This window comes from Oryza brachyantha, chromosome 11 (assembly GCF_000231095.2).
Source record: "Oryza brachyantha chromosome 11, ObraRS2, whole genome shotgun sequence".
Taxonomy (NCBI): Eukaryota; Viridiplantae; Streptophyta; class Magnoliopsida; order Poales; family Poaceae; genus Oryza; species Oryza brachyantha.
This window is the reverse complement of record NC_023173.2, coordinates 8848821-8920419: the sequence shown is the minus strand read 5'-3', so window position 1 is coordinate 8920419 and position 71599 is coordinate 8848821. Positions and strand designations below refer to the sequence as shown.

Sequence of the window (71599 nt, the reverse complement as noted above, 5' to 3'; positions counted from 1 at the left end):
CGTAACATATGATTCATTGTTTATTCCAAGCAATTCGTCGGTTTATTTATTAGCCTTATCAATCTACATGTTTCCTATAATCATATCGTGCTCGACTGGATATTGTCTTAGTAAAGTCCAATCTCTGTATGTCTAGTTCGACCTGGTTATAGGGGCTTGTCCAATCGACTAAGAGTAATAAGTGACTTGGCGGGTTATGTTGGTCTAATATTTAATTTAACTCTATTTCGATCAAGTTTCTAGTTGATCCAAGCTTTTTACAGCTGATCGTTCATCCTATCGGCTAACCGTTACAGCATCAATATCTGATCGGCCAGATTATTAGTTACCTATCGGCTCGATAGCCGATCGGATTGTTTTACTATTTATCTTGTCAGTTGCAGGATCAAACTGACTGGCACTCCCGCGCATCTTCTAAGATTTAGGTCCTGCACTGGAGCTGTCTAAGATTGACTTCCAGACCTTCGTGTGTGACACGTCAACGTTCACATTTTCACGTCAATAGTCCCCCAGTCTCATTAATTTGTTTCCTCCTAAGTCAAGAGAACTAGGGTTCAAGGAGGCCTGAGTTGCGTCGAAGTCCTGCCGGATTTTTGCGACCTATTCCAGTAGGTATTTGAAATATTTTTATATGTGAAATCATTGTCGCTTCCTAAATTTATTTATTACTCCTTTTTTTTCATACAAATTTAGTTTGCAGTTAATTAGTTACATAATTTTCTTGGCAACTGGTTCATGCATTGTCTTAGCGATATGCCAAGGTTATGTCGGCTTGACCACCGAGCCAACCGAGTTCAACATGCATAGTGCGTACTAATGAATGCTGGCTACTACTTCAGTTACTGTAGCTGCCCAGCAATACGGTATACAACCTATACTGCTCCTGTTTTTCTTTCCAACTTTCTTCGCAGTTCTCCAGCACTTCCGCACACCCTTGACCGTTGTGAAGTCGGTTGCGAAGTCTTCTTTATATGGTTTTCGTCCATCGTGTACCACTTTAAACCAGCCTTGTTACATGTACGACATATTGATCGTTCTGGACCTCAGCTCGATCCGCCCATTCTGGACCTTAGCTCGATCCGCCCAGAGTATAGTCCCAATTCACCATTGAACAAAGTTGACCTTTAATACCTACATGTTGATCAAACACCATGACCGTATGAGCACATATATTGCTATCCTAACTCTGGGTTAGTGAAACTCACGCACACCCCGATACAACCAATTTTTAATTTTACCTAAATACCAAAACACACTTCGGTTCATCGTTAACTCTCATAGAAGCAACATAGAAGCAGACATCTCTAGGGCATTTAATTTTTTTGCCACTGCTAGTGTCACGTTTATGTAGGATCGCATCAAAGTAAAAGAACTACCAAATGGGGTGAATGGTAGCTAGATCAAAAAACCAAATCTTTTCGCGGAAACAAAAGATTACCTTCACAAAAGCCTTTCCGAAGCCTCCGGTCGCACTGCGAATGTACCACCGGTTAAACCGCTGTTATGTGGCCGGTCAGACCGCTCGCATAACCTCGGTCAGACCGACGTTGAGTGGTCGGTCAGACCGCCAACCTACCTGCGGTTAGACCGTCGGGATCCTGGAAAAACGCCGATCGACAAAGCTTCAAGATGTAGATTGAATCTCTCGACTTTTATTGATCAACCAGTGTTTACAAAGTGCATAGAAAGCACTCCAAACCAAAACTTTCGATCTAATATCGAAATAGAGTTGAAACCCTAACTTTTTCTCCAAACGACACAAAAAAGCTCTCCGGGGGCATACCCCTCGGTACCTATTTATAACCTTGACGTGCGTATGCAAGGCCCACGTATCTAGCATGAATTGGGACTCTCAATCTTGTGGGAAATATATCATTATCCGTAACTAACCATATCTTTATCTCTAATACAACAAATCTTCTCAAATCCGGACTCTATCCAAACTCAACTTCCATATCCCATACGTATACAATATCTGCATCATATGCCACATGGAATCTTCACCACCACGTGCATTGAACTCTAGCTAGCCTAAGTATCCTGCATGATATCTCGACCGCCGGACGTCAACTTATCTCCAAGTTGACTCTCGATCCATCACCGGCAACACTCTCCCGAGGCATCAAGTCAGCTACACATGAATCAAATAAAGAAACCATATTCCGAGACCAAGCTATCTTCAACTTGACTCATAATTAGAAAAACAACAGTACCCATACGTATAGAAACCAACTAGAAGTCGAATTCACGAAGAACAAATCCGAAACCGAAAAGAAAACTGAAAGCTAAAACTTTCGGGGCTGACCTGTCGGTCTGACTGCCCAGATACCTGCGGTCTGACCGCAGTTATCTGAAAGGTCTGACCGCCCATACACCTGCGGTGTGACCGCCCGGTTAATTTTCACAAAAATATTTATCTCGCAAACCACCAATTTGTTCATCACAAAAACATGTAGATCACTCGTGATCTTACAATCTCCCTCTTGATGAACACATTGGCAAACACTTCAAAATTGTTTGTTGTTTTTGTGAAGCAACTCCAAAAAGCATTTAAAAGAAACATCTTTCACTTTTGAAAAGAAAGAAATTTTCACATTTTTCCAAAAACATGCTCTCTCTTCCAAAATTCTTCTCCCCGTTTTGACAATGATTTCATCAAGCGTAGAAATTATGTCCATTAATGTTTAAGAGCTTAGCATACACATAGCATATCAAGTCATGTGTTGCAATAAAAAGAAGATGAACTCATCTATAATATAGCAAGCATGTATTAAAGTATAATCATGAACCAAAGATTGTGCAATTAAGTTCAACTCAACAATCAAAATTCATGATTTTAAACGATTTATAATGCAACCTTGTTACATGCACATAGTTTGAAGAATAAAAACTACACATATATACCTATTGCATTTATCACTCTTTCTCAAATTAGCACAAAATTATCAAGAGAATTTTTAACACCTTTTTTTTGTTTGAGCCTTTTGCTCATATTTTTTTCTCTTAATTATTCCGGGTACGTCCTTGTCGTCAAGACTGTTTCCAAGGATTCGGCATCCATTTTTTTCCTCACACATCGAATACGTCCTTGTCGTCAAGACTGTCCAAGGATTCGGTATTCATTTTTTCTCTCATAGATTTTTTACTCTCTTGCACAATGAGCAATTCAAAAGCTATTTGAGAAATAACAAATCAATAAAGCATATATACAAGTATTTAGTAATCAAACCATATGCTAGCATCAATATTGCATAATTTCTTAATTCAAGTATAGAATTTAAGTGTCAATTTAGTAATCAAACCATATTGCTTCATATCCCTTAAAAGCAATATCTAAGCTTCATAAAAAGACTAGAATACATACAGGCTTTGCTAGAGACAAATAAACCTTCACAATATTGCTAGCATGCACAAGAAATACCATATGTATAAAACAAAGCTCTCTTTGTCAATTTTCTTATTGTTATTTTTTGCTTGATAAAACCATGAGGTGCAAAACTCCCCCTCAAACCATGCCAAAAGGATGAATTATTCCCAATTCTCCACGAAGAAAGGCAAAGCGAGAAGAATCCAGTGGTTTAGTGAAAATATCAGCAAGTTGCAATTTTGTATCCAAAAACGTCAATTCAACATCTCCTTTCTCAACATGATCCCTCAAAAAGTGAAAACGAATATCAATGTGTTTCCTGCATGAGTGTTGTACATGATTCTTAGCAATGTTGATAGCACTAGTATTATTAGAAAAGAGAGGTACTTTCTCAAAAGTAAGACCATAATCTTTCAAAGTTGATAAAAGCCAAAGAATCTGGGAACAACAACTAGCAGCAGCAACATATTCTGACTCAGCAGTAGATTGAGCAACACTAGATTGTTTCCTAGAAGACCATGCAATCAATGAAGTACCAAGAAAATGACATGTTCCACTATTACTTTTTCTATCAATTCTACACCCAGCAAAATCAGCATCGGAATATCCACTCAAACATATAGAAGATGATGTAGAATACCAAATGCCAAACTCAAGTGTATGTTGCAAATACCTCATTATTTGCTTGACTGCTTGACGATGCGAAGCATGAGGAGAAGCTTGAAAGCGTGCACACATACACACAGCAAATTGTATGTCTGGCCTAGAAGCAGTTAGAAATAACAAAGATCCAATCATGTTTCTATACTCCTTTTGATCAACTGCTTCTCCATCTTCATCAGGACCCAGCACAGTTGTAGTACCAATTGGTGTTGAAATTGGCTTGCAATTCTCTATCTTGAATCGTCTCAAAAGATCCTTAGTATACTTCGTTTGATGCAGAAACGTTCCTTGAGGTGTTTGTTTGATTTGCAACCCCAAAAAGTACGATAACTCACCCATCATGCTCATCTCAAATTCCCTGCGCATAGTCTCAGCAAATTCCACAACCAAAGCGTGAGATGAACAACCAAAGATGATATCATCAATATAAATCTAAACGAAAAGTTGATTATCACCATGCTTAAGAACAAAAAGCGTTTTGTCAACCTTTCCCATTCAAAAACCTTTCGCAAGCAAAAAGTTCTTAAGCCTATCGTACCATGCTCTAGGTGCTTGTTTCAAGCCATACAAAGCTTTAGACAATTTAAAAACATGGTTGGGAAAATCAGGATTTTCAAAACCTGATGGTTGTTTGACATAAACTTCCTCCTGTATAAAACCATTTAGAAAAGCATTTTTCACATCCATTTGATAAAGTTTAAAACCTTTGGAAGCAGCAAAAGCTAACAAAAGTCTAATTGCTTCAATTCTAGCAACAGGAGCAAAAGTTTCATCAAAATCCAAACCCTCCACCTGGGTAAAACCTTGAGCAACAAGTCTGGCTTTATTTCTGACAATCAAACCATCCTCATTTTGTTTAATTTTGAAAACCTATTTGGTTCCAATAATATTATGACCAGAAGGTGGTTCAACCAAAATCCAAACTTTGTTCTTTTCAAAATTTTCAAGTTCTTCATGCATGGTGTTAATCCACGATTGATTAGCTAATGCATGAGTAACATCTTTGGGTTCAAAAGAAGCAACAAATGCAGAATTTGCACAAACATCATGGGTTGTTACCTTAGACCTTGTAGTTCGCTCACCTAAGTTACCAATGATTTGTTTTGGCGGATGTCGTTGTTGAATGTGCAAAGGAGCAGCGACTTCTGAAGTTATTTCGTGTTCTGTACTCTCACTGGTCGAGGTTGAAGCCTCTGGAGTACCATTGTGACGTGCCTGTCACCATCGAAGTCATACACGTCAAAGGCGGTGCGAAGCTCGGCCTCTTGCTCGGCGTCTCCGTGGCCACGGCCGTGGAACACCGTGAATTCCCCGAGGTTGACGAAGCCGCCACGGTCGGTGTCGAGCTCGCTCATCATGGCTGCCACCTCGCGCAACAAGTTGCCTCGCACTAGCGCCGGGCATCCTCGCCGTGATTCCTTGTCGTTCTCCTCTTCTTATAGGCAACTCGACCAACGAACCATACGGTACCGCCTGGTACCATGTGATACCTGCATCTTTTTAAGCTTTCTTTGTCGCGTGACGCTATGATACCAGATGATACCAACTGGTTTCATATGGTACCAGATGATACCACTTGGTTGGTATCATCTAGTATCATACGTGAGGCACATCTGAGCGCGGAGGCGGGAGGCGTGCAACACACAGTGGCGAGAGTGCGACGACGGCGGAGGCAGGCGCCTCCTGATACCATGTGATACCTGCATCTTTTTGAGTTTCCTTTGTCACGCGACGCTATGATACCAGTGGTATTATCTGGTATCATATATGAGGTGCATCTGAGCGTGGAGGCGGAAGGCGTGCAGCACACGGCGGCGAGAGTGCGACGATGACGGAGGTGGGCTGACATGGGGCGGAGGCGGGCGGACGTGGGGCGCATGGAGTTGGGCGGAATTCCGCGACAGCGGAGGCGAGAGGCACATGACAACAGTGGAGGCGAGCGAACGTGGGCAACATGCAGCGACGTGCGGAGGCGAGGCGATGCGCGGACGCGGTTTTCTCTTCTCTGTTCTACTTTAACTATCCCGTCCGACGGAATCCCATGCTATAGTCCCTCTCTTATTAATTTGTCTTATAGCAATATTGCATTAAGAATTTATTAGTTTACCATAGTATAATTATATTTTTTGATGTTGTAGCCATGTAATAATAGATATGTTGGTCTATTTATACATATTTTATAAATTTATGATAGTTGTATTTTAAAAATAATGTAAATCAAATATAATATTAATAAATAAAAACCAACGGTTCGACTAGTGAACCGATGACCAGAGCGGGTTAACCTCTGGTCTGATTTTTTACTATGTTGACAGGAGTCAAAGTTGGTCCAAAATCCACATTAGTCAGGAATGCACATTGAGTAAGATCTACGTTCATATAGTACCACATTTACACGTTTGGTTTGGTCTCACTTCGTGTAAAAGGTTTAACCTGTAGGTATCTTGGTTGGAGCACCAAGGCTTATAAGCAGACCCTCACCGACCTAAATTTTTAAGATGGTACAGAACCAGTACTACATGTCCACTTCTATGTGACATGAGACTAAACACACTAAACTAGGCTTTAAACAATCTAGGGTGTTACACATCGGTAGCCTCCAATTAACCAGAAGCGTTTTCCCCATGGCGGCCCAACAGTAGGCTAGACAGGACTAGAGGAAGTGAGGAGTATAGACTAGCAAGTAGGCCACTCATAGCCTTGCCACTTGGGATAGTATCCATCCTATCGAATGTCCCATCTACACAGCTTGTGGGCTAACGTAATCTCATGCATGCCACCATGAAGAAAGCCACATGTCCATCTCGTTGAACATGGTACGTGGCTTGGTTGGGTAACAAGTCATCCCTGATCTAGTGTCCAGCCTAGGTACGATAGCTTGGGATGGGAAAATCAGGTACACCAGCCGATGGTGAATAGCCCCCGATATCCCTACTCCCAAGAGATGGGTTTGGTGCAGCGACAATATAATTCACCCACTTGCTATCTCTGTCTTTGAGCAGTTAGGGCTAGCAGGTCAAGGATGAGGTAGTTTTCCTTCAATACGTTGAAGATGAAGGTCTTGTACGTCTCCACACCGTTCAATATATGCATATTGTATGTGTCTACCCTTTAAAGATGTAAGTGCTATATTCCTTCATAACTTCCTCCACTACGCCTACCCAGCTTACCCATGATGGGTAAAAACCCTCATCTCTACCGAGTATGGGCCTTGTCACAGGTAAGTGGTCACTAATACGGGGGTCGCCTCTGATAGGCCAAAATCCATCAGACTAGACCATCACCTGTGATGGACTGTGAGCCAAAACCCATCAGAGTTAGACTCCCACCTCATCACTGGTTACCATACCACTCATGGCTACAAATAGAAGACGTCACATATAACTTGGTCACGCTGACAAGGTCAGTGGAGAGAAGCCACCTTTCACCGCCACTGTTAACTAACCAGTGATGGTCTACATGGCAAAGCCATCACTGGTAAGGAATACGTATGATGATTTTGTGCTTAAGGTCCTGTCAGTGATAAGTTATTTCAAAACAATTAGGGTACTTGCTAGCGTTATGAATCGCTAGCCATGCCGTTCGCAATATCCTAGAACCCAGCACATCACATAGATATTACCCCACAATCACATAGATATCAGTAAAACTGAATGAGACAACACATTCACATATATGCATATATCCATATTCACAGTTTGTTTACGAATTCATTCACCACATCGATCACAACCTTCATATAAGTTTAGCACAAGTAATTCAATGTAGTGATAAAAATTTGTGAAAAAATGATAGAAGATGAGGTGCTAGGAGTGCCGAGCTATTTTGTTGATCAGCTACTATATGTAACCGAACCAAAACAAGTCGGCCAGCCTAGCACCTCGTTAGTATGTGATTTTTTCACAATGAAACAACTCAAGCCAAAATTAATAAACCAAGTTTGTACTATTGATTCCACTATACAATTCAAGTATTACCAATAAGTTGCCAAGAAAAGATAGAATACGATGCATTAGGGTGCTGTAATAAGTAGAGTCCATGATGACAAACCTCTGGATCAGAGTTGGTCACCTGTGATGCTAAAACGTTCATATTGCGCCACATGTGGAAGCCTCATTGAGCCCCAATCTGTTGTTGGCACTTGAATTTCTTCTTACGATTGAGAGCTTTAGTATTTTTCTCGATGTCTATCCCCTTGTGCTATGTCTATTTCCTCGGATATTGGTGTCCAATCATACTCCTTTTGAAGGGTCTTTTAAGTTTTTCCCACCATTTATAGAAAAAGTTTTATCCCTATCACAACACTTGTGACAAAAGTGCCAATTTTATCACCACTCACTCGTAACAGTGCAAAAAGATAAATTTCCCCCTTTTGAATGTAGGAGTCTAAGTAGTACCCCAATCTTCATTTAGGGACTAACAGTAAGAATGCAATGCCCGCTGCATGAATTGATACCTGAGTGAACAAGAGTAGGTGAGTATAAATTGTACGAAATATTTCACAACTCTAGTAACTTATTACTGATTGTAAGGTAAAAAGATGTGTCCTTGTCTTTGTGGGCCTAGAGACTATGGTTGATATAGTTGGTCATGTCGTTGAGATAAAACCTCTGCTTCGTGCCATTGATCAATTGCAGATGAAAAAACCCAACATGGATCCTCCCTCTACGATAGTTTTGCCAAGTTAACATGTTCCCATAATACTATTAGTCACAAAGAGATTAATGAAGTATTGTGAAACAAAGAAGAATTGTGTACACTTATAAGGAATAATACTTCAGGAGTCCTATGTCGATCTCATGTAACCTGAATACATCGAATATATTTTTGATTGAGATGACGATCTAGTTAGGACGTGAGAGAAATAGTTCTTGAGTGTGGTATCCTATGATGGAGGTTTCCCTCAGTGCCCTCTTGTTCATCCGCATGTTGCTGACATGTAGCTGCTGGCAACCGATTCCATTGGTTTTGAGGCTTGTTGTGCTGACTAGAAGCTGACCAAGCTGGAGCCAGCGATATCTACTTGCATGGCACTGGATCTTATGCTGGCTGCTTCAGTTGCTGTAGCTTTCCCTACCTCGACAATTTCTCCTTCCCGTTATTTTTTACCCGAGTGTTTCTTCCATGCACCGGGGAGATATCAAACTGAGGTGAGATTATAATTGAGGTGACACTAACCGTAATGTCACCCCAGTCCATTAGGTTGGCCCCCATGTCTGAGTTCTGTCGAGAATGGAGCCGAGAGTGCTATTTGAGGAGGCAGAGGAGTATGATTGATTGGCCTCATCGGCCGAGTAGTCTGCTTGATGACAATGTATGTGTTTGGCCATTGTATGAACGATTACCTTACTTGGCCAAGAGTTATGACTTCATCATTCACGGGAATTAGCAGTGAATACTGGACGGAGTTGTCCTTGTCTTGATCGACCTAGATATCATCATCAAGCTTAAAGAGAAATGAACATGGCAAACTCTAACAAGAGCCTATGTTTGTTGACAGGATCTTCAATGTTTTGGCAGATGAGCAATACTTATATTTTCTGAACGTTCTGGTTGGTCCCATCATCAGAGCATTCGGCAGAAGGAAGAATGGAAGATTTACTAGTATGTGGCAGCTAGGCTGGCAAGCATCTGGTGAAGAAGCCAAGAAGAGCTTTGGCAAGGGATTTATGTTCAAGCTGATGACAACAGTGCTAGTGCTTCATCCTTTGTTGGTTTTCTACTGGTGCATCCTGGTGCCAGCGATGCGGTTGAGCCAACAAGATTACGGGCAGGGCGACGGTGACTCCTCCAAAGCCAACCTGAAGCCGGCGATGATGTGATCTTTTACTCGCTAGCCCTTGCTCAGGGCACGCTCTACATGCTATGGTTCGTTCTGAACGCCGGGAACGCGATGATGGTGAGGGTTGTGGCCAGCAAATGCCAGTTCGAGGAGAGTTGGGGCACCAAGTCGGTTGGTCAGTACCTCTCTGACACCAAGTTCAAGTGCTTCAAGGACCCGTCATCCATCAGGGACAGGAACCTGATCAGATTTCGCGGCAAGCCTGCTCGACTCGGACTCCGAGGAGGACTACATGACGGGAGCAAGGATGCTCGTCTCCTTCCTCGAGAAGCAGAAGCTACCGGTGAAGCTGCTGATCCGGTCGTCCAGGATGAGGACACAGAAGCTGATCACGACGCTGGGGTGGACGGATCCCACTGACCGGGAGATGAGGGAGCTCGCCGCGACGATCGTGGGGCATCTCGCCGGCGACATCAGCCTCGCGCAGTTCCCCGGAGCACTGCAGTCCATCACTTCCTTGATAGACCCTAGCGATGATCCCTCTTTCTATGACCTTGCTGATCAACACGACCATGCCAATGGCAGGGGCCGGTGCCAGCTGATCCTGCATGGCCTTCTGATCGCCGAGAGGCTTACCCGTGATAACGACTACTGCGTACTTATGTGCAAAGACTACAGTCTGTTGGTGGCGATGTGCACGCCCATGTCCTGGACCGAAATGTCCAACCAGGGGCTCTGCTCTATGTTTCCCGACCTGCTCAGGGGCTCACTTAGAGCGTTGGCCTCTATGATGTCAAATACTACTAAGATTGCCCCCGACAAGCTCGACTATATCTTCGAGAGGTTCCCGCTAATGGCGATCACGGCACAGGAGACATGCCCAGGCATCCAGGTAGCAGCCATAGGGTTGTACACACAGCTAGTGTACATTCTCGACGGCCAGCTCCCAGAAGATCAACCCTTCACTGAGATAATGGTGCCGCTCTTCCTGTCTTGTGGTGGGATGAAACAAGGTGAAGAAATCAACACGGCAGAGGCCAAGGTTAAAGTGATGGCAGGGGAAGCACTCGCGAGGCTCTCGTCAGAGAAGTCCCACAAACGTGTCCGAGATGATGGTACCATGAATGCAGATCAAACCTTTGATGGCCTCACTGGACTGCTGGTCGTGCCAAACAGAACAGTCAGAGAAATTGCAGCAGAAATCATGGAGAATGTGTATTGTTGTCGACTCACAAGAAGATTGAGGATTACGGAGAAGGTAAGAGTTACGCTTTCGTGTATCATTCATTCATTATTATATATAATTATACGTTTTACTATTGATCAGTCCTTCTCTTACCAAATTAACTGAGCAGTATAAAAAGATGATAACTTTTGTGCAAACACTACACAACATGCAATCTGTATCGAAGCAAATCGAAACTGATAAAAGATTTTTGGACAATTTCCTTCTTACCCCTATTTCGATTTCTAATATTGATTTTATCCTTTTTTTAGGGTTTTTATTTTTACCTCTACTTTTTTTATCTCAATCCACAATATGCCCCTCATTTAGATGGATGATACTAACGGTGTTAAGTCAGCGATTAAAGTACCATTTTATCCCTTTGTCAGGAATTTTATTTTTATCGCTATATTCTTAACTGTGTTTTTGTTTATATATATATATATACTGATATATATATATACTGTTGTGGTTTAGAATGGAGGGAAAAATCGCAAATGATAAAAAATACAGGGATAAAAATAAAATTCCCAACAAAAGATAAAAGAGCACTTTAACGATTGACTTTAACACTGTTAGTACCCTTCTCCGAAAGAGGAGCAGACTGTGGGTTAAGTTTTAAAAAGCAGGGGTAATATTAAAAACCAAAAAAAAGGTAAAATTTAGTATTATAGATTAAAACAGAGGTAACCACAAAATTGTCCGAAGACTTTTTCATCCACTCACGTCCTCCGTACACAATAACCGACCCTAACAACACCACATTAATTAGTGCTGGCTCATTAAATAAACGATACTAATTATGTGTGCTAATTGATTTTAAAGTTTTTCATCGTAGTTTATTTTCAATCCTTTACTTTTTGATCAGTTAGAACACGTATATAAAAGTTTTATTAAAAAATTACTTTTTTGTCGATATACGTCTGATTTTTCTTCCTAAAAAACCAAACAATCACCCCTAGCACACTGAGTTAGCCATTTTCTAAAGCTTATTGAAATATGCATCTCCTCAGTTCCCGTGCATATTTACTCCCGCCAATTGTATAATTCTTGATGTTTTCGACAGTGACATAATTCCTAAAACATGTGATTGACTACCGTTTTTATTATAATATATACAAAAGATAACTAAAAATTTAATTTTGCCAAAGTACATTGTAAGCCTAATATGTACATTATCGTCTAGTTTCTTCAATATATATTAAAGTTCATGATAGTCAAACTCATAACAATTTGACATTAGGCTTTTCCAGAAGGTTGAGAATTATAGAAATGGAGTTTAGTACGTGCCACAATTCATATGTTTTATGGTTTCTTATAAAAGAAGCGTATGTTATCTTCACAGTTCTATCTCTCTCTCTCTCCCACATCTCTTCACAGTCTATGATCTCTTTTTCCCCATCACCTCTTTCCTCCTCACTTCTCTCGATCGCCTTCCCCCTAGCCTTGGCCTCGCAAAATCCGCTTCAAGCTGTGCATGTATGTTTGCGTTCGTTCGTTGTCGGCCCATACTTTGCATCGATGGTACATTTCTGACTGGGAAGTACAGAGGTCAAATCTTGACAGCAATCGGTATGGATGGTAACAATCAGGTGGTACCAGTGGTATTTGCATTTGTTGAAAGTGAGAACACTGATAGTTGGTACTGGTTTCTGAAGCGCGTGACGGATGCGGTTGTCCGGATGCGGCCTGGTGTTTGCCGTATTCATGATCGGCATGCGGGCCTCCTTCGTGCTATTGAGTTGTTGAGAGATGGAAGCTTGGAGGAGGGTTTGGCACCAGAATGGGAAGATGTGGAAAGTAGGTGGTACATGCGACACATGGGTGTTAACTTCTACCGTCAATTCAAGAACAAACAACTTATGGATATGTTTAAGAGGCTCTGTGCGCAGAATCAGGAAAAGAAGTTCAACGAACTATGGACAAAGTTAGATGAGCTTACAATGAAATACAGTTCAGAACAGTCAACAAGGTCAGTACCTATTGGAGATGAAGCGCCGCAAGCCTTAGGTGCACTCCCTGGTGATGGACCTACCATCAGAAGAAGACGTGCAAATAGGATTAGGAAGTTCTCCCATTGGATAGAGAACGAACCTAAAGAGAAATGGTCCTTATTCCATGACCATGGTGGTGCTAGGTATGGGATAATGACAACCAATCTAGCAGAGGTGTACAATTAGGTGATGTGGGGTGTGAGAGGTCTCCCGCTTGCTGCAATCATTGAGTTCATAATGCACGGGAGTTGCAAATATTTTCAGGAGCGGTTCAGAGCCATAGGACCATATATGACCAACCCCAGTCTTTCATTCGGCAAGGTGATTATCGAAGAGTTGGAGAAGAGAGGTATAAAAGCAAGCAAGCATCGAGTCATTCCCCAAGGGACACGATAGCACAGGTTTGAGGTTCTGTGTGCTGATCGGTCTAGGCGTGGCATATACCGTACAACGGTTACAAAGGAAGACGGGACATGTGTATGCACTTGTCAGAAGCCGAGACTTCTTCACAGGCCTTGTTCTCATGTTATTGCCGCTTGTACTGAGTGCGGCATACATGAGAACATGTATGTGTCTTCGTATTTTAAGAAAGAGGTCATACATCACACATGGAGTTCGGAGATATATGGCTTCGGTATTGCTGATTCATTCACAAGTACTAATGCGCAAGTATTGTTCATGCCAGACCCTACCAAGGTTAGGAACAAGGCAGGGTGTCGGAAAACAAGACGGATTCGCAATGACATGGATGAGTATGAGCTTGGGAGAAGGAAGAAGCGTTGCAGCAGGTGCGACGGTGAAGGTCATATATACAAGAATTGCCCTGGTGAATCGACGAGTACGATTGGCACCAACAAGGCAGGCCCTTAGGAACAAGCTGGAGCTGATGGTAGTCGCCCTGTTGGTGAAGGCACGATGACACGACGACCACGTTGGAGACCCTCTCGTCGTGATACTACCAGTTCTGTTGTGTGATTGACTTGTTTTAGTTACATATGCATGAACTTCGGCTTTATTATAATAATTTATATGGACCAACTATTTCAATTTACTACTGTTGTAATGGTTGTGTAGTTCTCGGTATCATTGTCTTTCCTACCAGATTGATGTGATAACTGTGTACCTGTGTATGCACGGTCTATTCGTACCCGATCCCTTGTGTGTTATGCCTCTATTTATGATGTTCGTTGTATGACATGTAATAAGTTCTACTTGCTCGTTATATTAGTTACGCATTGATCCTGACTATTTATTCTTTCCATGTACTAAGTTTCCAATATTTTCCACTGCATGAGGTTGACATTTGTTTTAATTTTGCAGGTATAGACGTCCACACACCGAAGTTGCTCGATCCGGTTCTCGATCGGACACACAGATCGTTCCTCTCTTCCGAGCGGAACTCGACTCTTGCCACGCTCCATCTACGCACTTACCGGGAGGCACCCCGCCCCCCCTCGACGCCTGCCACGTACCGAGGTACTTTGTCCTTATTCCATTACTAACAAAAAAAAAATTGTTCGAACAACTGATGCAATCTATTCTAATTGATGAAATGTATTCGAACTAATTAAAGCTATTTTTTGCAGGTTACGTGAGGCGGGGCTGCTTCTGCTATGCCGGCTTCTTGAGCCATCAGCCGGCGACGTGGACCCGGCGAAGCTGTGGTTAGCCGATCGCTCCCTACTAGCCGCTCTGGTTGACAGATGAAGGCCAGAGACACACACTTCCCACCTACTGTGCGGAGAGGTAGCCCCTACACTTCAGGACGTGTCCTACCTCCTGGGCCTCTCTCTCGCAGGTGATGCGGTTGGCCCTGTGGATGGACTGGAAGCGTGGTGTGCAGACATCCTTCAGCATTTCACTCCCGTTTAGCGTCGGCACGGGCTTGGCGGACTCCACGCGATGGATCCGTGCACGGCATCGGGGCCGACGAAGCACTGACTGATGCAGTTCACGGTTAGTAACCACATGTACGAACGTAAATTCACAAAGAATGAATATTGTATGTCTTGTAACCTTAATTTTTTTTTTGCAGTCAGACAAGCTAGCCCCCCACACCGACGATTACTCCATGTGACGCAACTTGGAGGCGTACCTGCTATGGTTGTTTGGGTGGGTCATGTTCACTGGCACGTTAGGCCACCTAGTGGACAAGGGCCTGATCAGGTATGCATGGGCCATCGCAGTGCAGATGTTGGATGCGTGCCGCAGTGGAGTTGGGGGTCCACCGTGCTAGCGGCAATGCATCGAGCCCTGTTCGATGCGTGTACGCAGACGACCGCGAACGCTCTTATCATCGGATGTCCTCTCCTACAGTTGTAGGCTGCGGAGCGGTTCGCGATAGGACGACCAGAGGTCGACCTATCGGAGTATAGCATAGATCTTTACACAGGGTGTTACCAGCGGATTACCCCATGATAGAGACGTTGTGGTGTCATCGCCAGGTATGTTTCTCACACGTTACATTCATATTCAGCGTGTCTGACAAGCCGTTGTACATGATTGAACTATTTGTTATTTGTAGAGGAAGTGGGTCCACAGGCAGGTGGTGCGGTCGTACATAGAGTTTGTGATGGAGTTCAACCGGATTCAGGCGAGCGACATCGTTTAGGAGTCGTACACAAATGCGGCGATCTTCGCTAGGACTACGCGCGATCTGTCCTCTCTCTGCAAACGGGACAAGACGTACTGGCTGACCACCCAACCCCTTGTGTACGGCATCTTCGTCAAGCTGCACAGTCCCCATCGAGTGCTCTATCAGTTCGGTCTCCTTCAGACGTTCCCGATGCCATGACAGCCAGCTCCCGACCACGGGTACTAATGTTGTATTGTCCAAATAAGGCGTATGTCACGGTACGTATACTAATTTAGCCATTTCTCTTGTAGATTTAGTCGACGTGGACATGCTCTAGGGGCGCGGTGGGTTCCACGGCTACAGGAATACATCGCCGACTGGCTCATCGCAACGAAGGAGATCACAGACGAGGATCGACCGCACACCGACGCGAACTACGAGGAGTACCTTTGCTGGTACCAGCCACGAACCCGTACTTGCGTTACTCACACCTTGACGCAGCCTGTCGCACATGTCGCCAGGATTGATGACCAGTACCCTAGGCACCACGACCAAGATTGATGACCAGTACCCTAGGCACCACGACCAGCCTGTCTCAAAGATTGACGTTCTGTTGTTGTGTGGAAGTAATGGATGTTTTTAGATACAAGTGGATGCCTCGCGTGAGATACAAGGCGAGGTGGACGGGCTTGTCAGACGTCTAGACACCGGTGTCACGCTAACCGACCAGAAGCAGAACATCATGTTCTGTCGCATCCAGAAGAAGATTACAACTGTTGTGCGTGCACTCAGTTGTCGTGGTGATGACGTCGTTCCTCGACATGGTGGTAGTTTAGCGGCGGATGGTCGTGGTCGATCATTCGCCTAGGGTAAGACACACTGTTGTGTAAGCATCACTGCTAACAATATTACATATGGACTAACAAATAAACTACAATTGTCCCGACATTGTTTTTAGGAGCCACACAGGGGCGGGGACAGCCACGCAGGCCGCTGGGTCCTCGTGGCAAGCAAGAGGTACTTCTACTCAGGCAGGCGACACGTCCACGAAGTCTCCGTGGACCCCATGGACGTCCACACACGAGGTGCGGACCTCCACATAGGCGTGAGGTGGAGGGACTTCTGTGGACCCGTTCTCGTAGGACGACCCGTGGACATGGACAACGGCCCCACGCACGTCGTCGACGTCCGCAGCAGGGTGGTTGTCCTATGCCGATGGGACATGGACTCTAGAGGGAGGTTGGACGGCCCTGCTTACTAGCTGGACCACGTCCACACAAGGTACCGATGACAACTTTGATGTATTATGCTATTCAATACAACTTGGACTGTACTGTAATTTTATAACTTTGTTTGTTGTATACTTTCACAGGCTGGGAAGACACGGAGGGAGGTAGCTCGTCGGGATGTAGTGGGGCCGGTTGGACGGCCCACCCTACTGGCGGGACCACGTCGACACCAGGTATGAATGACACCTCTGTTGTAATGTACTAACCGGTATAACTCCAACCACGCTGCATGTTTAGAACTTCGTTTTTGTTGTACGCTTTCGCAGCTTGGCAGGACACGGCAGGAGGTAGCTCGTCGGGACAAGCTTCAGGGGATTTTGACGATTTTGAGGCTGATCAGGACGTCATCGACACCTCCCAGCTTAGTGAAACTCTGCTTCCCACATAGCTTATTACCTCGTTGTCACGCCCAAAAATTCCTCACACGAATTTCTGAACTTAATTGTGTATTAAATCCCTGTCCAGGACCAGCTAGGGTACACAAAAAGACAATGTTGATTACATAACCATCGTTCTTGAAACAACTGAAAATTACACTTATTCTAGCGGAAATGCAGCGGAAAGGAAAAAAGAAAAGAAGACTAGCTCCGGCGGGTACGGCTCCAGTCCACAGGCAACGCTTCGACGGCGGAACAGCTTACTCCTGAGAGGCACCTCCATCGGACTCGACTTCTAGCTCTGGGGTGGGAAAGTTAAGCAAGGCTGAGTACAAACCACCGTACTCAACAAGTAACACGGACAAGGGGGAAATAGATGATGCATAGGGATTAACAAGGACATGCTAGGGTTAGTTGCAATAAAGCAGCGGTTAAACAAATAACAGAGATTAAACAGAAATACAGGTAATTGAATATAGTAAAGCACAAGTAAATAACGGTTGTAAAATACCACAATGCTGTCCAACGTTACACCACGTTGCAACAGGCCCAACCACTACTCAACGCTACACCACGTTGCAGTAGTCCCGGCTGATAACCATTTTACTCAAGTTATTAAAGGTTCACTAATCACAGTGAAGCTGGGAGCTCGCCCGTAACCGTGGGCACGGCTATTCGAATAGTTTATACTCTGATCGGAGGTGTACTACTGTACCCACAAGACACGACTCCACTACACTTGAACGTGCGCCGACATACCACCATGGTATACCAGAAAGGAGATCGTGATAGGACCCGTTACACAACCCTCCCTATTCAATCGCACCACACTTCAGGTTTCACCCCCTCCTTTACACCAAGTCAGGCAGTCCCCTCTTGTGCCTTGGCAGATCCGGAAGCAGCAGAGGCTTTCGTTATACCACGATTGCCCGTCCATACTCCATCACGCCTACCCTTGCCACGGTACGTCAAATAGTTCGAAGTCATGCTTCAAATCTCACCTTACCCATTTCGGTATGTGGTTAGTACTTAATTACTTCCAGGGTTTCCCGTGAACCGGTCCTTAATTACCATGGGTGCGACTCTCAAAACCATACATCCACAGCCCACCATTATCAATATTTTAGTTGACATTAACCCGAACCGGGTAATGAATCATTATCTCAGCTATTCAGAACTAAGCATGATTAAATGTGATCCCAATGAGCTATTTGTTCTAAGCACGGCTAAGCATTAACCTAAGCCTAACTCTAATCAATTTACCCCTGGTCTAGCATGGATAAAGTTGGATAAACAACGGCTTAATAATAAGGTTTACCCGAAGAAAATAAATACAGTAAATACTTTAATTAAAACAATGCATATTTGAATTAATAAAGCGGGGAATTTGCAATAATGGGTTCAATATGATCAAAGATGAGTGTCACTTGCCTTGGTCTAGCCCTTGGGGAACTTCGGTGTCACGCCCAGAAATTACTCACACGAATTTCTGAACTTAATTGTGTATTGAATCCCTGTCCAGGACCAGCCAGGGTACACAAAAAGACAATGTTGATTACATAACCATCGTTCTTATAAACAACTGAAAAAAATTACACTTATTCTAGCGGAAATGCAGCGGAAAGAAAAACAAAGGGGCAGACTAGCTCCAGCGGGTACGGCTCCAGTCCACAGGCAACACTTCGACGGCGGAACAGCTCACTCCTGAGAGGCACCTCCATCGGACTCTGCTTCTAGCTCTGGGTTGGGAAAGGTAAGCAAGGCTGAGTACAAACCACCGTACTCAACAAGTAACACGGACAAGGGGGAAACAAATGATGCAATGGGATTAACAAGGACAGGCTCGGGTTAGTTGCGACAAAGCAGCAATTTAAATAAATAACAGAGACTGAAAGAAATAAAGGTAATTTAAATACAGTAAAGCATAAATAAAATAAGCAGTTGTAAAATACCACAACACTGTCCAACGTTACACCACGTTGCAACAGGCCCAACCACTACTCAACGTTACCCCACGCTGCAGTAGTCCCAAGTGACAACAGATTTTACTCAAGTTATTAGGGTTCACTAATCACAGTGAAGCTGGGAGTTCGCCCGTAACCGTGGGCACGGCTATTCGAATAGTTTATACTCTGATCAGAGGTGTACTACTGTACCCACAAGACACGACTCCACTACACTTGAACGTGCGCCGACATACCACCACGGCATACCGGAAAGGAGACCGTGATAGGACCCGTTACACAACCCTCCCTATTTAATCGTACCACACTTCAGGTTTCACCCCCTCCTTTACACCAAGTCGGGCAGTCCCCTCTTGCGCCTCGGTAGATCCGGAAGCAGGAGAAGCTTTCGTTACACCACGATTGCCCGTCCATACTCCATCACGCCTACCCTTGCCTGGGTACGTCAAATAGTTCGAAGTCATGCTCCAAATCCCACCTTACCCATTTCGGCATGTGGTTAGCACTTATCGACTTCCAGGGTTTCCCGTGAACCGGTCCTTAATCGCCATGGGTGCGACTCTCAAAACCATGCACCCACAGCCCACCATTATCAATATTTTAGTTGACATTAACCCGAACCGGGTAGTGAATCATTATCTCGGCTATTCAGAACTAAGCACAATTAAATGTGATCCCATGAGCTACTTGTTCTAAGCATGGCTAAGCATTAACCTAGGCCTGACTCTAATCAAGTTACCCCTGGTCCAGCAATGAACAAAGTTGGATAAACAACGGCATAATAATAAGGTTTACCCGAAAATAGCATAAAGTAAGTACTTTAATTAAAACAATGCATATTTGAAATAATAAAGCGGGGAATTTGCAATAATGGGTTCAATATGTTCAAGGATGAGTGTCACTTGCCTTGCTCTGGCCCTTGGGCAACTTCGGCGACGATCTCGAAGTAAACCGGCTCTTCGGCGGGGTCCGAATCTAAGCGACAAAGCACAAAAATAAATAAAACAGGCACAAACTCTACTGAAACAGCAAAAGAAACTATTTTTAATGGATTCTTGATAATTTTATGAATTTAATGAAATTTGAATGGACCTAAACGGAGACTAGATGAATTACTTATGAATTTTAGAAGTTTTCTCGGTTTTTTAACTAAACAGAAAAGTCCTAAATCAATTATTGCGCAATTAATGGGGCTGCTGACGTCAGCGAGGAGAGAGGAAGCTGACGGCTGACAGGTGGGGACCACCTGTCGGTGAGAGAGAGGGGGAGGTGGGCGGCTGACACGCGGGCCCGGGGAGGAGAGAGAGGAAGGGGCTGGCGGGGTGGCGGCTGACGGGTGGGACCCGTCGGTCGGCGACCGGCTAGGGCGGGCGGAGGTTGGAGACCGAGTCGGCGACGACGCGGTCCCGGCGGCGGCAGATGCGGCGGCGGTGGTTGCGGCGCGGCGGCGGAGTTCGGCTCGGACGCGGCGCGTCGCGGGCGCGGGCGCGGAACAGTCACTGACGGGTGGGCCCCACCTGTCAGTGGCGCGGGAGAGAGGAGGGAGGCGACGCGGACTCGCGGCGCGGGCGAGCGGCTAGCTGGGCCGAGCGGCGGCCCAGGCGGAGCGCGCGGTGGCGGGCGGAGGGAGGCCGGTCGGCTGGGCCGGCCGAGGAGGAGGATGGGCCGGCTCGGCTGGGCCGGCCCGGGAAGGAAAAGAAAAAGAGAAAGAAAAAGGAAAAAGAGAGAGGGAGGAAAATTGGACTTCCGCCCAATTTGAGAAGGAAGGGAAAAAGAAAGGAAAAAGGAGGGAAAAAGGAAAACCCCACTTTTGCCGAGTTTTAAATTAATTTGTTTGGCCAAATTTTATACTTCTGCAATTTAAATTCAAATCCTGTTAGTCGATTTGCGAGCCTCGATTTAATTGAATTAATTCCTTTTAGAGGGATTTTTCCTGAGTTAATTAAGCCAATTGTTATTTACGGATTTCTTTTTACGATTTAGGCTTGGGATAAAACTCCGGGCGTGACAAATCCACCCCCCTTAACAGAATCTCGTCCCCGAGATTCGGAGGAGCTGTTAAAGAGGTGCAGACAAGCAGCCTAGAGTTGGCAGAACTTACCTGGAGCAAACTCGGGTGCGGCTTGAGCTTCCTTGGCTGAGACTTGATTGACTTGGGCTTGCACGAATCCTGGTTTGTTGCGTCTTGGCTGTGGACACTCCTTGGCGATGTGACCCGGTCTGTTGCAGTTGAAACAAACCCCTGGCTTCTGAGCTAGTGTTGTCTGGCTTGGCGGTGGCAGTGCTGATAAGGGCTGCAGTTGTCCTCCATTGTTGTCGTTGTCATGGGGGTTGTGGTTGCTTGGGTTAAAAGGTCGGTGTTGACGAACAATCAGTGTCGAAGACCCCTGTTGTTGTCCAAAGTGCAAACGTGGCTTCTGGTTCTTTCCTGTGTTGACTTGTTCCGTTTTTCTCTTGCGATCCATCTGGTTGCACTGGTCCTCCTGACAGATTGCTTTGTCTACTAACTTCTCAAAGTCTGCAAAATCCTTTGAGATCAACTGTTTGGTCAGGTCATCATCCAATCCTTCAAGAAACTTCTCTTGTCTTTCAGCATCGGTGCGCACATCTTCCGGGGCATAACGTGCTAGGCGGTTGAACTCATGGAGATACTCTGTAACTGTCATATCCCCTTGTTGTAGATCACGAAACTCTCGCTTCTTCTGTGCCACTATTCCATCCGGCACATGAGCTTTCCGAAAACTATTGCAGAACTCGTCCCAAGTGATATCTGTAGTGGCAGTCCGAGTAGCCAGAAGGTTATCCCACCAAACGGAGGCGGGTCCCATCAGTTGGTGAGTCGCGAAAGCGACCTTCTCTTGATCACTGCACTCCAAAAGATTCAGCTTCTTTTCGATTGCATGTAGCCAGTCATTTGCTTCCATCGGGTTGGTTGTGCTCGCAAACGTCGGTGGTCGAACTCGAAGAAACTCTGATAACCTTGATTGTGCTGGCAGTGGTCCTTGGTGTTGATTTTGCTGCTGATTCATCCAAAGCTGCATCACCTGTTGGTGTTGTTGTTGCATCTGTTGCATCATCATGGTCATCATCTGAGCCTGGTTGGCTAGAACTTGGGCAATCGTCGGGTCCTCTTGTTGCGGCGGTGGCGATCCATTGCGCGAACCTTCATGGTTTTCTTGACTTCCAGTTGCTCCATTGTTGTTGCGGTTACTGTTCCTTGTGTTCACCATCTTCAGAGCAGAAGGAGAGAACAAAGGCAGAGGAGAAAATCAAAGGGGCTTTTCTTGAATTACTCGAGTGAAATTTTCTGATCTGGATTAAAACACTTAAAAGAGCACTCAACTCCTGGTGGTACGACCATAACGCCTCCACTTGTTATGGTGAACCGCTAACCCCAAAACAAACCTACACACACAAAAACTACCAAGCAACGACTAAAAGACGATGCTAGGGTAACGTCTACGGCTCGAAACGGCTGCGACGACTGAAGAAGCAACGCTTGACTCTTGAACGACTCCATCTTCAACTTGAGAGCGACGCTTGGAGTAGCGAAGACCTGACTCTTCACCTCTGGAAGAACTTGACTCTTCGGTCTTGACACTTGATCAGCTGAAGTCGTTGTCGACTGCTGCGACGAAGGGACGGGCTCGTCGATGGGATGACACACATCTATAGAGAGAGGTCAAGGTTTGAGAAGCAAGTATGCTCACTAAATTTTCAAAACCAAAAAAAACTCGACTCTTTTTTTTTTCAAAACAACTCAAATTTTGCAAAACCTAATGCATATGACAGAAGAGCTCCTGGGGTTTCCATTTGGCTCATCCTACGGTCAAGATTGGCTCTGATACCAACTTGTCACGCCCAGAAATTACTCACACGAATTTCTGAACTTAATTGTGTATTGAATCCCTGTCCAGGACCAGCCAGGGTACACAAAAAGACAATGTTGATTACATAACCATCGTTCTTATAAACAACTGAAAAAAATTACACTTATTCTAGCGGAAATGCAGCGGAAAGAAAAACAAAGGGGCAGACTAGCTCCAGCGGGTACGGCTCCAGTCCACAGGCAACACTTCGACGGCGGAACAGCTCACTCCTGAGAGGCACCTCCATCGGACTCTGCTTCTAGCTCTGGGTTGGGAAAGGTAAGCAAGGCTGAGTACAAACCACCGTACTCAACAAGTAACACGGACAAGGGGGAAACAAATGATGCAATGGGATTAACAAGGACAGGCTCGGGTTAGTTGCGACAAAGCAGCAATTTAAATAAATAACAGAGACTGAAAGAAATAAAGGTAATTTAAATACAGTAAAGCATAAATAAAATAAGCAGTTGTAAAATACCACAACACTGTCCAACGTTACACCACGTTGCAACAGGCCCAACCACTACTCAACGTTACCCCACGCTGCAGTAGTCCCAAGTGACAACAGATTTTACTCAAGTTATTAGGGTTCACTAATCACAGTGAAGCTGGGAGTTCGCCCGTAACCGTGGGCACGGCTATTCGAATAGTTTATACTCTGATCAGAGGTGTACTACTGTACCCACAAGACACGACTCCACTACACTTGAACGTGCGCCGACATACCACCACGGCATACCGGAAAGGAGACCGTGATAGGACCCGTTACACAACCCTCCCTATTTAATCGTACCACACTTCAGGTTTCACCCCCTCCTTTACACCAAGTCGGGCAGTCCCCTCTTGCGCCTCGGTAGATCCGGAAGCAGGAGAAGCTTTCGTTACACCACGATTGCCCGTCCATACTCCATCACGCCTACCCTTGCCTGGGTACGTCAAATAGTTCGAAGTCATGCTCCAAATCCCACCTTACCCATTTCGGCATGTGGTTAGCACTTATCGACTTCCAGGGTTTCCCGTGAACCGGTCCTTAATCGCCATGGGTGCGACTCTCAAAACCATGCACCCACAGCCCACCATTATCAATATTTTAGTTGACATTAACCCGAACCGGGTAGTGAATCATTATCTCGGCTATTCAGAACTAAGCACAATTAAATGTGATCCCATGAGCTACTTGTTCTAAGCATGGCTAAGCATTAACCTAGGCCTGACTCTAATCAAGTTACCCCTGGTCCAGCAATGAACAAAGTTGGATAAACAACGGCATAATAATAAGGTTTACCCGAAAATAGCATAAAGTAAGTACTTTAATTAAAACAATGCATATTTGAAATAATAAAGCGGGGAATTTGCAATAATGGGTTCAATATGTTCAAGGATGAGTGTCACTTGCCTTGCTCTGGCCCTTGGGCAACTTCGGCGACGATCTCGAAGTAAACCGGCTCTTCGGCGGGGTCCGAATCTAAGCGACAAAGCACAAAAATAAATAAAACAGGCACAAACTCTACTGAAACAGCAAAAGAAACTATTTTTAATGGATTCTTGATAATTTTATGAATTTAATGAAATTTGAATGGACCTAAACGGAGACTAGATGAATTACTTATGAATTTTAGAAGTTTTCTCGGTTTTTTAACTAAACAGAAAAGTCCTAAATCAATTATTGCGCAATTAATGGGGCTGCTGACGTCAGCGAGGAGAGAGGAAGCTGACGGCTGACAGGTGGGGACCACCTGTCGGTGAGAGAGAGGGGGAGGTGGGCGGCTGACACGCGGGCCCGGGGAGGAGAGAGAGGAAGGGGCTGGCGGGGTGGCGGCTGACGGGTGGGACCCGTCGGTCGGCGACCGGCTAGGGCGGGCGGAGGTTGGAGACCGAGTCGGCGACGACGCGGTCCCGGCGGCGGCAGATGCGGCGGCGGTGGTTGCGGCGCGGCGGCGGAGTTCGGCTCGGACGCGGCGCGTCGCGGGCGCGGGCGCGGAACAGTCACTGACGGGTGGGCCCCACCTGTCAGTGGCGCGGGAGAGAGGAGGGAGGCGACGCGGACTCGCGGCGCGGGCGAGCGGCTAGCTGGGCCGAGCGGCGGCCCAGGCGGAGCGCGCGGTGGCGGGCGGAGGGAGGCCGGTCGGCTGGGCCGGCCGAGGAGGAGGATGGGCCGGCTCGGCTGGGCCGGCCCGGGAAGGAAAAGAAAAAGAGAAAGAAAAAGGAAAAAGAGAGAGGGAGGAAAATTGGACTTCCGCCCAATTTGAGAAGGAAGGGAAAAAGAAAGGAAAAAGGAGGGAAAAAGGAAAACCCCACTTTTGCCGAGTTTTAAATTAATTTGTTTGGCCAAATTTTATACTTCTGCAATTTAAATTCAAATCCTGTTAGTCGATTTGCGAGCCTCGATTTAATTGAATTAATTCCTTTTAGAGGGATTTTTCCTGAGTTAATTAAGCCAATTGTTATTTACGGATTTCTTTTTACGATTTAGGCTTGGGATAAAACTCCGGGCGTGACATTCGGCGATGATCTCGAAGTAAACCGGCTCTTCGACGGGGTCCGAATCTAAGCGACAAAGCACAAAAATAAATAAAACATGCACAAACTCTACTGAAACAGCAAAAGAAAGTATTTTTAATGGATTCTTGAAAATTTTATGAATTTAATGAAATTTGAATGGACCTAAACGGAGACTAGATGAATTACTTATGAATTTTATAAGTTTTCTGGGTTTTTAGCTAAACAGAAAAGTCCTAAATCAATTATTGCACAATTAATGGGGCTGCTGACGTCAGCGAGGAGAGAGGAGGCTGACGGTTGACAGGTGGGGACCACTTGTCGGTGAGAGAGAGGGGGAGGAGAGACTGACAGCTGGGTCCCACGGGAGGAGAGAGAGGAGGGAGGCGCGGGGTGACTGACGGGTGGGTCCCGCTCGTCAGCGAGAGGGGAGCAGACAGGGAGGGGAGAGCGCGGCCGGCGGCGGGAGCTGGCGGCGGCAGCAGGGGCGACGCGGACGACGGTGCACGGCACGGCGACAACGGCGAGACAGCGACGACGGCGACCGGCGACGGCGGACAACCGAGACGGCGGCGCACGCGGCGCGACCGAGCAAGGCGACCACAGCGGACTGGCACGGCGACGGCAAACGAGCGGCGGGCGCGGGCACGCACGAGCGCAGGTGACGGCAGCTAGACGACGGCCTCGCGAAGGCGACGACGACCGCAGCAGGCGACGGCGGGGAGGAGCTCCGCACCTGTCCGGCGACGGCGTGCGGCTCGGCGGCGGTCGGCCGAGAAGGGGGAGAGAGAGGGGAGGAGGATGGAGACGCTCACCGGCGGCGGTGAACGCGCGGGCAGGTCGGCGAGATTGAGCGAAGGTGGTGACGCGGGAAGGAGCGGAAGATCGACGGTGGCGGCGGAGATCTGTTGGCGACGGCGAGGAGGCCGGACGCGGCGGCGACCACGCAGCGAAGGAACGCGCGGCGCTGGGGTTGTCCACCGGCGACGACGGGGCGGCAATCCGACGACGACGGCGACGCGGAGGCGGTGACGCAGCTGGACGGCGACGACCGGCGGCTGGCGGCGAGATTGAACGGTGGCGGCGAACGGCGACAGCGCGGTGGCGAGTCGAGCGAAGAGGGAAAGTGGGCGACGGCGTGTGGCGGCTCAGGATTTATAGGGTGGCGGCGCCGGCTAGGGCGGGGCGGAGGTTGGAGACCGAGTCGGGCGCGACGCGGTCTCAGCGGCGGCCGTTGCGGCGGCGGCGGTTGTGGCGGCGGCGCGGGCTGGCGCGGAGGCGGGGTTTCGGTCGCTGACAGGTGGGCCCCACCTGTCAGTGGCGCGAGGGAGGAGGGAGGCGACGCTGACTCGCGGGCGAGTGCGGCATGGCGAGCTGGGCCGGGGCAGCGGCCCAGGCGGGGTGCGCGCGGAGAGGGGGAAGCCGGAGCCGGTCGGCTGGGCCGGCCGAGGGGAAATGGGCCGGCTCGGGTGGGCCGGCCCGAGAAGGAGGAGAGGAAAAAGAAGAAGGAAAAAGAAAAGGAAGGGAGGAAAATTGGACTTCGGCCCAATTTGAGAAGGAAAGGAAAAAGAAAGGAAAAAGGAGGGAAAAAGGAAAACCCCACTTTTGGCGAGTTTTAAATTAATTTGTTTGATCAAATTTTATTCTTCTGCAATTTGAATTTAAATCCAGTTAGTCGATTTACGCGCCTCGATTTAATTGAGTTAAGTTCTTTTAGGGGATTCTTCCTGAGTTAATTAAGCCGATTGTTGTTTAAGAATTTCTTTTTACGATTTTAGGCTTAGGACAAAACTCCGGGCGTGACACTCGTCCACTCCACTCCCCCCCCCCCACTCGTACTACCCGCGGCGTGCCACTCGATCCGCTTACGTACTCGTAGGGCCACGTGAGGGTACAGCAGGGGAAGGGTAAGAAAAGCAAGCGCCGGGGTCCCGGGGCTTAGGGTGGGGTTTTCATAGTAGCTATCTGCAGACTTGTGTTCTATTACTGTTTATTTCATTACACAGAGTAGTTTGTTCCTATGTTTTGTATGAATTTACATAAAACTGTTTTCTGTGTGCTTCGTTCGTCCTTTATTGTGCCACACATGTCGATGCCATAAAGGTCTCTGTAATTGAAATAGCTGTTAGGGGCCACTAGATACATGACAACCTAATTTCCTCCTATCATTGTCAAGCAAACCCTTCAATGGCGTTGGACAGCTCAACCACACCCTATTACAAATAGATTTCATCAGATATATGGTTATTTAAATAAAGTTACATGACATTTCTAGCAGTACTTGTGAATACAATGTTACAAATAAAGTAACTTCAATATCAAACAGAAAAGACACATAAACTAGGAAAATTCAACTAAAGGAGAAATCTACTTTCGGTACCTCAAGCATCGAAACACTAGCAAAATTCGAAAGCCCTATCGAGTATGATATAGGAGCAGCGACAAGGCCTTTTAAATGATCCTAGATTTACGATGCTTCGTTGCCCTTGCATCGTCGACGACGATGTCGTTGTAAGTACTATTTCATCTGAAAAGGTGTGAACTTAGCAAATATTACTGTTAAACCGAAACTACAAACTAAATTTAATATATAGTACAATTTTTACACCAAATTTTTAAACAATAGCATGTATTAAATCTCGGTCCAGGCATCAGCCCGAGTACACACTATGACAAATCAATACACAGTTCCACGACTTAAAAACAAATAAAAACAATTATCTATCGAAATGTAGCGGAAAAGAAAAATAAACTAAATCATCTAATCTTCAGCTTCAGCTGGCGATGACGGCACCACACCACAGGTATTCTCAACGGCGGACTGAATCTCACTTCAACCTCTGGAACAACCTTCTGACTCAGGCTCTGGCACTTGCTCTGGTGGGGGAAAAATTAAGCAAGGCTAAGTACAAACCACCGTACTCAACAAGTAACACCCAAGAGAGGAAAATAATGAATGCAATAGGGTGTCAAAGATAGGCTAAGGTTAAATTGCACAAAGCTGCAGTAATTTAGCAAAACAGTAGATAAAATAGACTGAAATTAAAGTAAAGTAACATTTAAAATAAACATCCATTGTCCAACGTTACACCACGTTGCAACAGGCCCAAACCACTGTCCAGCGTTACACCACACTGCAACAGGGTCAACCCTCTGTCCAACGTTAGACCACGTTGCGACAGACCCAAACCACTGCCAACGTTACACCACGTTGCGCAGGGTCAAACCAATTCCAAGATTGATCAGGTTATTAATGGTTCAACTAATCCCAGTGAATCTGTCGGTTCGCCCAATAACCGCGGGCACGGCTATTTGAATAGTTTTACTCTACAGAGGTGTACAACTTTACCCACAAGACATGGCTCCCAAGCATGTTACCATGCCCCAACGTATCACTACGGTACCTCAGTACGGAAACCATGATAAGACCTTTCACCTAACCCTCCCTAGACAATCGCACCGCACTTCAGGTCTCACCCCCTCCTTTACACCAAGTCGGGCAGTCCACTCTTGTGCCTTGGTGAATCCGGAAGCAGCAGAGGCTTTCGTTACACCACGATTGCCCGTCCATACTCTATCACGCTCACCCTTCCCTTGGTACGTTGAATAGGGAGAAGCTAGATTATGAGTCTCACCGTTGCCCATTCTGGCTTGTGGTTAGTACGTGTAAGACTTTCAGGGTTTCCTGAGAACCGGTCCTTAATTGCCATGGGCACGACTCTCAAAACCATGCACCCACAGCCCACCATATGCAATATTTTAGTTGTATTAATTCTCAACGGGATATTAATAATGATCACAACCATTAAAGGTCTATCAAAGTTTAATCAATAATCAAATAATAATTGGTGAGCTAGTTGAACTAAGCATGGCACAGCATTTCCTAACCCTATTTCTAGTCAAATTAACCCTGGGATGACAATAATAATGAGTGGGAATCAACGGATATAAAGATAATTACCCAATAGATAAATACAATAAATAGATTTGCATAAAACAATGCATGTTTGAATGTAAAGCGAGCAATTTTATAAACATAGGTTCAATATGATCAAAGAAGGGTGCCACTTTCCTTGCTTAGACCCACGAGGAACTTCGACGACAACTTCGGGAACGAACGGCGCTGCGACAGGGTCAAAACCTACGATAAACAAGGCAAAACAAGCAAAACAGGCCATAAAACGACTGAAACAGAGAAAGAAACTATTTTTAATGGATTCTTGGCATTTTTTTGGATTTAATGAAACTTGAATGGACTTAAACGGAGGCTAGATGAATTACTTATGAATTTTAGAAGTTTTCTGGGTTTTTTAACTAAACAGAAAAGTCCTAAATCAATTATTGCACAATTAAATGGGGCGCTGACATCAGCAAGGAGAGAGGGAGGCGCTGACGGCTGGGGACCACTTGTCAGTGGGACAGAGAGAGAGAGGGGGTGGGATCGGCTGGCAGGCGGGCCCCGTGGGAAGGAGAGAGGGGCGGCCGACGGCTGGCGAGTGGAACCCACTCGTCAGTGGCCTAGAGCAGAGGAGGGAGGGGAGAGCTCGGCCGAGAGGGGAAGACGGCGCCGGTGGCGAGCGAACGGTGACGACGACGACCGACATCGCGAGGGCGACGACGGCGACGGCATCGGCCGGCGACTGGAGGACAATGAGGGCGACGACGGTGATCAGCGCTAGGCAACGGGCGGCGACGCACAGTGTCGGGGCGATGGCGACGGTGCACAGGAGGTGGAGGCGGGCGCCGGCAGCGGCGGCATGGCGACCGTGCGGCGACGGCGAGGCGAAGGCGGTGGCGCTGGGACGGTGCATCGGCGGCAGCGAACGGCGTGTGCGTGCGACCGAAGAGGGGCAAGGGGAAGGAGAGAGGAAGGGAGATGCTCACCGGTGAAGGCGAAGACAAGGGGAAGCACGGCGAGGACGAGGCGATGGTGATGACACGATCCCGCGGCAACGACCGGCAGCGAGGCGCGTGATCGGCAGGCGGCGGAGACGGCGGCGACCGCAGTGGCGGCCGGGGAGCGGGAGGAAGCGCGGGCGTTAGGGATGCCCGCCGGCGGCGACGGGGCGGCAGCAAGTCGGCGAGACAACGGAACACTCGGTGACGGCCGATGGCGAGGGCGGCGAGGCACGGACGGCGAGATCGATCGGCGGGGAAGGCGGCGGCGCTCGGGTACGGGTGGGAGAAAACCGGCGGCGGCACGCGGAGGAGCGAGATTTATAGGGGGACGGCTCCGGCTAGGGCGGGGACGGCCGTTGGGGGAGATCGGTTCGGTCACGGGCGAAGGACGCGGCGGCGGTTGCGGCAGCCGGCGGTCTCGGCGGCGGCGCAGACTAGGCCAGCGCGGGGAGGCGGCAAACGGACGCGGGCGATGGGCCGAGGCGGAGGCGGAGAGTTGGGCCGGCCGCTGGCGGCCTCGGCAGAGGGGAGGGCGCGCGCGGAGGGCAACGGCCGGCTCGGCTGGGCCGGCCAAACGGGGAGATGGGCCGGCTCGACTGGGCCGGCCCGGACGGATGAGGGGAAAAAGAAAAAGGAAAAAGAAAAACTGAGAGGAGGAAAATTGGACTTCGGCCCAATTTAAGGAGGGAGGGAAAAAGAAAGGAAAAAGAAGGGAAAAAGGAAAGCTCCACTTTTGCCGAATTTTAAATTAATTTGTTTGGCCAAATTTTATAGTCTGCAATTGAAGTTTAAATCCCGTTAATCAATTTGCGAACCTCGATTTAATTAAATTAATTCCTTTAGAGGGATTTTTATCCCAAGCCTAAAATCGTAAAAAGAAATTCGTAAATAACAATTGGCTTAATTAACTCAGGAAGAATCCCTCTAAAAGAACCTAATTTAATTAAATCGAGGTTCCAAATCAATTAACTGGATTTAAATTCAAACTGCAGAAGTATAAAATTTGATCAAACAAATTAATTTAAAACTCGGCAAAAGTGGGGTTTTCCTTTTTCCCTCCTTTTTCCTTTCTTTCTCCCTTCCTTCTCAAATTGGGCCGAAGTCCAATTTTCCTCCCTTTCCTTTTCTTTTTCCTTTTTCTTTTTCCTCTCCTCCTTCCCGGGCCGGCCCAGCCGAGCCGGCCCACCTCTCCCCGGCCGGCCGGCCCAGCCAAGCCGGCCTTCCGCTCCGTCCTCGCGCACGCGCGCGCCTCCCCTCCGCCTGGGCCGTCGGCCCAGCTCGCCTGCTCCCGCGCCCGCGCCGCGACGAAGTCCGCCTCGCCTCCCTCCTTCCTTGCGCCACTGACAGGCGGGTCCCACCTATCAGCGACCAAGCTTCGCCCGCTCGCCCGCGCCCGCGCAGCGCCGCGCCGGCCGAGTACACCGCCGCCCCGACTCCTCCGCCCGCCGCGCCGCCACCGCAACCGCCGCCGCCGAGTTCACCGCGTCGCCGACTCGGTCTCCACCGGCCGCTCCGCCCTAGCCGGCGCCGCCACCCTATAAAATCCCCGTGCCTCTGCCCCGCCGCCACTTTCCCCCTCTCCGCCCGAAGCTCCCCTCCGTCGCCCTCAGCCGCTGATCTCCTCGTCGGCCGTCAGACGTCGCCGCCCACCCACGTCACCACAGCCGCCTCGTCTTCGCCGACCTCCCGCCGGCCTTCGTCGCCACCGGTGGTCGCCGAGCTTCGTCGCCGCCCCTTCGTCCCTCCCGCCGCTGTGCCCCATCGTCTCGACGCCGTTGGCCGGTCTCGCCACCGAACGTCGCAAGCCGTCGCTCGTCCGCGTCTCCACCTCTGCCTCGTCCTCGCCGACCTGCTGCCGCTCTCCGTCGCCGCTGGTGAGCTCTCCTCTCCTCTCTCCCTCTTTCCTCCCTCTTCGCCACCGCTGCCGACCTCCCCGTGACGTCGGTAAGCGCCCAGGAGCCACGCGCCGCCGCCGCCGGGTCGCCGCCCGACATCGTCGCCGTCACCGCCGTGCGCCACTGCTCTGGTTGCGCCGCCAATCCGTCGTCGCGCACCGCTCCTCCTCCTCTCCCCGGCCATGCTCAGCGCCGCCTCGGTCTCCCCTCTCCTCTTTCTCCTCGACCCTCGCCGCCGCGTCGCACGTCGTCGCCGCGCTGCCTGGGGCCGTCGTTCGCCAACTCCCTGCCGGACGTCACCGCGGTCCACCACCCTTCGCCATCACCGTCACCCTCGCGACACCGTCGCTGAGCTCCTCCGCCCGCCGCGCCGCAGGCTGACCCACTGCCGCACCGCCTCGATCCCTCTCCCTCTCGGCCGTGTCTCCACGCCGTCGTTCCCCACTTCGTCGCAATCGCCATCTTTGCGTCGCCGTCACCCCTCCGCCCACCACCACCTTCATCTCCGCCCTTCGTCATCATCGTCGCGCGGTCGCCAAGCCTCGCTGCCGGCGTCCGTCATCGTCTCTCCCTCCCGCCGCCCGTCGCCGTGCCACCCGTCGCTGTCTCCGCCTCCTCCACGCCGACTCGTCGTCGCCGTTCTCGTCGCCGTCCCTTCTCCGTCGCCGCCACCCCTCCACTCGCCGTGACCCCTGCCTCGCCGTGCACCGCCGCCCGTCGCCTCGCGCCGGTGGTCGCCGACGCCGTCGTCGCCCTCCGGTCGCCGGTCGATGTCGCCGACGTCGACGCCCTCGCGCCGCCAGTCATCGCCGTCGCCACCTTCTCCTTCTCCTCGGCCCTCGCCGTCTCCGCCGCGCCGTCGCGCCGCTCGCCGCCAGCCGCGCCCTCCTCCCCATCTCTGTTTCCCTCTCACTGGCCAGCGGGTCCCACCCGCCAGCCCCTCCCTCTCGGTCGGGCCCGCGTGTCAGCCGCCCACTTCCCCTCTCTCCCTCCGACAGGTGGCCCCCACCTGTCAGCCGTCAGCCTCCTCTCTCCTCGCTGACGTCAGCAGCCCCATTAATTGCGCAATAATTGATTTAGGACTTTTCTGTTTAGCTAAAAAACCCAGAAAACTTCTAAAATTCATAAGTAATTCATCTAGTCTCCGTTTAGGTCCATTCAAGTTTCATTAAATCCAGAAAAATGCCAAGAATCCATTAAAAATAGTTTCTTTCTCTGTTTCAGTAGTTTTTTAGCATATTTTTCTTGTTTTTCCTTGTTTGTCGTAGGTTTTGACCCCGTCGCAGCGCCGTTCGTTCTCGAAGTTGTCGCCAAAGTTCCACGTGGGTCTAAGCAAGGCAAGTGGCACCCTTCTTTGATCATATTGAACCTATGATTGTAAAATCCCCCGCTTTTACATTCAAACATGCATTGTTTTATGCAAATCTATTTACTTTATTTATCTGTTGGGCATTTACCTTTATACCCGTTGATCCCCATTTATTATTATTGTCATCCCAGGGTTAATTTGACTAGACTTAGGGTTAGGCAATGCTTAGCCATGCTTAGTTCAACTAGCTCACCAATTCTTATTTAATTATCTGATTAAACTTTGATAGACCTTTAATGGTTGTAATCATTATTAATTTCCCGTTGTGGATTAATACAACTAAGATATTGCTTATGGTGGGCTGTGGGTGCATGGTTTTGAGAGTCGTGCCCATGGCAATTAAGGACCGGTTCTCAGGAAACCCTGAAGGTCTTACACGTACTAATCACAAGCCAGAATGGGCAACGGTGAGACTCGTAATCTAGCTTGTCCCTATTCGACGTACCGAGGCAAGGGTAGGCGTAGTGGAGTATGGACGGGCAATCGTGGTGTAACGAAAGCCTCTGCTGCTTCCGGATCTACCAAGGCACAAGAGGGGACTACCCGACTTGGTGTAAAGGAGGGGGTGAAACCTGAAGTGTGGTGCGATTGTCTAGGGAGGGTTAGGTGAAAGGTCTTATCATGGTTTCCGTACTGAGGTATCGTGGTGATACGTTGGGGCATGGTAACATGCTTGGGAGCCATGTCTTGTGGGTAAAGTTGTACACCTCTACAGAGTAAAACTATTCGAATAGCCGTGCCCGCGGTTATTGGGCGAACTGACAGACTCACTGGGATTAGTTGAACCCCTTTAATAATTTTATTAATCTTGGAACTGGTTTGACCCTGCGCAATGTGGTGTAACGTTGGCAGTGGTTTGGGTCTGTCGCAACGTGGTTTAACGTTGGGTAGAGGGTTGACCCTGTCGCTACGTGGTGTAACGTTCGACAGTGGTTTGGGCCTGTTGCAACGTGGTGTAACGTTGGACAGTGGATGGTTATTCTAAATGTTATGTTACTTTTATTTCAGTTTATTCTATCTACTGTTTTGCTAAATTACTGCAGCTTTGTGCAAGTTAACCTTAGCCTATCATTGTTACCCTATTGCATTCATTATTCTCCTCTCTAGGGTGTTACTTGTTGAGTACGGTGGTTTGTACTCAGCCTTGCTTAATTTTTCCCCCCACCAGAGCAAGTGCCGAAGCCTATGTCAGAAGGTGGATCCGAAGGTTGAAGTAAGGTTCAGTCCGCCGTTAAGAATGCCTGTGGTGTGGAGCCGTCTTCGCCAGCTGAAGCTGAAGATTAGATGGTTTAGTTGTTTTCCTTTTTCGCTGCATTTCGATAGATAATTGTTTTTATTTGTTTTTAAGTCGTGGAACTGTGTATTAATTTGTCATAGTGTGTACGCGGGCTGATTCCTGGACCGAGATTTAATGCATGCTATTGTTCAGAGATTTGGTGTAAATTTCTGGGCGTGACAAGTCTGTCCCATGGTAGAGAAGGAAATGAGGAGTAAGATGGTTTGTTTGGTTGGTGTGCGAAGATCGTTGCTCTTATAGCGAGAGGGCGCCGAAAGTTGAATGTCGTGAATCTCAGCATCTGGGCGTTCTGAGACGATGCAGGGTGAGGCACCGAAAGTCAAGGGGGCGCCAAAAGTTCAATGTCGTGAAGCTAAGTGTCTGGACGTTCTGACTTGATGAAGAGGGTGAGGCATTGAAAGTCGATTGTTGTGGCACGTGTGGACACTAAGAATTCTATATATCGAGGCGCCGAAAGTTGAATGTCGCCTAGCTAAGCGTCCTAGCGCGTGGGTGTTACAGGCCTTTCCGAGTTGTCGTGTCATGTCCAACCAGTTACATCAACCTTACCAGACCGCACTTGTCTCATGACAACTCGTGGTCGAGTTGTCGCAATCAACTTTGAACGCATCACGACAACAAACTTTCGACGCCGCAAGTTATAACAGCGATGACCTTCATGCACCACCCGAACAAACAAGCTTATCCTCACTTCCTTGTTTACCATGGGAGAGGCTCCATTGCTTGAGCATCTCGAGTGGCGAAGGGATCCTTTCGCCAGTTGTATGCTACCATGGTGTGATCGTCCATTCTGCTATTGTGATCGAATACCGGTGCATCCTAATGGCCTCGTTGCAGAGTGAAAGTCTGGGGATGAGGTTCTTCCGATGTGCCAACTTGACTTAGGTATGTTTACCCACAACACCAATCCCAACGTTTGTCACAAGTACCTACCTTCTAAATCGTTTCCTAAATTTTGGATATTTCAGTACCAAAACTCAGTATGTAGATTCATTCAGTGGGTTGATAGGAAGAATCTCAGCCGCAATGACTCATGCGCCTATCCACGAAGTGAACATATATCCGACTATCGCAGAAGGAAGGCTAAACACAAACGATGTATAGCTCGCGGAGAATCGCGATTGGTGGGTCGATCCCAACGAACTACCAACGTGGAGGGAATGTCCCAAATGTCATTGCGGTGAATGTTGCCAAGTTGTCAGATCTATTTCACGGTGAACTCTCAGCCAACGATGCTTCGTTTGCTCTTGCATTATCGACGACGATCTCGTTGTAAGTACCATTTCTTCTGCGTATATATTACCGGACGTTCAAGTTTATAGAATATTCTAAATTTCATGCAGGAAGAACAAAGAAAATGTATCTTCTTACAGTCGATAGATATAGAGAGATCTTGTGTCGCAGGTTCATTAATTACGCAGTCTAAAAGCCCCTCACAAGTCCTTCAAGCAGGGATGGAGGACGTACGGCATGTACAAGCCGCTACCCTTTATTGGAGGAATAATCCATTCGACATACCAGATTGGGTCGAACATCCAATATGCAGTTGTTGAAATCGCTGTCAGATGACTACATCATTCGAACCACGGAGTTATGGAAGGAGATATTTCCTTTAATTGTCCAAACATAACTGATAACCACACCGTAAGTAAACATCTACCCCAATATAACATTATCTCTTCCACGTCCATACCTTTGGTAACCTCCTTTGGGAGCATCTCCGGTATTTTTAGGGGAACTAAACAGCGTGTTGTTTCACTGCGTGGATCAACGAAGTCATGCCTGAGTACTACGGCCATAAAATAACTGAAGCCGAAACATGTCATGAGTACAAGCGAGAGAAAGAGTATCACAAATGATTAAGGGTACAACGACGTTCAAGGGGACAACTCCCAAGATGAACGCAATGTCTTTTGAACAATTGTATCTCGATTTGAGCTTTGTTGTAAGACATTGTTTCCCGAGTTGAGCGGTGGAATCTTAGTAGATTTTCGCTTCTTGCTCCATTATGTTCTTCTCTATTTTCTCCTTCTCATGTGCTAATATTTTTACTTTCTTATTAAGTTGTATTAACATTCAGAATATATTTTCTTTAGTTCCAGATATATTTTAATGACATCATTATATACAAAGCCAATTTAATAAAATGTTAGCTTAGTTAGTACTAAATTCAACATTACACAATACTTCATAAATCCAACCTCCATAATTTTTTACTTTTCTTTTAAGTTGTATTAACATTCGGAATATATTTTCTTTTAAGTTGTATATACAAAGCCAATTTAATAAAATATTAGCTTAATTTAGTACTAAATATAACATTAAACAATATTACATGAATCTAACCTAAATCTAACCCTTGACCTAACAGTAATTAGCCAAACTAACCTAAACCGCCACTGGGAGGCGTTAGGGGGCCCGCCTGCAAAATGGCCAGCCCGCTGCCCCTCCCTCCCCCCGGCCGCGCCACCTCCCCGCCCCCCCCGCCCCCCACCCCCCCCCCCCCCCCCACATTTGCACTTACCCCGTTCCCACCCTCTGTAAGGGCGGAAGGGGGCTTAGTGCATATTTGCCCGCCGTGCCGTTAACGGCCGTCCCACCCGGGCGCCGCGCCGTGTGCCACGTCAGCATTCCACCCTCTGGGAGGGCGGAAGGAGGCTAGTGATGTGATTTTTTGAATTGTAAAATTAAAATAGTGAATAATTTAATAAATAAAATTAAAAATCCAAAAGATTTGTTTTTTCCCAGCGGCCGACCACACCTCCTCCTCCTACCACACGCCCCAACCCACCCCCTGGCCGGCACCCCCACCTCCCTTTGCCCCACCCTTGCCGTCACCCCTCCTCCCCCTAACCTAATACTATTAGGATTCCTATTCCTAATTCTATCTCTAATCCTATTCTAATTTACTTAGAACTCTAATCTGTATTCCTTTTGTACTCTATGTATTCCTTTTTTATAGGAGATGGATTCCAATTTATCTCAAGATTTTTTTCCCCTATTTATAGATCTCCAAGCTCCACACTTTTTCCTACGCCCACTTCCCTCCCACGCCCAAGCTGTGCCTCCCTCCTTGCCGACACTGCCCCCCAAGCTGTGCGCAACCTCCTGCCAAGCTGCCTCCTGATCAAGCCGACTGCCACCGGCCGTCTCCTCTCCCCGGCCGAGCCATACCCTGCCAGGTTCCCCTCTGTTGGTGCTTGCCCCGGCTGGTCATCCCCTCGCTGCCCCGTCTCTGTCCAGCTGAGCAACAGCAGCAAGTCGGCTGTTTTCTCGCGCTGATCTTCAGGTTCGCATATCTTTTGCTCTTGCGAATCAATCTAAATTCATAGATCATCTATTTTTTTAGATTTTCTATTCTGTTAGCTAGCGTGAGATTGATTTACCGTGCAGAATTTAATTTTGTATGCGTAGATCGGTTTTACGTTAAAGTCGTTTCCTTTCCTGTTTAGCGTCGTTTAGATTTTTAGTTTAACAGGACGTCAGAATCCTGTCGTTGATCGTGTCGTTGTTTCAGCCGCTAGTTCATGGGTTCGTGCTTCGCTTCTAAATCGTTGTACAAATCTCTGGTTCATGTACGTTTTGGTCCTATCATGCGAATACATGTTTTGCCCGTTGTTTTTCCGAGTTGTCATTCAAAAATCGTTAACCCATTTTTCTGCAGGTTAAACAAGAAAACAATGTAACTTCTAAAGTTCGTAACTTCTAACGCTCATTCAAATTGCAGCGGATTAATAATTTTCTCAAGAATCCATTAAAAATAGTTTTGTTTTCCTGTTTCAGTAGTCTTATAGCCTGTTTGTCTTAGTTTTTCCTTGTTTGTCATGCAGAAGCCGGTTCCGCCGAGCTTTACTTTGAAATTGTCGCTGAGGTTCTGTCCAGACCAGAGCAAGGCAAGTGGCACTCTAACCTTGATCATACCTTGATCATAGTGATCCCATGTTTTAAAAGCTATGTTTTATATTCAAATATGCATTGTTTTGCTAAACTATTTTACTAGGCAATTACCTATTGTTGAGCCACTGTCTACCAATTTTTACATTTGTTCAACTTGGGTAATTTGACTAGAGTTAGATCTAGGTTTTGCTTAGCCAAGCTTACTTCAACTTAGCTCATCGGTTATCATTTAATTAATACTAAACAATGTTAGTTGTTGATTATGATTAATTACCCGATGATGGTTAATTTTAACTAAAATATTGTTTAATGGTGGATTGTGGGTGTATGGTTTTGAGAGTCGTTCTCGTGGTAATTAAGGACTGTTCTTGGGAAATTTTAGATGTATTACACGTACTAACCATAAGCCAAAGTGAGCAACGGTGGAATCCGTAGCGTAGTTTTTTTGTATCCGATGCATCTAGAAAAGGTAAGAATGATGGAATATGGATGGATCCCGTGATGACCTATATTGCTTTCAGATTTTTAAAAGCTATATATTAAATATGAATAAAATTAAAACTATATGATCAACATCTCATAAAATTCATGTTGATATTACAATTTAAGAATTCAGATATAAAGCATTTTTAAAAGCTATAAAGATTTGTTTCAAGTATAAAATATAATAACTTTACTTTGAATTTCGGAACTTCCATCTGTAGTCATATTCAAATGAAAAAAATAAAATAATTTGTTACTTTCTTTACTCAGTATTTTCTTGCATGTGTCACTCAATCAATAAATACTATTTATGCTCATTATTTATTTCCCTTCTTGTTCCAATTTATTAATAATGAGGTGAAAATAATTTTTAATCAAATAAACAATCAATGGCTAGGATTGGGTGTTTGGTCTTACACTCAAGAGGTAAGAGGGAGCGCTCAAATAATATAGTATGTTTGATTTTTGTTATAGCTATTTAATAAAATCCATTCTAGAAAGGTAACCAAATACCATGCCATGCACGAGGACCAGTATTCTTCGTTTGCCAATTCGATCACCAATCAACATTTTTACAACAATGTACAAGTAGAATAGGCAAGTCAAGAAGAGTCTGCAGATCCTGCGTGGCTAGCAGCAGCGGCGGAAGCAGCAGCAGAAAGAGCAGGAGGGTGGGCTCGGAAGCCTGAGAGCGCAGCACTTGGGAAGAAGCCTGCATTTCGGCAGCTTGATCTTCCATGAGCAGCACCGGCGGCGGCTCCCCTGGCTGCTGGCCCCCCTCTCCGAGCGGACGAGCTTCTTGAGCTCGGCCTTGGCCTTGCGCAGCCGGGCCTCGTACTCCTTCTTCCACGCCCCGAACTGCCGCTTCAGCCTCCTGAGCTCGTCGACCGACTTGGCGGTCGGCGGCCTCGCGTCGGTGGCGGCGCGCGCGCCCTGCTCGAACGCCTCGCTCTCCCGCCGGAGCTCCGTCGCCAAGCGGCTCACGGTATCCTCGGTCTGCCTCTCGTCGACGGCAGCGGGGCCGGCCGCGCTGACACGTGCCTGCTGCTTCCCCACGGACTGAGCTGGTGGAGCACCGGCAGCACCGCTTGTGGTTGACGGTTCCTCCCGGTGGCGTGCCGTTGATCCGCCGGTCCTTACCGCGTTGCTCTGAGCCATCTGCAAACGTGCAATGCGCATTCAGAAACAAGAATGAATCTACAGTGCATTGTTGGGAAAAGAGAGCTAGCATTAGCAATATTGGGACGGGATAAGACGACGGCTTAATTTCATTTTCGTTCACCTGCAGCGTGGTGATCTGCTTCTGCAGCTCATCCTCCACGGATTTCATCCTCGCCTCGCATTCCGAGAGCCTGGATTCGTAATGCTCGACCTGCTGACGCAGCGCGGCTATCTCGTCGTCCTTCTGCCTCACCACGTCGTCCCTGTGCTTCACCGCCTCTTCCGCCAGCATGGCCCTTCTTTCCAGCTCCAGATTGACCGCGCATCTCTCCTCTTCTTCCTGACAATGGATTCGTCAATTCAGCATTGTCCGCATCACATTAATTGCAACATGGCATGCAGCTAGCTTCATTTGCAAGTACGTACCTGCGGTGGCGGCAATGGTGGCTGCCGTGGCGGGTGAACCCACGGGGCCGGGGCACCAGGCCTCTGCACAGACGGCAGCCTGCCCCTCACCGTGGGGCGCGTGGGCAGCGCCGGTGGCGCCTCCTCCTTGGGCTTCTCCTCCGGCTTCCCTACTCCCCTCTGCATGAGCGCGTCCAGCATGACCTCCATGGAGCTCAGCGCCGACGACAGCGTCGACGACGCCGCCATCGCTAGCTGGCCGTCGCCCTCAGCGCGGAGCACGTAGACGCTATCCCTGCCGGTCAATCGGCCGGTCTAGCTGCTGATCATCGATCGCACGTAACTCAGCAACATTTCACCATGAAATTGGATGCGATCGAGGCGGAGGGAGGGGAAGAGAGAGGAGCGGCGCCCGAAGATCGAGCAGCAGCAGGCCAGGCAGGGGGGAGGGAATCAGGTGGTGGCGAGGCGTTGCTGCCCAGCGCGCGCGGCCTCGCCCACGCTGCCTGCCTGCTGGGGTGGTTGCTTGGCTTCCTCGCAGCAACATCGATCTCACCGGTTAATCCCTCTGCCCGTATTGGCGTGGCCTGGGCTGTCTGTGCTGCGTGGGTTGAAACTGCCGGCTGGCTACCCACATCGCCCGTTGCAAATATAGGCAGCTTTCATGCTGCTAAATATAGCTGTAAGCTGTATATGAGAAATTGTTACTCTCTGTCATTTCGCTCGTGCTTGTCCTTATAAACTATAATTTAAAATTTTCAACTAGTTGATTTTATGTTTTTTTACCATAGTTTATCTTTCGGCGTTTGTTTGTAGATAGCTAAGAACACATATATAAAAATTTTATTTATAAATTATTTCTTGGTTTATATATATGTCGTTTGCTTATATATTGATGTTACGGTGGCTGCCTGGTATGTCCATATGAATGGTGCGAGTCTGGCAGTGCACGGTGATTACTGAAAAAATATCCAAACCTAATGCTCTATCAGATTTTTTTATTGTTTGAGGTTAGCTAGTTCACTATTGAAGTACCTAACGTTAAACATTTTTGAAATATAATCAATATTACATATATTTCGACAAAACTATCATAAAACAAAAGATTCTTTTGACAAACTATAACAAACTTACCAATTTAAGTCGGATTAGTACAAATTTATTGATATATAATTCAATTTCCCACAAAACCACATATTTTAAGCCATGGTTTAGCAAAAGTAACGATTTAACACCAATTGTATCTGAAAACTACATATTTCTAAGAAAATCTATAGCATTGTGATAAAAGCTCATTGGCAAATCTATATTTTTAAGATACGACAGCCTAAATATGTTGTTTAGTACCAGTGTAGCTTGAATTCATGCTATGGATACTTATTTAAGCAGTCTACCGTGTACTATACGTACTTCTATAGGGGTGCAGGTTTCGAGATATAAAGAAAGATGTAAAGATAATAATCATACAATATCTGACTAGATATATAACAAGATTTAGTTTTTTATGTCCAAACTTCCCTAACAAGTTGGGCACATTTAGTCTGGATATGGTACATGCCATGTGAAACTGTTTTTACCACACGGGTGTAGGTACATATATGTTATCTAAATAGTTATAAAAAATATAAAAAAATTTAATAAGATAGATAAATATGAGTTATATCACTTCATAAACATGCAAGTTTAAATTCAACTTCTACAAGTTGCAGTAAAAAAACAAACAAAACTGAAACTAACTATACGCATATTCATAATTGTTTTTGTTATTTTTGCTACAACTTGTAGAAGTTATTTTAAATTTACATGTTGGTAGAGTGATATAACTCATATTAAACTATCTTATTAAATTTTTTTCATATTTTTTAATAACTATTTAGATAGCATGCCAGATGTATATACACCCGTGTGCTAATAAACTCCTTCCACCGTGTGCTAATAAACTCCTTCCATGTGGCCATCTCTTGCGAAAGTGCTGTACGTACGAACAACAGCGTACGACAATCATAGGATTTCAGACGCCGTCGTGCCCCATGTCTTGAGGATCCCATTCTATGAGATTATAAATTATATTTATTGTGCACCTTTTCTAGGATTTGAAAATCAATCTATAGCCAAATATAAGTTTGAGAGCTCGAACGTAGGAAAAACTCCCTTTTCCTCATATACCATTGATCTTTGCTTCTTGCTTACCACCCCATAAATTTACAACCCATACACAACATCGACATATGGTTTTGCAATAGTTTTATAAAAGTATCTAGAGTTTTGCCAGATCTATATTAATATATTAACACAATAGGGGTTAGAATAACTCTAACTTGGGTTAAATCACAACGCAACAATAACTCGTAACAAGGAAACAAACAATATGATATGGATTCATGACAAGATCATATTCTTTGCTAGAGAATCAAAAGCAAGGTATTAACACATTTACTGATGAACAGTATTTCTGAAATATCACATAGTATAAAAGAATAAGGGGTTGCCCCGACATAGGAGATATGTCCCGTCGGATGATACCTCATAAAAATAAAGATGTGAAACAAAAATTTTAAATATATTTATTATGAGATACAGAGACTCCGACAAAATGAAACAAAAGAGTGCTAAATATCATGTTAGATATAAGGCCATCTTATTTTTTTTCCCTCAAAGTAAGGTAAACTCTTCAATACAGATTATAGGAGCTAAACTAAACATCACTATCCATTTGACCATTTGCTTTCCCAAGCACCTAGTTTACTTCTGAACTGTGTGGTAATATCACACTCTACGCAGATATCACCATTGGCCATTGAATGGGATGCCATCATTTCTTATGTTTCTATTCTTATCTAGATTATTAGTACTGACCACTTTAGGTCCTCCAAAATCTGCCTGTCACTGATCAAAGACAACCAGCATAAAAGGGCCAAGAATGCAGGCACTCCATATATTTGCAGAAAGCATTGAATGCCCTCCAGATAACAGCATTAAAAAGCCATTTCCTGAAGAATCTTCAGTGTTGTTTGATGTACCTAACAACAGGAAAATATGGGGAAACTACATCACTTCCCCTTTCCAGACAAGTGGACATAGTAATTGAAAAGACTGAACCCAGTAGCTCACCCATTCCAGATGTTGAGCTGTAATGCCTGATGTGTTATTTGCATATATGCCACCTAGAACCTTACCACCAATTGAAAAGTATTAAACCAAACGCTTGAGTGAGCATGTTCATTTAAGAAAGAGTGTGTTTTATCCATATTATTATAATACCTTAGAAACCGTCTCAAGGAACATTCCTGGTCGGACAGGCCGTGGCTTGATGCCAGTCACACTTCCCTGTATTCATGCAAATATGTGAAGTCAACAACTTATGTAATGCAAACTATATTGAGTTTTGATCATGACAAAGATCCATGTTTTTGAATCCAAAGCTTACCCTTCCAGATATCCCAGGTTGACGCTCAAGTTTAGAATCTGATTCAGCATTTCCACTTTCAGTGTTATCAGCACCTTCTGCCTTGCCATTCATAACATCCTTGATCATCCTCTCCAATGCTTTCCCAGGTTTCAGAGAAACCAACTTGCTCAAGAAGTTCACCTGTTCATTCAGGTCACATGACACCAAAAAAAGAAAAATAATGTTCAATTCATCAACTGTGTATCTCAGATTAATAGTTAGTATCCAATAAAGAAAAATATTAGGTCTTCACAAAGCACTAAATAGTGTCATAATAAAATGAATACACAAGGAATATGAAGAAAATGTAGTAATATCCTATACTAGACAGGTATTAAATGCATACAACTAGACAGGAAGCCAAATGGAATAGATCACTAAAGCCAAAGGGGAATAGCCTTTGGTAGTTATAGATGTTAATAAAGGATATTAAATGTATACAACTAGACAGGTAAAGACTCTTAACAATGTAATTTCACAATTTCCAACAAGTGAAAAAAATACCTCTGACTCAGGAAGAGTACTGAGACCACGGTCATTTCTTTCATCTAGCAGACCACCTCCCATCATATTTCGAGCTTCCTCTCTTACTATAACTAGTCTAGCGAGAAGTTTACGATCAGGAATTGTGGGCCTCGATTCCATTGACTGCAATAATTATTAAAAGGTAGGTCAGAGACTCTGAATAATCTTAACAATTAATGTTCCATAGTCTAGCAGAATTGTTGGCAAATATCCATACCCATGCCCACAGCTATGGAGAAAATCTATTGTGCATTACAGAAAATAGAAGTTGCAGAGCAATCATGAGGTAAATGACAACACGATATGTACCGAGGACTGAAATGTGTTAGGCCATTAATTCTCTCTTTTTTTTTCTTAACAAAACTACTGCAATGGATGCCCCCGTAGTTAAATTAATATATTATAATTAACAAGTAAAAAAATTACAACAAAAATATCCAAGATTAGTTCTCTCTTGAAGGAAAGAAAATTTCCGTTGCATTGTACGCACACTGTTCTGAGGTATGTGACATGCCATCATTCACCTCATACAAGGACAATTGTGATATCGCAAATGAAACTGAAGGACAACCAGGAACTTAGCAAAAACAAAACAAATTGTAGTGGCCAACATCAAGTATCCCCTGTGTTTACATGGCATTCAGAAACAGTCAGGTTAGACAAGTTTCCTTAAAGACTTGATCTGTTTCCACTAACCAACTTGTGCGACCAAATTGTGCAGTTTCCGAGAACAGTGACAAAATGTAATACACGCAAGTTGTTACACCACCAATGAAACTTACTGTAAGATCATTTTTAGCCCACCACACATATACCTTTACAAAACTACAAAGACTAGAATGTCCTTTACTGTTTTAAACCCCAATGCATTTTTCTCCTAATTTTCAAATCCCAATACATTTGTTCCCTACTTTACCAAACTCTAATGCAATAATTGCTCAAAAAATGAAGTCTTTTTTGGGATAAATATGAGTGAGATAAAAATGAACTCTTTTTGGGATGGAGGCAGTACATCTTACCTCCACTAGATCATCAGCCTGGTTTGCAATGTCATTAAGATTGGCTCCTGGAATCTGGCACTTAAGACCTTTATCATTTTTAAACACACCTCCACCAGCAGCTACACGGCGTAGTAGTTCATGTCTGCTATCTTTCTTTTCAGTCTGGCAAAGAAGTCCAACCACCTGAACCTGGTTTATAAATCATGAAATGGGTAGACTGGTTGAAGAGCACGATTATGACTACATATACAGGTTTGATGTTCCCAGAAAGGTAAATCTCCTTCACTAGAAATAGGACTTACATGTGGAGGGCATTTTTTCGTGAGATGGTCCAACACTGTTTGCTTGACTACCTCTAGCAGAGATTTTCGCTGCCAGCAAAACGAAACTGATGCGTAAGGCAAGTAGAGAAAGCATGCACAAAGCCCAAAAAACAGGTCAAGACTGGTTGAATAAGCATGCATCCAAATATCTGTTATCAAATCATCATTATTTTGTTCCCACAACACATTTGTCAAGGATGTTCGCAAGAACTTAACGTCTTAAACAATGAGAAATTCAATGAGAAGATACAGACTAATTAGGGCATTAAAACTAATTATAAGAAGTGGATACAGATAAGTCAGTGCATACTCCACAGTTACTATGTTGCTACAATGCACTCTCGAGGACATATTCCAGAAGATTTTGCTTACATATTCATTAGGTGGCATGCTACTGAGCAATTTTAACATGAGTAAATACATACTAATATCAGTTAGAACATTATGATCAATTATTAATATAACTAGAAAGACATCAAGGTAAATTAGACAATACAATCGTTTTGTATTACAATCAGCAAACCAAGAGAGTGCACAACATATTCATCCTTTTAAGATCCTGAATAAGTTCACATGATTTTCATCAAAGTTGTGAAATGAATCGTTCCAGTACCTCATTGTCACTGTCCTTCTGAGCAAGCTGTATCATGTAATCAAGTGCCATTAGAAAGCCAGATTCCATCTCATCAACTCTTTTCCCAATGACTCCCTGCGCTACCAACTCCACAGCCACTGGTTCAAAGGTGCCATCCATATCCATGTCCTCCATCTACAACATCATCAGCATACATAGTCCATACAAAAAATACAGAATACAATATTTAGAATCTTAAAATCCTCAAAGGTAGAAATCATCATTATAATTAAGCTGCATCATGAACCTTGCTATTACACATCGCGTATGACATTTTCCGATTCATCCGTTAAGATTGATCCATTCATAGTTTGTTCCAGAATTAAATACAACCCATAATCTTTGCAACTTAAGAAAAATGTGAAAGGATGCAGCCAACCATAAATTAACTTTACCAACAGCTCTAATTTAGGAGAAAATATTGGCCAATTCGTCAAGTGCTTTAATATACCACCCAATGAAGGAAAATAAATCAGTAAAACATCCATCATTAAATAAAACAACCAACATTATTAACCACCCAGAGCTAAAATATCCCAAGAATTACCATTTCGATGGACAACTGAGACAGAATATCCACAATTGAACTAGGGGGGCAATTTCTCCATTGAATGGATGCAAAGGAAACACACTCGTACCAGCTTGAGCATCTCCTCGAGCACGGAGGCCACCTGCTCGCCGCCGCGGAGGAGGGCGTCGCACTCGGCGGGGTCCCACTTGGAAGGGTCGTCCCCGAGCGACGCCGGCGAGGCGATGGGGAGGGGCGCCTTGGGCGGCGCGGCGTGGCAGACGACGGCGGAAGGGGAAGGGCCTCGCGGGCGGAGGAGGGCGGCTGGGCTGCGTGCGAAGGCGGTGGTGGACATGGTGGACGGGAGGGAGAGGGAAGGTGAGACGGACAGAACCGCCATGGTTCGTCGCCGGGAGCGCGAGAGGAGGAGGAGGAGGAGGTGCTGCCGTTGACGGGGACCTGCGCCGCTGATCTCTCGCCGGGCGCCGGCTGGCCTCCTTCCCTGCTCTCCCAGCCAGCGGCCTCCCGTGGCCGCCGCCGCCTGCACGAGCGTGTGAGGCTGGGCGATTGGGGGAAACGGGCAATAGCCGTTGAATAGACGGTGTTTGGATAGACTACGGGTTTAGGGATGGGACGGGATTAGAGATTTAGAGCGAGGCAAACTACAACAGCATGTTATTTTGGCCCTGCGGGCTGCGGTTATCGTAAGAGCAAGTTAGATAGTATAGCTAGCCGCTGACTAATAGCTTATTGCTAAAACTAGCTACTAATACAATAGATTAGCTATTGGCCGACTATACTTTATAATCAAATAGTAAATTGTAACATGCACATATCAATGTGTATGATCTTGGGTGAATTGTATCTTTGTATCCATTTGTACAAGGGCATATCAAACACAATACTAATTATATTCTGTTCAGTACAAAAATCACAGGACACTATCATTAAATACCATAGATTATCGATAATATTATCCTAGTTCAAACACAAGTCTTATACAAAAGGGCAAGGTACTAAAGGATAGCTGCAGTTATTACAGTTCCATAAAACCAACATAACGGGATAATATTATCGATAAAGAAAAACAGACATAACGGTTTATAGTTCCAAAAGTCACATCAACAATTGGACATTAAGCAAAATATATATATTCCACCGAATGAGGCAATGGTTTCTTCATCTAATTAAAGATAGACCGTTGATAGCAGAATTGTTGCATCATATTAGTTGGCTGAGTGATCATTTAACCTGATGGGAGAAAAAAGACACATACATCATATCAGTAGTGAGTTATTTGATGATTAAATGAGTAAATGAACATTTTTTTAGTGAAACCTCAGTAAAATGAGTAATCACTACATGCATATATCTGCAGTTGGTAAATCTTACAAATAAATTATTGCACGGGCATAAAATTTGAGTGAGAATTTCATGAGCGTTTCGTAATACTGTAATAGTATGCAGTATGGCTAGATGCATCACTAGTAAATTCAAATTTAGTTCAGCCAGCGAAAGCACTAACAAAACACCGTGGTACTGCATCACAAGGAAGAAAAGAGAATTACTGAATTACGACTATTAGTAGTCTAGCTTACAGTGCATTTAGTTCAAGTAAATTATCACAACATAGAAAAGATAATCACTATAATGTGTCTCTAAGTAATTTGGCCTAATTCTAAATTTAGTTCATATAAGCTACCTGTAAGAAGTGCAGCACCATGATTTGGATAGCAGAGCAAAGCATGTACCTGAAATAAGTTAGACACAACGGGTAAATGATATAACCTAAACACGGTAAAGAAAAGGAAAATAACATCACATGATTATTACCATGTTTATGCCTGCTGATATCTCCAAAACGATGCCAAATATGCTCAATTAAATCAGATTTCAGTTGGAGGTATGCATAGAACGATCACAAATAGCAGATTTTCTGCGTAGGACATCACTAAAACATGGATTATCACCAGAAGTTACTTTAGGAGGCAGAACTATTGATGTCCTACGAATTCTATTGAGGTAGGTCACATGTTGCATCCACTTTCTCATCTTCAACAATCATATTGTGGAGAATCACACAAGCTAGCATTATTTTCCCAACACTCTTTCGTTCCACCTCTTTGCTGGACGGCGCACAATGTTGAGATGTGCTTGCAACACTCCAAAAGCTCGCTCCACATCTTTCATTGCCCCCTCTTGACGTTCAGCAAACAATTTATGCTTCTCTATTTATGGAATTGATATAGTCTTGATGAAGCTGGCCCAATCTGGGTATATACCATCAGCAAGGTAATACCCATTGTTATACTTGTTCCCGTTAGAAAAAAATGAACTGAGGAGCCTCCCCTCTAACTTGTTCTAGGAATAAGGGTGACTGATTCAGCACATTGATGTCGCTGTTAGAACCAGCGACACCAAAGAAAGAATGCCAAATCCAAAGGTCATGTGAAGCAACCACTTCAAGGATCATTGTTGGGACCTTGTAGTCACCACGAGTGAATTGGCCCCTCGAAGCTCTCGGACAACTCTTCCACCTTCAATGCATGCAATCGATACTTCCTAGCCTACCCGGAAAGCCACGAGACTCATTAACTTGTAGTATACGCTCTAAATCCTCACTTGTGGGTCATCGCAAATATTGCCCACCAAAAACCTCAACTATTCCGTAAGCAAAAGTGTCCAAACACTCTAAGGATGTGCTCTTGCCGATTAGCAAGTACTCATCTAAGGCATCAGCAGGCGTGCCATATGCTAACATACAAATCGCTGTTGTGCACTTTTGAAGTGGAGAAAGGCCTATGCGACCAGAACAATCTTCTCTTGGAATAAAATACGGAGACCAGTGACCTAGGGCTTGCACGATGCGTAAAAAGAGATGCTTTCGCATACGAAATCTTGTGCAAAACCTTCTCTCAGAGTACAGTGGCTTATCTGCAAAGTAATCAGCCACAAGACGTCAGTGACCTTCTCCATGATCCCTTGCAATAGTCTTCCTTGTTCCTCCCAGGCGCTGGACTAGCATAGCCGCAAACTTCGCCTTGATCTTCTATACAATTCTGTAGCAAAGGAATCTAGGACATTCATATCAGAGATGTATTTGTCAAGAAATTTGGATGGGTCTAGGTCATCTGAGGAGGATGAGTCTGGCATAGTACTTTTGAAAAGAAAAGAGAGATAGGTTGTGATGGATTCAGAATGGGAGGGTCAATATATATAGATGGATGTTCTAGTAGTTTGCGTGTTTAATTTCACTGTCTTGGCTGCTAGCAAATAATATTGAGTAGGCTAGTAATGCTTGGACCAAGTGCAAATAGCATGCAAATTTGGACTGACTTCACATTTGTTTGGACTAACTGCAATTAATAAGACAACACCATGGAAATTGGGATTGACCACATGTTTTTTTGGACTGACTGCAATTAATAATCATGAAATAGGGACTGCAAATTTTTTGGACTACACATGCAACATGAATTAGGAGCACATATTTTTTTGAAATAAGAGCAACTACACCATGAATTAAGGAGTGCATGATTTTTTGGACGAATGACTGCGACTACAACAAGAATTAAGGACTGCATTTTTTTTTGGAATGACTGCAGCTACACCATGAGTTAAGGATTGCATGATTTTTTGGAATGACTGCAACTACAACAAGAATTAAGGACTGCATAATTGTTTGGAATGACTGCAACTACATCAAGAATTAAGGACTGCATATTATTTTGGAATGACTGCAACTACAACATCAATTAGGAATGCTTTCTTTTTTTGGAAGGACTGCAATATGTAAGCACGAATTTATTTGCATATTTATTTTTTACTAACTTCTACTAACATGCACATAATATTGGACTGTCTATGTTTTTAACTACTTCAAATTAATTTCAGTTCACTACATTTTAATACAGAGATACATACCTCTCTAATTTTGGGGGAATATCTCTTCTCTCATGCATTTCAGCATATGCACAAACTCAGCCCGCACATCATCAGGCATATCCCTTGTGTCTTTGTTCAGCAAGTCTCGATATGTTTCAATTATAGCTGTGTATCTAGCAAGCTTCTTAGCTGCAAGGTTGTCACTAGAAACACGTATCTGAGTCTAACACTTCGGTCTGTCCTTCTTTGCCAGCCGCATGAGCAACCATAAACTTGCGGATGTCATCTTCTAGCTCAGTTGTACAAGCTTGGATCTTGCTCTTTCCTTTGCCAGTCCGTTGCGCTTTAGCTGCCTTGACTCCCATTGGTCGTGGGATGTCTTCTTCATCATCAACAGGAATGGCATCGTTGTAATCTACCTTCCTTTTGTTTGACTTGTCCAGCTGCTCCAAGTATGCATGCCACTTTGGTTGATTTTTAAGTTCATTCCAAACGTGCATAAATAAGAATGGACCATCCTTGAAATCATTCTCATAAATTTTCAATGCCTTAGCCATCACATCATTATGAGACTCCCCACTAGCATATACTGAAGTAGCCTCCTTCCAAGAGCAACAAAAATTCCCTACTTCCTTTTTAATTTTACCAAAACGATCCTTAACTTGCTTAACATGCCTAACCCGGCTGCTTGGGATAGTGCTGTTGTAAGCTGCAGCAACATCGCCCCAATATTTATCATTTGTCACACCCGGAGTTTTGTCCTAAGCCTAAAATCGTAAAAAGAAATCCGTAAATAACAATCGGCTTAATTAACTCAGGAAGAATCCCTCTAAAAGAACCTAATTTAATTAAATCGAGGCTCGCAAATCGACTAACTGGATTTAAATTCAAATTGCAGAAGTATAAAATTTGGCCAAACAAATTAATTTAAAACTCGGCAAAAGTGGGGCTTTCCTTTTTCCCTCTTTTTTCCGTTCTTTTTCCCTTCCTTCTCAAATTAGGCCGAAGTCCAATTTTCCTCCCTCCCTTTTCTTTTTTCCTTTTTCTTTTTTTTTCTCCTTCCCGGGCCGGCCCAGCCGAGCCGGCCCATTTCTCCTCGGCCGGCCCAGCCGACCGGCTCCGGCCTCCACCCCGCGTGCGTCTCCGCCTGGGCCGCTGCCCCGGCCCAGCTCGCTCGCCCGCCCGCGCCGCGAAGTCCGCGCCGCCTCCCTCCTCCATCGCGCCACTGACAGGTGGGGCCCACCTATCAGCGACCGAGCCCTCGCTAGCCCGCGCGCCCGCGCCGCGCCGCGCCGAGTCCGAGTCCGCGCCGCCGCCGCAACCGCCGCCACAGCAACGGCCGCCGCCGAGACTGCGTCGCGCCCGACTCGGTCTCCAACCTCCGCCCCGCCCTAGCCGGTGCCGCCACCCTATAAATCCCGAGCCGCCGCGCACCGTCGCCCACTTTCCCTCTCCGCCCGAGTCGCCGCCGCGCTGTCGTCATTCGCCGCCGCCGGTCGATCTCACCGCCAGCCGCCCGTTGTCGCCGTCCAGCTGCGTCACCGCCTCCGCGCCGCCGTCGCCGTCTGGCTGCTGCCCTCGTCGTCGCCGGTGGACATCCCCAGCGCCGCGCATTCCTTCGCCGCCCGATCGCCGCCGCGTCCGACCTCCTCACCGTCGCCAACCGATCTCCGCCACTACCGCCGAGCTTCCGCTCCTACCCGCGTCGCCAACTCCGCCTAGATCTCGCCGACTCGTCCGCACGGTCGCCGCCGCCGGTGAGCGTCTCCGTTCCCCTCCCCTCTCTCTTCCTTCCCGGCCGACCGCCGTCGAGCCGCACGCCGTCGCCGGACATGTGCGGAGCTCGTTGTCGCCGCCGCTCGCTGCTGCCGTCGTCGCCTTCGCGACGCCGTCGTCAAGCCACCGCCACCCGCGCCCGTCCGCGTCCGCGCTCGTCGCCCGGTCGTCGTCGCCGCGCCAGCCCGTCGCCGCTGCTTTGTCTGGTTGTGCCTCGCGCGCCGCCGCCTCGGTCGCGCGCCACGCGCCGTCGCCACACGCCGGTCGTCGCCGTCGCGTCGTCGTCGCCGTCACTGTGCCGCCGCTGCCGGCCCCCTTCTCCACCTTTCGCCGCCGTGCGCGCGTCGCCGTCGTGTTGGCCGGCCACCGTTCCCCCTCTCGGCCGCGCCCTTGCGTCGCCGGTTCGTGCGCAGCCGTCGCCGCGTCGCCGTCGTCATGGCGCCGCCGCCGTCCGCTAGCGCCACCGTCCCTCGGCCGCCGCCGCGCCGCCCGCAGCTCCCGTGGCCGGCCGCGCTCTCTCCTTCCCCCTCTGTTCCCCTCTCGCCGACCGACGGGGCCCACCCGTCCGTCATCCCGCGCCTCTCTCCTCTCTCTCCTCCCGTGGGACCCAGCTGTCAGCCTCTCCTCTCCCCTCTCTCCCACCGACAAGTGGACCCCACCCGTCAGCGCCTCCTCTCTCCTCGCTGACGTCAGCAGCCCCATTAATTGCGCAATAATTGATTTAGGACTTTTCTGTTTAGTTAAAAAACCAGAAAACTTCTAAAATTGATAAGTAATTCATCTAGTCTCCGTTTAGGTCCATTCAAATTTCATTAAATTCATAAAATTGTCAATAATCTATTAAAAATACTTTCTTTTGCTGTTTCAGTAGAGTTTGTGTCTGTTTTATTTATTTTTGTGCTTTGTCGCTTAGATTCGGACCCCGCCGAAGAGCCGGTTTACTTCGAGATCGTCGCCGAAGTTCCCCAGGGGCCAGAGCAAGGCAAGTGGCACTCATCTTTGATCATATTGAACCAATTATTGCAAATTCCCCTCTTTCTTCATTCAAACATGCATTGTTTTAATTAAAGTATTTACTGTATTTATTTTCTTCGGGTAAACCTTATTATTGTGCCGTTGTTTATCCGACCTTATTCATTAATGGACCAGGGGTAACTTGATTAGAGTTAGGCTTAGGTTAATGCTTAGCCGTGCTTAGAACAAATAGCTCATGGGATCACATTTAATCATGCTTAGTTCTGAATAGCTGAGATATTGGTTCATTACCCGGTTCGGGTTAATGTCAACTAAAATATTGATAATGGTGGGGTGTGGGTGCATGGTTTTGAGAGTCGCACCCATGGCAATTAAGGACCGGTTCACGGGAAACCCTGGAAGTAATTAAGTGCTAACCACATGCCGAAATGGGTAAGGTGGGATTGGAAGCATGACTTCGAACTATTTGACGTACCGAGGCAAGGGTAGGCGTAATGGAGTATGGACGGGCAATCGTGGTGTAACGAAAGCCTCTAATGCTTCCGGATCTACCAAGGCACAAGAGGGGACTGCCCGACTTGGTGTAAAGGAGGGGGTGAAACCTGAAGTGTGGTGCAATTAAATAGGGAGGGTTATGTGACGGATCCTATCACGGTCTCCTTTCCGGTATACCATGGTGGTATCTCGGCGCACGTTCAAGTGTAGTGGAGTCGTGTCTTGTGGGTACAGTAGTACACCTCTGATCAAAGTATAAACTATTCGAATAGCCATGCCCACGGTTACGGGCGAGCTCCCAGCCTCACTGTGATTAGTGAATCTCTAATAACTTGAGTAAATTGGTTTCCACTCGGGACTACTGCAACGTGGTGTAACGTTGAGTAGTGGTTGGGCCTGTTGCAACGTGGTGTAACTTTGGACAGTGTTGTGGTATTTTACAACTGCTATTTACTTATGCTTTACTGTATTCAATTACCTTTATTCTTTTAATCTCTGTTATTTGTTTAACTGCTGCTTTATTGCAACTAACCTTAAGTCTGTCCTTGTTAATCCCTATGCATCATTTATTTCCCCTTGTTCGTGTTACTTGTTGAGTACGGTGGTTTGTACTCAGCCTTGCTTAACTTTCCCCACCAGAGCTAGAAGTTGAGTCCGATGGAGGTGCCTCTCAGGAGTGAGCTGATTCGCTGTCGAAGCTTTGCCTGTGGACTGGAGCCGTACCCACTGGAGCTAGTCTACCTTTTTTTTCCTTTCCGCTGCATTTCCGCTAGAATAAGTGTAATTTTCAGTTGTTTCTAAGAACGATGGTTATGTAATCAATATTGTCCTTTTGTGTACCCTGGCTGGTCCTGGACCGGGATTTAATACACAATTAAGTTCAGAAATTCGTGTAAGGAATTTCTGGGCGTGACATCATTCTTCTTGAAATTTGATTCTATAGGATCATTTGAGTTGTTCAGCCAGGCACTGATCTGCAATTTCATGAAAAAAAGATGTTTACTGTGTACGTAATGAAAGTTAGGACCATTTCGCATTGACAAATAAATAACTCACACAGGTCACTAACCAATCTCAAGTCTTCATCATTCATCCATGACAAGCGTTTCTCGGTCCTAGCGATATCTCCATTCTCAATATTGATAGGCTGCGTTGGACTCCCTTCAGCATGATGGTTTGTATGGTTTGATGGGGCATTGATAAGATTAACGAACCCGCCACACGGACGAGATTCCACTCCCCTGTACAGAAAGCATGAACAATTAAATCTTGTTCAAGTTGTGTGTATTGAGGTGTTCTATACATCGTGAAAAAATTTAACATGCAGTGATCTTACATATGCTTTGAGCAACAACTATATTTATAGTTTAAGTATAATATAAAACTTATAATTTACTTATATAGACATAAATTTATTTGCATAGCAATTGTTTCTACAGACTGTATCACATAGACATGGTTGACATTATAGTTTGACCATAGCTAATATTTTTTATATCCCCTCCACCCCTGCTGCAGTCATAGGTAAAACAAGGTACTGATATCCTGAAAACAAGCTACTGATACTGAAACTTAAAACATATGGGCACATATATCATAATTTTTTTAAACAAGAACAATATTTTTTATTTACTGAGTTGCTGTTCTGATTGTTATATATATAGGACGAAATAAATCTATCTCAGCCCAAGATATGTTACAGGCAGTTTTCAGCAATGCAGATTAAGTAATTAAACTCATATCTCTGTTTTCCGGCAAAAGTGTGATACTACAGAGTACCAACATCAAATAGGAAAGCAATAAAACACCCTAAACCAAAGTACATATGATTCTTAGTAACTACTGCAACCATTACTAGGATTTTGTACAATAGTTATACACATATAAAATCGGCAATGTTAAACAGAACAACAAAAATCAGAACTAGCTTACCTTTCTTCAGGATTGAGTTGCACGTGTTGCGTGTTGATGTCGGTTTGGCAGCTGTAGGGAGAGAACATGCAGATGAACTCGGCATGGGTTGCGATGGTGGTGAAGCAAACGAAGTCAGCAGTGGCGCGGGGAACCAAGGACCTCCATAAGGATATGGCATAGCTGAAGGGGTAGGAACACCAGGAGGATGCGACGAGCTCGGGACGGTATGCGGAGGTGGCGCAACCTTTGTCGTGCGGGCAGGAGAGATTAAGCGAGCCGGAAGAGGGAAGGGATATAGTGGGGGCCATGACCGTCAATCTACTAGAAGATGAATTTTTTGGGGCGGATTTGTTTCGGGAGAGGATTTCGCGCTCGTGGATGGAAGAAGAATCGGCCTAGAGGGAGATGGCGCGCGCAGGGTGAGGCGGCAGAGATGGCGTGCGCGGGTGGGCCGGCAGAGATTCGACGCGCGCAGGTGGGGCGGCGGAGATGATCCGCGCAGGCTTTGTCGGTTGGGGCGGCAGATTTCCCGCGCGGGTGGCTGCTCGATCGCGCGCGCGGGAGATCGATACCGCTGGGAGATCAATTGCACATTGCGGAAGCCTAGGGGAGGAGATCGATCGCGCACAGTGGCGGTGGAAGAAAATCGATCGCGCGTGGCAGGAGGGTGGAAGGGGATCCTGTGCGTGCGGCACGGTGGTGGATGGCTGGAAGGGGATCGACTGTGGTGGGTGGGGCCCACAAATCACGTTTTTTATCGTCAACTTTGGTTGCAAGCGAGCTGTAGTGCGTGGGAAACAGAGCTATCGCCAGCCAATAGAGTTGTCGCTGCCTTGCTCTCTCTCATCAATTCTCTTCTGAATACAATGACATAGCATAGTTTTGGAGTCCACCTATTCAGCTTATTGCACCTGCTCTAAGGGGTTGTTATACAGATCTCATTTTAAAACTCATTTTAAAACGGAGTGATTCCTACAAGATACCAAACATAATAGCTCACCAGCATGAACTACTTGGTTGGTACTAACTCATACTCGATTGGAGCATATTGTATTACCGATTCGGCACCGTAAATAGGGTTTAGCGGCGAACCTTGTTTAGCTTTATTTAAATATTGATCTGATGCTCAAATAAAGAGCTTTCAAATAACAGCCTTTAAAAGAACCATATGACACGACACAGTGTATCCCTCGACTAGTTTGCTGAGGGGTGAAACCACTTGGCACAAGCAGTCAAAGGTTTGTGAGAAAGAATTTTTTACAAAAAGGACTACGTATGAAAGAGACTTAGCTGTTTGATATTCCACGAGTTCTTCAACAATGTTCCATCTTCCATCTCTAGTCGATACGAGCTGGGGTGAGTGACCACCACAATGATGTAGGGTCCCTCCTAGATCGGGTACAATTTGTGTCAGTCTTTGATAGTATGAACATTGCGTAGCACTAAATCACCAACCAGGAATCCCCGACCTCGGACATTGTGACTATGGTAACAATGCAAACCTTGCAGATAGCATACTGACTGGATTTTTGCGATGTCTTGTGCTTCTTCGAGTCGATCTAGATCATCGCCTTATCATACTTGTTGAGCTTAGGGTGGTGGATCAGTTGCAATCAGTAGCCAACATGAGCTCTTACGGCTTTCGTTTTCGCTTGTCCCTTGTGCTTGTCATCAGAGTCCTTGTGGTGCTCGTTTTCCTTTCCTTTGGATTATTGTTGGGCCTTGTCATCGTGTCGATCAGACTGACAGGTAAATAGGATGCACCTACTGACATGGCGCAAGAGTTAGCCATGTCAAAGATATCCTTAATTGTAGTTGGCTCCACATCATCCTTGATGTCAGGGATGGAATTGTGAACCTCAGAGAACCGTTTGATATAGGCTCAGACAGATTCGTATTTGGTCCATGGCCTATCATAGTACCTTGGAGGTTAGCGATAACCCAATCGCAAAGCTCCTCCCAAGAATCGATGGACCGATTAGGGAGCCTCGACAACCAATATCTCATCGAATGTGCCAAAGTGACTGGTTGATAGTTGGTCGTGGCCTTGGAGTCATCGCTAGCTGCCTGGATGGCCATTGCATAAACCGTCAATTAGGACTTTGGGTCAGAGGAGTCATTGTATTTGTCGATGTCGGTTGGCTTAAAACAACTTGGCTAGTTTAACTGGCTTAGGTCTTTGGTGAATGTTGGGATCTAGGGATACCCTATTTAAGCTCGGTACCCCGAAACCATGCACAATCGTCGAGGATTTTAATCATGCACAGATTGATAAACAGAACAACTTCGGTTACAATATTGGTATATTTTACATGAAATAATATACAAAAGACAACTACAACAGCTTTTTGGAGCAAGTCGGCCAAAATCACACAGCGCACTAACCTATAAGCAAAAGAACCATACGTGAAAGCCAACTAAACACCACAGGCATGCCTAAGAGCAGGCCGACCTAAAAGAACTCCTCGCCACAAAAGAACTCTTCACCTTCTTGCGCTTGTTCGGCGAAGAACTGCTGCTCTGAACCACATTATATGCAAGAGGTGAGTACTAACATACCCAGCAAACCACGATCAAGAACACAACTATAATGATGCAACTAGTATAAGGATATAGGGTTCATTAAGATGGGCTGATAACAAGCCTATAAAAAAAGTTTTTCCATACTTTGATAAACAGTTTATTTTGTAAACATTTTGTAAATCGACAGTTTAAAACATACCAATATTAATCACCATCACCCTCATCTTATTCCAATCCAAATTTTAATTATAAAATCTACTCATACCATAAGAAATAGGAATTACCCAATGACACATGTCCATTAACCGGGAGGACGACGTATCCGAATACAATACAACTCTGCAACGTCTGCCAGCTTTACCCCCACGATACCACACCTGGATCAGAGTCGAGATAACAGAACCATTCATTAGTCCCACTTACTATAAGTTACTGCACAATGGGATAGCCTCCGTCTGTTGACGTCAAAATGTGATCGTTGACGTGTCACACATGAAGGCCTGGGAGTCAATCTTAGACAGCTCCAGTGCAGGACCTAAATCTTAGAAGATGCGTGGGCATGCCAGTCAGTTTGACCCTACAACTGACAAGATAAATAGTAAAACAAGTCGATCGGCTATTGAGCCGATAGGTGATTAAATATCCAGTCGATCAGATGTAGGTGCAGTAGCAGTTAGCCGATAGGCAGAGCAATCGGCTATAAAAAGATTGGATCGGCTAGAAACTTGATAGAAATAGAGTTAAATTAAATATTATACCAACATAATCCACCAAGTCACTTATTAATCTTAGTCGATCGGACGAGCCCCTATAACCAGATCGAACTAGACAAACAAAGATTGGACTTAACCAAGACAGTATACAGTCGAGCACGATATGGTTATAGGAAACATGAAGATTGATAAGGCTAATAAATAAACAGACGAATTACTTTGAATAAGCAATGAATCATGTGTTACGATCGGCTAAACCCAACTCCCATGTAATTCTCATAAGCCGATGCAACATAAATGACTGTCGATCTAACTAAATCAAGCCGATTGGTATAGAAATAATGCAGTAAAGTGATCGGCTACTCTATTGATGTAAATATGATAAGCATGTAGATCGGCAAAAATCATCGGCTATAGATGGCGGACAAACAACCCAGATCTATAAAATACCTAGCCTAGATTGCTAAGAATAATCATAGAAGATCGGACCCAACCGAGACAGTTCAAGATTAAACCTAGCAATGTCAGGCTAGATACCAAAACAGATCTAGATTGCTATCAAGCCGATGAGCCGATGATTGATAACCTATCGGCTGGTACTCCAATAGAACAATGAGCAAAATACATAAATCTGATATAAACTATTTGACAAACGGAATCTACTAGATCGGACCTAACCAAGACAGTACTAGATTGAATATGTCAAACAGCAAATATCAAACCTACGTAGATCGCCCAAAGTGGTCGACCAAATCAACTTGACACAGAAAGTGATCTAAGTTGAACCTGATACGATAACTAGCAATCGCGCAACTAGATTAGAAGATCGGACCGAACCGAGACAGTTCTAATCTAGCCGAACGATTACCGTGGCCCGGTGGAACGATGGACTTACCCCTCCGCTGGAGATCGAAGCGATGCAGCCCCGCGTCAGGTGCCAAGTTCCGCCGGAGTTGAGAACCTCGGACAAGAGGGTGGCGATGCGCCGAAAGAAGTTGATCTAATTGATGTGTAGATGAAAAACAATGACTCTGGGCATACATATTTATACCCTTGGGTTGATGCTAGGCCGTGTTGGACATGACATACAACTCCTAATATATAAAAAGAAATAACAAACTCCTACTTAGATTCTATCTCTAACACACAAATCCCGATTGGACTCTAACTTCCTTAGAGCTAAAATAGAAATCCTAACTAACTCTAATTAATAGATAAATTTGCGCCGCCAAGCCTTGGGTCTTCATGATTTCTTCTTGAATTCGGCTTCTTGTGGATAAGATTTTCTATCGGCGATTGCACCTTTTCTTATCCGAATCCAATACGGAATTTTGGTGTTAATACCGTCCTAGCAGTCGGACACTTGCTCGACCAAAAGCATGGCATAGAATGATTGTTGCTTTCACGGGTGCCACTGTTATGAGATCATGTCAACTTGGCCCGTGGCCTCTTACACATGTCCACCCCTACCTGCTCCTAGAGCCAACCTTTAGTCTTTCATATAGTGGGACCACGTACTAGGTTAAGTCCGATTACTCGATCCTGTGGATGGGCAAAACTATATCACTTTTCTTGGTATAAGAGGGTTTATCCTTATACCCAAGGAAGCAACCAAACTAGCACAAAACATGCATATTTTAAACACAGTAATACATGTCCTAACATCTAGGACACCAACCTTCACCCGAAGTTAGCATGTCTTAACATCCAGGACCCAATCTTCACCCGGAGTTATCTTCCATATCACTCAAGGCGAGTGATTTATATCAAAAACAATATTTTATATAGCCTGACATAGCCATCATGTGATGACGAGCAAAACATATATATATGTATAAAAGTTCGATGGTATTATCCACTACAATGATATTCTAAAGTATGCAAAGCTATACTTAGGCTATCAAGGTACAAGATATAGCAATTCAAAGCATTGGTTGTAATAACAAAGTATATAGAAAGGCAGTAACTAATATAACAATATTATTTCAAAAGTAAATTATATGCCAAAATAGTATTTGGAATTAAATAATGCATAAAATACTAAGTGGTTCTCTACTTGGGTTCTCAAGTTGATCAAAGAGTGGTTTCATGGCTTGTCTTGTGCAATGTGGTCTTCTAAAGCTTCAGCGTAGTCTTCAGGGTCCACGTCAGCTTCTGCGGAGTCGACGATAGCTTCTGGTCGATCTATCACACACACACACAAATAGCGAAACCAAATAAGTGTCACGTCCAGAAATTTACACATAATTTTTGAACAATAGCATGTATTGAATCTCAGTCTAGGAATCAACCCGAGTACACACTATGACAAATTAATACACAGTTCCACGACTTAAAAACAAATAAAAAACAATTATCTTTCGAAATACAGCGGAAAAGAAAAACAAGACTAGAACCATCTAATCTACAGCTTCAGTTGGCGATGACGGCTCCACACCACAAGCATTCTTGACGGCGGACGGAACCCCACTTCAACCTTCGAATCTGCCTCCTTCTGACAAAGGCTTTAACACTTTCTCTGGTGGGGAAAAATTTAGCAAGGCTGAGTACAAACCACCGTACTCAACAAGTGTAACACCCAAGAGAGAGAATAATGAATGCAATAGAGTATTAAGGATATGCTAAGTTTAAATTGCACAAAGCAACAATAATTTAGCAAAACAGTAAATAAAATAGAATAAAATGAGTAGAGTAAATAGTTAAAATAATCATCCACTATCCAACGTTACACCACGTTGCAACAGGCCCAGACCGCTGTCGAACGTTACACCACGTAGCGACAGGGTCAACCCTCTGCCCAACATTACACCACATTGCGACTGTCACGCCCAGAAATTTACACCAAATTTCTGAACAATAGCATGTATTAAATCTCGGTCCAGGAATCGGCCCGAGTACAGACTATGACAAATGAATACACAGTTCCACGACTTAAAAACAGATAAAAACAATTATCTATCGAAATGCAGCGGAAAAAGAAAAACCAGACTAGACCATCTAATCTTCAGCTTTAGCTGGTGATGACGGCTCCACACCACAGGCATTCTTGACGGCGGACTAAACCTCACTTCAACCTTGGGAACAACCTTCTTCTGACACAGGCTCTGGCACTTGCTCTGGTGGGGGAAAATTAAGCAAGGCTGAGTACAAACCACCGTACTCAACAAGTAACACCCAAGAGAGGGAGAATAATGAATGCAATAGGGTATCAAGGGATAGGCTAAGGTTAAATTGCATAAAGCTGCGGTAATTTAGCAAAACAGTAGATAAAATAGACTGAAATAAAAGTAAAGTAACATTTAAAATAATCATCCACTGTCCAACGTTACACCACGTTGCAATAGACCCAAACCACTGTCGAACGTTACACCACGTAGCGACAGGGTCAACCCTCTGCCCAACGTTAAACCACGTTGCGACAGACCCAAACCACTACCAACGTTACACCACGTTGCGGAGGGTCAAACCAGTTCCAAGATTAATCAGGTTATTAATGGTTCAACTAATCCCAGTGAGTCTATCAGTTCGCCCAATAACCGCGGGCACGGCTATTCGAATAGTTTTACTCTGCAGAGGTGTACAACTTTACCCACAAGACATGGCTGCCAAGCATGTTACCATGCCCCAACATATCACCAAGATACCTCAGTACCGAAACCATGATAAGACCTTTCACCTAACCCTCCCTAGACAATCGCACCACACTTCAGGTTTCACCCCCTCCTTTACACCAAGTCGAGCAGTCCCCTCTTGTGCCTTGGTAGATCCGGAAGCAGCAGAGGCTTTCGTTACACCACGATTGCCCGTCCATACTCCATCACGCCTACCCTTGCCTCGGTACGTCGAATAGGGATAAGCTAGATTACGAGTCTCATCGTTGCCCATTCTGGCTTGTGGTTAGTACGTGTAAGACTTTCAGGGTTTTCTGAGAACTGGTCCTTAATTGCCATGGGCACGACTCTCGAAACCATGCACCCACAACCCACCATAAGTAATATTTTAGTTATATTAATCCACATCGGGAAATGAATAATGATAACAACCATTAAAGGTGTATCAAAGTGTAACAATAATTAAATAATAACTGGTGAGCTAGTTGAACTAAGCATGGCTAAGCATATCCTAACCCTATTTCTAGTCAAATTAACCCTGGGATGACAATAATAATAAATGGGGATCAACGGGTATATAAAGGTAAACGCCCAAGAGATAAATACAATAAATAGATTTGCTTAAAACAATGCACGTTTGAATGTAAAGCGAGGAATTTTATAATCATAGGTTCAATATGATCAAAGAAGGGTGCCACTTGTCACGCCCGGAGTTTTGTCCTAAGCCTAAAATCGTAAAAAGAAATTCGTAAACAACAATCGACTTATTTAACTCAGGAAGAATCCCCCTAAAAGAACTTAACTCAATTAAATCGAGGCGCGCAAATCGACTAACTGGATTTAAATTCAAATTGCAGAAGAATAAAATTTGATCAAACAAATTAATTTAAAACTCGGCAAAAGTGGGGTTTTCCTTTTTCCCTCCTTTTTCCTTTCTTTTTCCTTTCCTTCTCAAATTGGGCCGAAGTCCAATTTTCCTCCCTTCCTTTTCTTTTTCCTTTTTCTTTTTCCTCTCCTCCTTCCCGGGCCGGCCCAGCCGAGCCGGCCCATTTCCCCTCGGCCGGCCCAGCCGACCGGCTCCGCCTTCCCCCTCTCTGCGCGCACCCCGCCTGGGCCGCTGCCCCGGCCCAGCTCGCCGCGCCGCACTCGCCCGCGAGTCCGCGTCGCCTTCATCCTCCCTCGCCCACTGACAGGTGGGGCCCACCTGTCAGCGACCGAAACCCCGCCTCCGCGCCAGCCCATGCCGCGCCGCGCCGTGCCGAGTCCGAGTACGCGCCGCTGCCACAACCGCCGCCGCCGCAACGACCGCCGCCGAGACCGCGTCGCGCCTGACTCGGTCTCCAACCTCCGCCCGCCCTAGCCGGCGCCACCACCCTATAAATCCCGAAACGCCGCACGCCGTCGCCCACTTTCCACCTCCGCCCGAGTCGCCGCCGCACTGTCGTCGTTCGCCGCCGCCGGTTGATTCCGCCGCCAGCCGCTGGTCGTCGTCGTCCAGCTGCGTCACCGCCTCCGCCTCGCTGTCGCCGACCTGCTGCCGCCCTCGTCGCCACCAGGGAGCCTCCCCAGCGCCGCGCACTCCTTCGCCGCCCGGTCGCCGCCGCGTCCGGTCTCCTCACTGTCGCCAACCGATCTCCGTCGCCACCGCTGATCTTCCGCTCCTACCCGCATCACCACCTCCGCCTCGATCTCGCCGACCCGCCCGCGCGTTCGCCGCCACCGGTGAGCGTCTCCATCCTCCTCCCCTCTCTCTCCCCCTTCCCGGCCGACCGCCGCCGAGACGCACACCGTCGCCGGATGGGTGCGGAGCCCGTCCTCGCCGCCGGCCGCGCTCATCCCCTCTCTACTCCCCTCTTGCTGACGAGCGGGACCCACCCGTCAGTCACCCCGCGCCTCCCTCCGCTCTCTCCTCCCGTGGGACCCAGCTGTCAGTCTCTCCTCACCCTCTCTCTCATCGACAGGTGGTCCCCACCTGTCAGCCGTCAGCCTCCTCTCTCCTCGCTGAGTCAGCAGCCCCATTAATTGCGCAATAATTGATTTAGGACTTTTCTGTTTAGCTAAAAACCCAGAAAACTTATAAAATTCATAAGTAATTCATCTAGTCTCCGTTTAGGTCCATTCAAATTTCATTAAATTCATAAAATTGTCAAGAATCCATTAAAAATAGTTTCTTTCGCTGTTTCAGTAGAGTTTGTGCCTGTTTTATTTATTTTTGTGCTTTGTCGCTTAGATTCGGACCCCGCCGAAGAGCCGGTTTACTTCGAGATCGTCGCCGAAGTTCCCCAAGGGCCAGAGCAAGGAAAGTGACACTCATCTTTGATCATATTGAACCCATTATTGCAAATTCCCCGCTTTATTAATTCAAATATGCATTGTTTTAATAAAGTATTTACTGTATTTATTTTCTTCGGGTAAACCTTATTATTAAGCCGTTGTTTATCCAACTTTATCCATGCTGGACCAGGGGTAAATTGATTAGAGTTAGGCTTAGGTTAATGCTTAGCCATGCTTAGAACAAATAGCTCAATAGGATCACATTTAATCATGCTTAGTCCTGAATAGCTGAGATATTGATTCATTACCCGGTTCGGGTTAATGTCAACTAAAATATTGATAATGGTGGGCTGTGGGTGTATGGTTTTGAGAGTCGCACCCATGGTAATTAAGGACCGGTTCACGGGAAACCCTGGAAGTAATTAAGTGCTAACCATATGCCGAAATGGGTAAGGTGGGATTTGAAGCATGACTTTGAACTATTTGACGTACCGTGGCAAGGGTAGGCGTGATGGAGTATGGACGGGCAATCGTGGTGTAACGAAAGCCTCTGCTGCTTCCGGATCTACCAAGGCACAAGAGGGGACTGCCCGACTTGGTGTAAAGGAGGGGGTGAAACCTGAAGTGTGGTACGATTAAATAGGAAGGGTTGTGTAACGGGTCCTATCACGGTCTCCTTTCCGGTATACCATGGTGGTATGTCGGCGCACGTTCAAGTGTAGTGGAGTCGTGTCTTCTGGGTACAGTAGTACACCTCTGATCAGAGTATAAACTATTCGAATAGCCGTGCCCACGGTTACGGACGAGCTCCCAGCTTCACTGTGATTAGTGAACCTTTAATAACTTGAGTAAGATGGTTATCACTCGGGACTACGGCAACGTGGTGTAACGTTGAGTAGTGGTTGGGCCTGTTGGAACGTGGTGTAACGTTGGACAGCGTTGTGGTATTTTACAACCGTTATTTACTTGTGCTTTACTATATTCAATTACCTGTATTTCTGTTTAATCTCTGTTATTTGTTTAACTGCTGCTTTATTGCAACTAACCCTAGCCTGTCCTTGTTAATCCCTATGCATCATTTATTTCCCCCTTGTCCGTGTTACTTGTTGAGTACGGTGGTATGTACTCAGCCTTGCTTAACTTTCCCACCCCAGAGCTAGAAGTCGAGTCCGATGGAGGTGCCTCTCAGGAGTGAGCTGTTCCGCCGTCGAAGCGTTGCCTGTGGACTGGAGCCGTTCCCGCTGAAGCTAGTCTTCTTTTCTTTTTTCCTTTCCCCTGCATTTTCGCTAGAATAAGTGTAATTTTCAGTTGTTTCTAAGAACGCTGGTTATGTAATCAACATTGTCTTTTTGTGTACCCTGGCTGGTCCTGGATAGGGATTTAATACACAATTAAGTTCAGAAATTCGTGTGAGGAATTTCTGGGCGTGACAAGATGGTATGAGAGCCAGGTTTGACCGTAGGATCAGCCCAATGGAAACCCTAAGAGCCCTCTGCTTTTCATGTTTGTGCATAGTTTGCGAAAGTTAGAGTGTTTTGAAAATGAGTTAGTGCTTTTCAAAAGCGTGTCATTTAAAAAGACAAAACCCCTTTGGTTGAAAAGCGTGAGTAAATCGATTTACGGGTAAAACTTTATTTACTTTGTTTCTTTTATGATTTATTTATCTTGAAATAAAATTTTGCATCTATTGATTCCAAATCCTTGTGTTCTTTAGATGGTTGACCATCCTTTGTACCATCGTGGAAACGGAATGGCTGGATTCGTGGCAGAGTTGGCAAGAGTCTCGTTCACGGCAGGATACCCCTATGAGCCGGAGTACACCATGATCCACCCTCTTGAAGGCGAGTTTCCCCACCGTGTCAGATTGGAGCTACATGGAATCCCCGGTTTCCTCCCTAACTTGGAAGCAGAAGGAGCCGGAGGTTCGCATGAGCATGCCTGCCAGGAAGCTGCTTACAGTCTGATGACAACACTCAGGGTGTCACGCCCGGAGTTTTGTCCTAAGCCTTAAATCGTAAAAAAAATCCGTAAATAACAATTGGTTTAATTAACTCAGGAAGAATCCCTCTAAGAGAAATTAATTCAATTAAATCGAGGTTCCAAACCGACTAACTGGATTTAAATTCAAATTGCAGAAGTATAAAATTTGATCAAACAAATTAATTTAAAATTCGGCAAAAGTGGGGTTTTCCTTTTTCCCTCCTTTTTCCTTTCTTTTTCCCTTCCTTCTCAAATTGGGCCGAAGTCCAATTTTCCTCCCTTCCTTTTCTTTTTCCTTTTTCTTTTTCTTCTCCTTCCTTCCCGGGCCGGCCCAGCCGAGCCGGCCCATTTCCCCTCGGTCGGCCCAGCCGACCGGCTCCGGCCTCCCCTCTCCGCGCGCGCCTCCGCCTGGTCCGCCGCTCGGCCTAGCTCCCGCGCCGCGCCCGCGCCCGTGAGTCCGCGCCGCCTCCCTCCTCCCTCGCGCCACTGATAGGTGGGGCCCACCTGTCAGCGACCATGCCTGCTCGCCCGCGCCGCGCCGCGCCGCGTCCGAGCCGGACTCCGCGCCGCCGCCGCATCGGCCGCCGCCGAGACCGCGTCGTGCCCGACTCGGTCTCCAACCTCCACCCGCCCTAGCCGGCGCCGCCACCCTTTAAATCCCGAGCCACCGCTAGCCGTCGCCCACTTTCCGCCTCCGCCCGAGCCGCCGCCACGCTGTCGTCGTTCGCCGCCGCCGGTAGATCTCGCCGCCAGCTGCCGGTCGTTGCCGTCCAGCTGCGTCACCGTCCCGCCTCGCTATCGCCGACGTGCTGTCGCCCTCGTCGTCGCCAGGGAGCTCCCCAGTGCCGCGCACTCCTTCGCCGCCCGGTCGCCGCCGCGTCCGTTCTCCTCGCCGTCGCCCGTCGATCTCCGCCGCCGTTGCCGATCTCCCGCCCATACCCGCGTCGCCCCCTTCGCCTCGATCTTGCCGACTCGTCCGCGCGTTCGCCGCCGTCGGTGAGCGTCTCCATCCTCCTCCCCTCTCTCTCCCCCTTCCCGGCCGACCGCCGCCGAGCCGCACGCCGTCGCCGGGCGGGTGCGAAGCTCGTCTTCGCCGCCACTCGCTGCGGCCGTTGTCGCCTTCGTGACGCCGTCGTCTAGCCGCCGCCGCCCGCGCCCGTCCGCACCCGCGCTCGTCGTCGGTCGTCGCCGTCGTGCCGTCGTCGCCGTGCACCCACGCTGTCTGCACCCGTGCTGCCGCCGGACGCCGGCCGTCGTCGTCGCGCCGTTGTCGCCGTCGTGCTGTCGTCGCCGTCGCGTCGTCGCCGTCGCCGTGCGCCGCCGCCGCCGCGCCGCCCGCCGCTCCCGCCGCCGGTCGCGCGCTCGCTGCTTCCTCTCTGTTCCCCTCTCGCTGACGAGCGGGCCCCACCCGTCAGTCGCCCGCGCCTCCCGTGGGACCCAGCTGTCAGTCTCTCCCTCCCCCTCTCTCTCACCGACAGGTGGTCCCCATCTGTCAGTCGTCAGCTTCCTCTCTCCTCGCTGACGTCAGCAGCCCCATTAATTGCGCAATAATTGATTTAGGACTTTTCTGTTTAGCTAAAAACCCAGAAAACTTATAAAATTCATAAGTAATTCGTCTAGTCTCCGTTTAGGTCCATTCAAGTTTCATTAAATCCAGAAAATTGCCAAGAATCTATTAAAAATAGTTTCTTTCTCTGTTTCAGTAGTTTTATAGCCTGTTTTTCTTGTTTTGCCTTGTTTGTCGTAGGTTTTGACCCCGTCGCAGCGCCGTTCGTTCTCGAAGTCGTCGCCGAAGTTCCTCGTGGGGCTAAGCAAGGCAAGTGGCACCCTTCTTTGATCATATTGAACCTATGTTTATAAAATCCCCCGCTTTTACATTCAAACATGCATTGTATTCAAATGTATTTACTTTATTTATCTGTTGGGCATTTACCAATATATCTGTTGATCCCCATTTATTATTATTGTCATCCCAGGGTTAATTTGACTAGAATTAGGGTTAGTCAATGCTTAGCCATGCTTAGTTCAACTAGCTCACCAATTCTTATTTAATTATCTGATTAAACTTTGATAGACCTTTATTGGTTGTAATCATTATTAATCTCCCAGTGTGGATTAATACAACTAAAATATTGCTTATGGTGGGCTGTGGGTGCATGGTTTTGAGAGTCGTGCCCATGGCAATTAAGGACCGGTTCTCAGGAAACCCTGAAGGTCTTACACGTACTAACCACAAGCCAGAATGGGCAACGGTGAGACTCGTAATCTAGTTTGTCCCTATTCGACGTACCCAGGCAAGGGTAGGCGTGATGGAGTATGGACGGGCAATCGTGGTGTAACGAAAGCCTCTGCTGCTTCCGGATCTACCAAGGCACAAGAGGGGACTGCCCGACTTGGTGTAAAGGAGGGGGTGAAACCTGAAGTGTGGTGCGATTGTCTAGGGAGGGTTAGGTGAAAGGTCTTATCATGGTTTCTGTCACGCCCGGAGTTTCGTCCCAAGCCTAAATATGTAAAAGAAATCCGTAAATAACAATTGGCTTAATTAACTCAGGAAAAATCCCTCTAAAAGGAATTAATTTAATTAAATCGAGGCTCGCAAATCGACTAACAGGATTTAAATTTAAATTGCAGAAGTATAAAATTTGGCCAAACAAATTAATTTAAAACTCGGCAAAAGTAGGGTTTTCCTTTTTCCCTCCTTTTTCCTTTCTTTTTCCCTTCCTTCTCAAATTGGGCCGAAGTCCAATTTTCCTCCCTCTTTCTTTTTCCTTTTTCTTTTTCTTTTTCTCCTTCCTCGGCCGGCCCAGCCGAGCCAGCCCACTTCCCCTCGGCCGGCCCAGCCGACCGGCTCTGGCCTCCCGCCCCTCCCGCGCGCGCCTCCCCTCCGCCTGGGCCGTCGGCCCAGCTCGCTCGCGCATCCGCGCCCGCGCTCGCTGCGAAGTCTGCCTCGCCTCCCTCCTTCCCCGTGCCACTGACAGGTGGGGCCCAGCTGTCAGCAACCAGGCTTCGCCCGCGCCCGCGCCGCGCCGCACCGGCCGAGTCCGCCTCCGCCCCGACACCTCCGCCCGCCGCGCCGCCGTTGCAACCACCGCCGCAACCGCCGCCGCCGAGTTCGCCGCGTCGTCGACTCGGTCTCCACCGGCCGCTCCGCCCTAGCCGGCGCCGCCACCCTATAAAATCCCCGCGCCTCCGCCCCGCCGCCACTTTCCCCTCTCCGCCCGAAGCTCCCCTCCATCGCCGTCAGCCGCCGATTTCCTCGTCGGTCGTCGGACGTCGCCACCCACCCGCGTCATCACCTCCGCCTCGCCGTCGCCGACTTGCTACCGCCCCGGTCGTCGCCGGCGGGCATCTCCAGCGCCCGCGCATCCTCTCGCCACTCGGTCGCCGCCGCTCCCGACCTCGCCACCACCACCCCAATCCCATCGCCCGGTCGTCGCCGTCGCGTCGTCGGACATCACCACCTGTCCCGCCTCCTCGCCGACCTGTCGCCGTCGTTCCCATCGCCGGTGAGCCTCTCCGCTCCCCTCCTCCCCTCATTTTCCTCTCCGCAGGATGCAGCCGAGGCTGCCGCCGCCGCCGCCGTGCGCGCGCGTGCCTTGGGCGTTGCCATCGCCCCTCCGCTTGCCGCCCGTTCCCGCCATTCGCCGCACCGCCGCGCTCGTCGCGCCGTCGTTGCCTCCCTGAGCTGCCCGGCGTCCCTGTCGTGCCGCTGCGACGCATCTGCTGCCGGCCGCCGGCCTCCGTCCCACGCCGTTGCCGCTGGTCGCGTCGTCGCCGTCGTCGTCGGGCGCCGTTGCCGCCGTCGGCCATGTGCCTCCTCTCTTCCTCGGTCCCCGCCTAACCGCCGGCCCTTAGCACCGCCCCTCGCCGCGCCGTCGGTCGTCGCCGCCGTCCGCTGCCGTCGCGCCGACGTCGCCGACCACCGTTCGCCCGGCCGCCTGCCGCCTAACCGCGCCACCTCCTCCCACACGCAACCATCGCTCTGCTTTCCCGCCGTCGCGCCG

The 71599-nt window shown here is 46.8% G+C and overlaps 3 protein-coding genes and 1 long non-coding RNA gene across 4 annotated transcripts; all 4 read right to left on the bottom strand.

The window, feature by feature from the left end:
• Window positions 1–39925: 39925 nt before the first annotated feature.
• On the bottom strand, window positions 39926–41575 carry LOC102710637 (myosin-1-like). Its single transcript, XM_006663327.3, has 3 exons — window positions 41032–41575; window positions 40727–40945; window positions 39926–40602 (listed from the first exon to the last, which is right to left on the bottom strand). Exons 1-3 carry the CDS (start codon window positions 41257–41259, stop codon window positions 40075–40077), a joined length of 975 nt encoding a protein of 324 aa, XP_006663390.3. The 5' UTR covers window positions 41260–41575; the 3' UTR covers window positions 39926–40074.
• A 1845-nt stretch (window positions 41576–43420) lies between these two features.
• Window positions 43421–48044, bottom strand: LOC102715798 (protein PEP-RELATED DEVELOPMENT ARRESTED 1 homolog, chloroplastic). The gene is made up of 9 exons (XM_006662807.3): window positions 47580–48044; window positions 46921–47076; window positions 46287–46355; window positions 46003–46173; window positions 44963–45106; window positions 44438–44599; window positions 44272–44337; window positions 44122–44181; window positions 43421–44030 (listed from the first exon to the last, which is right to left on the bottom strand). Exons 1-9 carry the CDS (start codon window positions 47847–47849, stop codon window positions 43986–43988), a joined length of 1143 nt encoding a protein of 380 aa, XP_006662870.1. The 5' UTR covers window positions 47850–48044; the 3' UTR covers window positions 43421–43985.
• Window positions 48045–48309: 265 nt separating this feature from the next.
• On the bottom strand, window positions 48310–51080 carry LOC107305262. The gene is made up of 3 exons (XR_001551382.2): window positions 49283–51080; window positions 49152–49200; window positions 48310–48700 (listed from the first exon to the last, which is right to left on the bottom strand). It is a non-coding gene; the product is annotated as an uncharacterized LOC107305262 (long non-coding RNA).
• A 4342-nt stretch (window positions 51081–55422) lies between these two features.
• Window positions 55423–57170, bottom strand: LOC102710348. The gene is made up of 3 exons (XM_015842334.2): window positions 56513–57170; window positions 55650–55821; window positions 55423–55554 (listed from the first exon to the last, which is right to left on the bottom strand). Exons 1-3 carry the CDS (start codon window positions 56800–56802, stop codon window positions 55444–55446), a joined length of 573 nt encoding a protein of 190 aa, XP_015697820.1. The 5' UTR covers window positions 56803–57170; the 3' UTR covers window positions 55423–55443.
• Window positions 57171–71599: the final 14429 nt, after the last annotated feature.

Coding starts and splice junctions, on each gene's coding strand:
- LOC102715798 (XM_006662807.3), bottom strand. CDS start 47,849: ATGGCGGTTCTGTCCGTCTCACCTTCCCTCTCCCTCCCGTCCACCATG. Junction 47,077..47,579: donor TCGAGGAGATGCTCAAGCTG/GTACGAGTGTGT, acceptor ATGATGTTGTAG/ATGGAGGACATGGATATGGA. Junction 44,182..44,271: donor TCCTTGAGACGGTTTCTAAG/GTATTATAATAA, acceptor ATTGGTGGTAAG/GTTCTAGGTGGCATATATGC.
- LOC102710637 (XM_006663327.3), bottom strand. CDS start 41,259: ATGGCGGCGTCGTCGACGCTGTCGTCGGCGCTGAGCTCCATGGAGGTC. Junction 40,946..41,031: donor CACCATTGCCGCCACCGCAG/GTACGTACTTGC, acceptor ATCCATTGTCAG/GAAGAAGAGGAGAGATGCGC. Junction 40,603..40,726: donor AGCAGATCACCACGCTGCAG/GTGAACGAAAAT, acceptor GCACGTTTGCAG/ATGGCTCAGAGCAACGCGGT.
- LOC102710348 (XM_015842334.2), bottom strand. CDS start 56,802: ATGGCCCCCACTATATCCCTTCCCTCTTCCGGCTCGCTTAATCTCTCC. Junction 55,822..56,512: donor CAACTCAATCCTGAAGAAAG/GTAAGCTAGTTC, acceptor CTTTCTGTACAG/GGGAGTGGAATCTCGTCCGT. Junction 55,555..55,649: donor ATGATGAAGACTTGAGATTG/GTTAGTGACCTG, acceptor ATGAAATTGCAG/ATCAGTGCCTGGCTGAACAA.